The following is a 72,089-nucleotide window of genomic DNA, read 5'->3' as shown; positions in this document are numbered from 1 at the left end:
CACACATGGCTTGGTAACTATCTTCACAACAGAGAGCAGTACATACAAATACAAAATGACAAATCTGATTTAATGAAAGTAACATGTGGGGTACCACTAGGTTTAGTACTCAGGCCCAAACTATTCTTATTGTACATAAATGAAATCTGTAATGTGTCTAAATTGTTGAAATATGTGTTGTTTGTGGATGATACAAATTCATTTTGTTCTGGTAATGATCTGTGGCATCTTTTGGATACAGTGGAGAAAGAACTGAAAATCCTAAAACAATGGTTTGACATTAATAAGTTGCCTCTAAACTTACAGAAAACTAAATTCATTATATTTGGATACAAAAAAATCAAACATGAAATAAAAATCATGATAGACAATGTTGAAATAGAAAGCGTCTATGAAAACAAATTCTTAGGAAAGATCATAGACCACAAATTATGCTGGAAACCACATATTAAACAAGTGAAAAGAAAAGTTGCTATGTCCACCGCAATACTATATAAAACGAAAGATGTACTCAATTCAAAATCATCTTGTACTGTTCCTTAATATTACCATACATACTGTGTGGAAATATGGGGAAACACATACAAAACAGTTACAAACCCTATTTTTATTCTACAAAAGAGGGCAATCAGAATCATTAACAGGGCAGAATATCTGGAACCAACCAATACATTATTTATAAACTCAAACACACTTAAATTTAGAGAGTTAGTGGAGTTCAAAACAATGCAAATAATGTATAAAGTCAAAAACAGGACAGTTCCAGACTGTATCCAGAAGTTGTTTCAGATTAGACAGAGCAAGTATGAACTAAGGGGAACGTGCATGTTCACAAAGATAAAGATAAGAACAAATGTCAAACAAAGATGTATATTGGTAAAAGGAGTAAACATGTGGAATGCCTTAGATGAAGAAATTAAAATGTGTAACACGGTACAAAGACTTAAAAAAAAATACTGAAAAAGAAGATGCTTAATAAATATAAAAGTGAAGCATGTATGGCACTGTAAATATGAATGTGGACCTATTATGTTTGTGTCATAATTTTGCAAGTAATATGTATAACATTACAGTACAGTAATTAATTACAACAGTAATAATCATAGTAATTAGTAGTAGTAAAAAACTAATAAAATAATACTTGTGTGCTTGTGTGCTAGTGTGCTTCTTTAAAAGTGTGCTTCTTTAAAAATGTGCTTCTTTAAAAGTGTGCTTCTTAAAAAGTGTGCTTCTTTAAAAGTGTGCTTCTTTAAAACTACAATTCTTTAAAGCTGTGCTTCATTAAAACTGCACGCAGTGATGAACGGGACCTCGTACCGGCTTGCGGCCGCGTCACGTGCCGTCGTAACATGTGCACACTTGTCAGCGCACATGTTACAACGGCACGTGACGCGGCCGCAAGCCGGTGCTCGGTCCCGTTCATCACTGCGCGCCGTTTTAATTTTAATGTTTCGCGAACTTATGTAATTTTAATTTTTTGTGAACTTATGTAATCTGTAGAAGCATATGAGATAAATTTCCTAGGAGGAGTTTGTTGAAATGTGAAAGGTGAAAAAGTGAAAAAAATCCATTCAAAATGGGCAAATTTGATGGCACGCCACGGATACGCCCTTCAACGTACAGTCACAAATAACACAGCGTTGGTTGAGCACCATTTTTTGACTGTACTGACCAATTGTGAAGCAGATCCGATAAATTCCCTAGGAGGAGTTTGTTCAAATACAAGGTGAAAAAAGCGAAGATAAGCCACCAAATTCTAAACGGCCAGTCACAAATAACACGGCGTTGGTTGAGCACCATTTTTTGACTGTACTGACTAATTGTGAAGCAGATTCGATATATTCCCTAGGAGGAGTTTGTTGAAATACAAGGCGCAAAAGTGAACTTTGCCGCCCAAAGTGAAAAATACAAATGCAATTAGCCGATTTCCGGTGGGTTTTGGGGCATGGGCTTTTCTGTAGGTATTGCCACGTTATACCTGCCAACCGATTTTCATACATATTGGTGAAACGTGGCGCAGGGGCTGCTTTTTAAAGTTCCTGTAGGGGCCGCTACAAACATGACAAATACGAATTTTGGTATGTGAGCTACAGGCACCAGTTTACACGTGTCCTGTGAATTTCATATTCATAACTATTACGGTCTTCGCAGAGTGATTTTGAGCCTCTGGCTGCGCGCAGTGATGAACGGGACCTCGCACCGGCTTGCGGCCGCGTCACGTGCCGTTGTAACATGTGCGCTGACAAGTGTGCACATGTTACGACGGCACGTGACGCGGCCGCAAGCCGGTACGAGGTCCCGTTCATCACTGCGTGCAGTTTTAATGAAGCACAGCTTTAAAGAATTGTAGTTTTAAAGAAGCACACTTTTAAAGAAGCACACTTTTAAAGAAGCACATTTTTAAAAATTTTCGCGAATTTATGTAATTCCAGTTTTGCCTCAGTCCCTAACAAGATGTCGGAGTACGAGGTCCCGTTCATCACTGCGTGCAGTTTTAATGAAGCACAGCTTTAAAGAATTGCACTTTTAAAGAAGCACACTTTTAAAGAAGCGCATTTTTAAAAATTTTCGCGAATTGATGTAATTCCAGTTTTGCCTCAGTCCCTAACAAGATGTCGGAGTACGAGGTCCCGTTCATCACTGCGTGCAGTTTTAATGAAGCACAGCTTTAAAGAATTGCAGTTTTAAAGAAGCACACTTTTAAAGAAGCACACTTTTAAAGAAGCGCATTTTTAAAAATTTTCGCGAATTGATGTAATTCCAGTTTTGCCTCAGTCCCTAACAAGATGTCGGAGCACTGTGCAGCTGTGTATTGTGTGTATGTATTGTGTATCAGTGGCGTTACTAGGCTGTTTGAAAACAATTCAACTTTCCGACGGTCCTTGAACGTCCCCCGTTTACCGCACGACAACAGAGCAACAGGTGAGTCGACGATTCACCATGACGTCACACTATGTTCTTTGTTTTTTGACTATGTGTCTATGTTTACAGCCGGCTGGTTGGCTTCAGGTCAGTGGTAGCCACTCGCGTTCTGCCACCCGAAAGTGTCGGTACGGCTATTGTTTACTAATTCAACTTTCCGACGGTCTTTGAACGCCCCCCGTTCACCGCACGACAACAACAAGCAACACGTGAGTCAGTACACTTGAGCTGTCGGACTCAGTGTGACAACTGGACTTGCTTGTGTGTGTGTTTCACAAGTTATATTTATATAATATATAATATATAATATATATATATATATATATATATTGTGGCAACCCCGCGCTGTCTGGCGTGGACGAACAGCGCCAGCACCCCGAGCGGCTCCGTCCCCGCGGACAGGTAGTCCGCGGGAGATGCCATGGAGGGCTCATCCAGCAAACCAGGGCAATCGGGGACATTGGGATCACCTGGGGGAGCAAGACGGCAGAGGGGTTTTAAGGACCGGGCACGTTGGAGACGAGGAGTAAGTCGAGTGGAAGACAGTCGGGGTAAGGCACCGATATCCACATAGCGCACTGACGCTGGAACTTTTCTCCCACAGCGCTGAGCGGGGGGAAGCCGGCAGCGAGAGCCACGCCACCCTCCCGGACGGACCCGATTCGGAGACGCTTTCCCTTGTTGTTTGGCCCGCTGGGGAATAACCTGTGTTGCTTTATGATTCTCCTTTTTTTGTGAGTTGCATGAAATAAAAACGGTTGCACTGCAACCCTGTTTGTGCGTGTGATTTGAGAACCCCCCCGCCGACTATCGGAGTTGCCAGAATATATATATTATGTAGGCTATGTGTGTATTTATATATAGCCTAATCATATGTTAATTGTTTCTTCAACATATTAAAATAGCTGATTTTACTCGCCCTGTTTCTGCTTCTCTATCATATTTATAGTGTGTGATTTGCTTAACAGCTATCATAGACATTCTAAAGAGTAGACGTCGCATTGGCTCATATATGTATACTGACTAGATATCATAGATAGACGTCGATGTGGCAGAAGACCGACATTCACTCATTCATGTGGGTGGTTAGCCCGCCCCATGATGGCGGTGGCATTGACGTAGTTCTACTGACGCTAGAAATGCAGCAGCCATCTCGGATTGGCCAGTTGCGGAGCAGCAGAAGCAACCATGCTGTTAATTCAGTGCACCTTCCACCTGCTGGCGATCTATGGGCAAGACACCTTCACAACTACCAACATCAAAATCAAAGACAACATTTGGAAAATGTATACTCTACATTAAATTAAAGAAATATTGTTATATGAGAGTCAGACTTATTGCGCCACATTAACACATTTTCCCTGTAGATGAACCTCAATCTTATAACTAAAGCATTAACAGAAATGTTTCTGGAGATTAAAATTAAGTTCTAAATTATAAAAATGTATTTTATACTGATATTATGTTAGATATGAAAATCTCAACAATTCATATTTCTTTTCTACACATAACCACCAAATAACCACAACACACAAATAGACCATATAAAAATTTATTCAATAATGTCAGGGTTCTCCTCCGCCTCCGCTGCCGCCGCCGCCGCCTCCGCCTCCTTTAATTGATCTGCACACAAACAAAATAGATATTCTCAATTGTGACAGTAAAGGATTTATTCAATCTAATGTCTTGTTCCAAAAAATTCATAGACACATTAAAACATAACAAACGTACCATCCTTCAGGAGTTGGATTTGTATTTCCAATAGCTGTACCTTCTCCAATAATAATTTAATTTGAGACCGCATGGCCTCGCCCTGGTGCTGTAATTCTTTGACCTGCTGGTCCGCACAGCGCTTTTGGCGCGCTGTGCGGACCATGTTCTCTAGGGCGAGGCCATGCGATCCCAGGATGGCCTGGTAGGCCGCCTCTCTTGGCACATTAGGATCCCCCACTGCATACTATGAACAAACAAAGCAAATATTAATAATTATACATAGGCCTAGACAAGTTAATAGAACTGTTTATCAACCACACTGAATAAAGTGTTTAATAACCCAACTCTTTCCTTTTTACCTACAATCATATTTTTACACCAATGTTTACCCAAATACAAATTAAAGCAGATAAATCAATAAAACTGTATTATGCTGTTGAGAACAACTGCAAATGAACAATATAGTTTAAACACTCATAATAATAAAACCCTATAAAACTTTTTTTTCCCCATTAATACACAGGATCAGATGTTATAATCCCTTGTGCCAAAAGCCGAGGAAAACACACATTCAGAAGCCCCTGTCCAAACCAACCTTATAACCACTCTGACTACTAAGCTACCAACCAAAGGTGAAAAACACGAGACAACTAGCCCAACTAACACAATCCACACGCTATTTCTATGCAGTTTCACACGTATGAATAATCTTTGACATCATAATATTTAACATGCAAGTGTAGTGGTGCCTGGTTGCTGCGGGGGAAAATCAGCTTTGCGCCGGGTGCAAACTAGCAACGACACATGCGTCGGTGTAGAAAGTCAATTGCGCCGGGCAAGATAGGGCCCTTCTTCTGTTTGGCGCACATGGCTAATTTGCATACGCGCACAGAACTGTGGAATGGGAACATGTCGGACTGACAGCATTACGGGGGCGCGATTGGGCTGGCGGAGTTACATAAAAAACAAACAAAAAAAACACGTTCAAGTAAAAATAAATAAGAAAAGCGGAATCAATTTGTGGCGCTCGTTGTTCAATCTGTGGCGCAGCGCCACACATTGGCCTATGTGTGGGTTATCAAGTGGGCACCTTCTTTCACATATTTAGGCCCACGACACCTCCTGAAGGCTTAACAATGAAACCAGCGTCCTGGATTCACCCCCTTCAATGCTGACACCACATTGCCACATTTAATGCATCTAAACACTCTTCCCTGCATCGTACTCCTAGCCCTACCTCTAACCCTAACCCTGACCAACCAAACACGTTAGCACATTAGCACACGTTAGCACAGCTGGCTTACCTTAGCTTGCACCCCAGGTAGTATGTTTTATCCCTACCCACAGCCATACACTTGCTCGTTCTGCTCCCACGGACATGTTACTAACCGCCTGCCTCAGACTTAGTCCACAAATAGGCCTACCCAGTTCAGTCAGCGAGCTAATAGCAGAACTAGCCACGAACCCCCGCGCACGTGTTTCAATAAGCCTCAGTTGCGTAACCCTAATTGCCTAACCCATTGTCTACTTCAACTTTAATACTTACTGCGGACAACTGGAGCTCCTTATTTATGTCCGCGATTTCCCCGGACAGCGTGGGGAACTTCGATGGGGAGTTGTATTTCGCCATTTACTGTAAAACATAAAACCGTAAATAAGTTCACCCACCAATGCATACTATCAACAACATCAAATACAGAGGAGAAAATGTGACTTTATCACACAAACATAAAAGACAAATCATGGAAAACACAAATGCGTCTTACTGGAGTGGTTATGAAAAAATAGTGAGTCTTTACCTGGTGTTCTGCGAGAAGTGCGTGGTCAAATCTCGCGGTACTTGGCGAATCCACATTTCGGTTACAACCATTGGCTGCCTAGACGCTAGAAATGCATATATACTGACTAGATATCATAGATGTATATATACTGACTAGATATCGCATTCGGCTTCTAAGCATGTGTCAACAATGCCGCCATCTTGGGGCGGCGTAACCACCTACCTGAATGAATGAACGTCGATGGGACAGACATTCATTCATTCAGGTGGGTGGTTAGGCCGCCCCAAGATGGCGGTGGCATTGACGTATTATGTTCCACTGACGCTAGAGTTTAGTTTAGTTTAGTATTTTTTATTATTATTGTGTCATGCATCAGCATGCCCAGCCCACAAGGGCTAACAAGACACCATTATAAAACAGACAGACCAAAAACCAAAATTAGATGCTAAACAATACTAAGATTAACGATATAAACCATCCTGACTACAAATGCGGCCACCGTCTCAGAGCGGAAGTACTACGAGTCGCAGTGTAGCATACACAAGATGGCGGACAGCGCGAAAACAAGAGCTTGTTGACAGTTTTGTGATTGGCTTATTTGAATCCCTGTGTCGTGATTGGCTGATGTTGTGCTGCGATTGGCTGTTGTGATTCAAATGTGTGTGACGCCAGGTAGGCTATAAAAGGATTGTCCGAACGGCAGTTGTCGCCTTCTTTGAGACTCAGAGCTTCGGAGCTGTGTTTTATTGCAAGGTTTAGAGCGATTGTGCGAAATATTTCTACACAGAGATATTTCAATCGAGAGAGTGTGCTTGATAGTTTAATACCTTTTCAGGTATACTATCACTACTATTAGTACTACTAGTAGTATTCTATCTATCTATTCTATCCATCTATTCTATCTATCTATCTATTCTCTATCTATCTATCCGTCGATCTATCTATCGATTTACTTGGACGCTTGATCCTCCTTGGAACGACGGTGAGTTTATTTCTCATACTTCATTTATCATTCCATTTAAACGTGTGGTAGTAAAGATGCAAGTATGTTTCATTACAGGTTTCATTCGCTTTTTCTAATCTTATTCTGTTTATATGTCTTTAGATGCCTCGCAGCAAGTCGTACCGTCTCTCTCAGGCGGCCAAGAGGAGAGAGGCAGCCCTACGTCCCGTTGACGTGGAACTGTCGTTTGACCGTCCCGAGTTTGTTGCACGTAAGTAGGGAGTTGGGTTTTTTCCATTGTCATCAAGTTCTATGTGCACAGTGAAGCTTTTGAAATTGTAAATGAGGTCAATATTTGTGTAATCTAGATGAGTAATATTATTACTAATATAGTATATACTATATTTAAGCAATAGATCACGCCAGGCTGTGGTATACGGTCATTATACCACAGTTAAGGGGCGTTGTCCATCCCGCCGCGCAGCGGAGGGACGGCGACCCCCTTCACTCTGGTGATTTTGCTACCTAGTGGTTCTGCGCATGCGCATGACGACACTATTGATCCGCGGTGTAGTATTGGTGTAAAATATACATACTGTACCCCTTAACTCTCCAATAAAGACGTTATAATACAGTATCAGAGTCTATAGAATTATGCTACCCTATCAAAAAGTTATGTGTTTGGTAGCGTATTTAATCTGTTGACCGACTGCCTCTATCAAGCGATGCTCCCACTACAGAAACATGTTATTTTACACCACTACTCACTCCATGTACACTGTAAGAATACTGGGAGCATAATTTGATACTGTATTATAACGTCTTTATTGGAGATTTCAGGGGTACAGTATGTGTATTTTACACCCAATACTCAATACTATCGAGCAGTTCACTCACCGTGTGCCTATTGCTTTACAACATTTCCAGCCTATCCAGCAATCAACATGTTTTTAGGTTTCAGTGAACTATTCTATTGCTTTTATATATAAATAAACAACAGTTCAAGTTAGGCGCGGAGTGATACTGAACTCTGTAAACCAAACGGGCGTCATAGCTGTGTGTATATGCTCAATATACAACAGTTGGGAACCAATCAGATTGCTTGATTTAAGCCATCCGTTTTATAAATACTAATATACTTCTTTCTGTGAATAGGCCGTGGTACAGGGACACGCCGTTGTGTGACCCAGTACCCGGTGTCTGTGTCAGGCAAGACACACAAGCTCTTCGTTCCTGCGCATTCGGCTGATAAGAAGGTAATTGATTGTTTAAGAATGTGTTAATAATTTTTAACACATTTTTTAATTTTTTTTTAAATTTTTTTTTTTTTAATAAATTGAAAAACATGATTTCTAAATAGGTTTTTCTATTTTTCAGTTTGTTCTTATCATAGGGGATTCCCATCTGCGCCCCTTTGCCGATGGAACGGTCGGGATTTCCAAGGGAAGGCTTTCCTTTGGGATCATGACGACCCCTGGGGCCAGCGCGTCTCATCTTAGGACGGAGCTGGTCCACGCTACGCTACCCCGGACACCCGATGCAGTCTGCATCCTGGCCCCCGGTAACAACCTGACCACCAGCACTACTCATGAATTGGCTGGTCAAGAGTTTGGGAAGCTCTTGATTAGTGCAAGTCAGCGTTGGCAGAATGTAAGTAATTTAGTTGATTGTGTGTATTTTGTTCAGTTCTTAAAATGCGTTAATGACGTGTTGCAGTACAGCGTACATGTGTTTAAATGGAATGTCATTGTCTTTCAAGGTTTTTGTCGTGGATTTCGTTCCACGCCTGAGTGTCGCTCCAGAGCTGCAGGAGCACATGAGCCGGGAGTTTCGTTCTGTGGCCAAGTCCATGGGTATGTTTCAAACAGATGTTTATGTTACATGCTTACTTTATTTGTCGATATATGAAGTATATGAATGATTTATATATATTTATCATTTCTTAGGTATGGCGTACTACTCGACGTTCGAACACTTCCCCTTCAGCGACCTGAATCTCTGGGTCAGGGATAGTGTAAGTAGCATATACTGTGTGCAAAGAAGGTTGATGATTTACACTCATTTGTAGTTGAATTGATAGTATTATTTATTGAAAGTTGATGTTATTGTTAGTGAGTGTATTATTCTATCCTTTTCAGGTTCACTTGAGCGACGAGGCTGGCATGGGCATTTTTGCCGAGTTGCTGTGGCATGCTGCCTACACGCAACTGGAGGTGCCAGTGCCGGCGCCAGCACCAAAGGCGCCGGATGTTCCCGTGCCTGTGCCAGCACCGGCACAGGCGCGACCAGCATCCCCGGGTCCAATCACCCCTCCAAGGGTGATTGTGAGGGATTCTCCCTCTTCTCCCCCCTGCGATGTCTGGATGGAAGTGGTGAACGGCAAGAAGGTAATATTGGCATACAGTACTTCCCACTCATATTTGCAAAATAGTTGATGGTTGAAATTCAAAAATGTTCACCATGCATTCATTTTAATCAAATAATTGTTATTTGTCATTGCAGAGGATCCAATCTGCGGATCAGCTCTTCAGGCCCTCAAAGAGACGTGTGGTTCGGCATCAGGTTTGTAGTATATATTGTAACGTTAATTGTTAACATATGTATATCGATTGTATATCTGTGCACATTGATTTACTCAATAGCAATTGTGACTAATATTCTGTTTCTGTGTTTATTTCACAGGAGGACGGACGTGCCATCGTGCTGAAGGATTGTGTCATCCCACTCAATCCTGTCCACTTCAGCACCGCCATGGTTGCTGCGATGGACGCCGTGGTTCCAGCTCATCTTTCGAGCCCTGACTGCCCAGCCGTTCCACAACACACAAAGGTAAGTTGAAAATGTGACGTGTTGATTGAGGTCTTTTAAAACTGTATTGTCTCCCTTAAAACACTCCTTTATATGTTCTAAAAGTGTGTTTGATTTTCTTTAATCAGACACGGTGTGTGGTGGAGCGACGTCCGAAACGTGTGGCCTGCAAGAGGAGACCTGCATTGTGCCAGGTTTGTCTTTATTTCATTAATGTAATCACTAAATTGCGCAGTACAAATGGTAGGCACCGATAATGCAATAGTTTCTTTGCTTTACTTGTTTAGTACTTTGGCAATTATTGAAAACAATTAAGAAAATACATGCCTTTGTTTTGTGTAAACAGGTCAAGGCGGCACCCAGCGTTGGGGTGTCTCCCAGGCTGACACGTGGCATCGTTGTGGACGTGGTTGCAGAGGAGGAGGTTAGTACGCTTTATTCTTAATCAGTTTAATTCTATGTGCATGTACATATTGTGTAATACACATAGCAAATTATTGCTATGACTAGCAAGTTCTCTCAAATGCAATAATGACACTTTTGTTCATGTATTTTCTTAATTTCTTTAGGGGGATTCGACTGCTAGTGCTGTGGCTGCGGCCGTGTGGGAGGAGCCATCACCTACCACTGCTGTGGAGGAGGTTGGTACACTATATTCTAAATCAGATCAAACAAATTGTTCCAAATTATTGTATATGATTAGCAAGTTCTCTCAAATGCGATAATGACACTTTTGTTAATGTATTTTTTTTTAGGGGGACGCGACTCCGAGTGCTGTGACGGTGCCGGAGGGGGAGGAGGTCAGCAGAAGATTCATCCAAAGTAAGGTTGACGCTAACCCTCCCTCTTGCAGGTGTGGCGAGCGAAAGCCACAGGCTGTTGTGTCTGGTAGTGTTGTTAGAGGTGGTGGTAGTGGAAAAGTGGCGGCGACAACGACTGACGTGTCAATTGCGTGCAGTGTTGTCGCCGCACTTAAACATGTCATTGCCCCTGTTTGTACATGGGGTGCGCGAGATGTCGATAGTGTTTGTTTAGAAGGTGAGAAGTTGGCTAGTTCTGTAGGTACATCAACTAGGGATAGTGGCTTTGATAGTGATCTGTGCGAGTTCTTAAACAGCACAGTGTTTTTGGCAGAAAGTGGAAAGTAGCCATTGGTCCATCAGTCTACAGAGGTTTCGGCTCTGACGACTCTGTGTTCTTCGAAAAGCTACAGAAACCTTTGTTGACTGATGGATTGTGTCTCTTGAACCTGCACGGTGCGGTGAGTGTTGTCATTGAGCACAATGGTTACTTTGTTGTAGTTGATTGTAGTAGTTGTGACGTATCTGGTTTTCCATGTGGTATTGGTAGGTCTGTAGCGGTTTTTAACACGTGCCTGGCCGACCTGATGTTGCATATTCAAAGTCTTAAGAAGTCTTTGGGTGCAGAGTGGTATGCCATTAGCAGCCTGTCTGTGGGGGTAGATTCAGACATTGACGGTGCGACATTGCTCGTAGATGTTGATGTCACAACCGTAGTTGAGGGTGGCAGTTCACAGAGTAAATCAAGTTCTGTCAGGGGATCTTTCCCCTGACAGAAGGGATCTTTCCCGAGATTGTCGGTCATCAGTTTGGTAGCCATTAGGGATGTCACAAGAACCGATACTTCGGTACCAAGTCGATACCAAAATTCTAAAAACGTGACGGTACTCGTTTTTCTTAGTACCGTAGGTACCGAGGATGCAATTCCTCCGGACATCACGTGGGCAGCATATACACCTACACGGGAACATGGAAGACGGCAACTGCAGCTGCAGTGAGTGCGACGGCTCCGCCTCGACTCGTCGATAAAAAGAATAGCAAGAGTCGTGTCTGGAAGTACTTTGCGTTTGCAATGCTGCGCCGCGTGACTGTTTCAGACGGGACCCGTTTCAATGTTGCGCTTCTAAACACGCATGGTACGACTGCGTTCGGCATCACTTACTTGATTGTTGTTTTGATTGAAGACCGGCAGGTTGTAGTGGGTGCGGCGGTGAATGTGTGCGTGCGTATGCGTGTGTGTGTTGCGAGCGTATGCGATTTCAAAGTAACAAACCAACTCAAAGCCGATGCATGCATCCAAAACTATTCGTTCAAAACAAAATAAACAAATCAAAAACAGCGTTGCTTATTCGCTTCAAATACTTTTTCTTTTCAAAATGTGGTAATTAATACGGCGCGGTACCGAGCGGTTGAAAACAATGTTGGCGTCTCCTGTGGCTGCCTTGCGCACCTGCGTTATATTACTTAATATTAGGTTGGAAGTTATGTTTTAAACCCCGCCATGCACACAAGTGTAAACGCGAGCCGCATAGCTGCATGACTGCCTGCTTGCAGCGCGTATTTAAAAAAATATATTACTTGAACGCTACATGCCACTGTTCTTTTTTTGTAATGTTAATAGTGGTTTATTTTTATTCATTACTTGAAGGCTACATGCGAGTGCCACTGTTTTTTGTAATGTTTAAATGTTTTTAATAAATGAGTGTATGTTGAAGTACATGGGATTTATTGTTTTGTATTTGACCGTGGTATCGAATTGGGTATCGAGAATCGTGGAATTTCACTGATATTGGTATCGACTACTAAATTTCTGGTATCGTGACATCCCTAGTAGCCATAGCAAAACACTCCATTGATGGCGTGTTTTCGTGGCAGACAGACAATCTCGACAAGGTGTTTTTTTGGGGGGATCAACTTTACAATCGGTTGAGGGACAGCAATGTCACCAGCGATGATTCGCCACTGCTTAGTGTTCCTGATTTGCCCCTACACTCTGTTATCGATGGACACGCTTTCGACTTTGAATATGGGGAACATGTTTGTGGCCATGTTGATGTGGTGACAGGTGAGCTGATTGATTGCGGTTTTGTCATCAGTCTCAGATCTGTAGGATTTGGGGCATGGTTCCAAGAGGCTTTTCTGTAGGTATTGGCATGTTGTACGGGCATACCGAGTTTCATACATATTGGTGAAACGTGGCGCAGGGGCTGCTTTTTAAAGTTCCTGTAGGGGGCGCTACAAACATGACACCCACGAATTTTGGTATGTGAGCTACAGGCACTAGTCTACACGTGTCCTGTGAATTTCATATTCATCACCATTACGGTCTCCGCAGAGTGATTTACCCTCCTCTGGCGGCCATGTTGTTTTTCTAATCAAGCTTATTTTACTTGAGCAGTTGGAACTTTGGTCCGCAACGGCCACTAAGTTGGTCCCGCTCAAATCAAACATTGCGTCTATGAACTGTGGCTATTTTAGTAATAGGCCACGCCCCACTTTAAATTTTTTAGACTTTATCTTGTTCAGAATTTGATTCTGAACAACTTTTGTATCTGGGTCAACATCATAGGAGTCCAACTTGATGTTGATATGAGCAATTAAAGATTTTCACGTTTTTAACCACACCCCTTTTGGCTCATGGGTGCTTTAAATTTTATTGTACCGACTAATCCTTAGGTCATATTGAAGATAATGGGCCATAGATGATATGTGCCAAAGGATTTTTTTCAAAGTCGAAAAACCTGGGATCCTTAGGCAATTTGCTGTTTTTAACATAATTCAAAATGGCGGAAAATCTGGCAACCCGGAAATTTTCAGTTCAAGAGACTTTTTTGTTCATCATGAGGATTTGCATGTGTGTGCAAAGTTTCATGAGTGTAGGTCAAACCGGTGGCGGGTGCTGCTTGTGCGAAGTTTGCACTTTTGAACAGTTGGTATAGCGCCACCTTGGGGCCAATGTGAATTTGACGGCTAGAATATCAAATTTTACAGCAGTCCCCACAAATGTGCCAAATAAAAATGAGTTTTCATATGTGTTCAGGGGGGGAAAAATGCAGTCGAAAAGGAGGGAAAAGAATAATAATAATCGGACCAAAAACAATAGGGACCTTGCAGGTTCTGCTCGGTCCCTAATAATAATCGGATCAAAAACAATAGGGACCTTGCAGGTTCTGCTTGGTCCCTAATAATAATCGGATCAAAAACAATAGGGACCTTGCAGGTTCTGCTCGGTCCCTAATAAACAATTCAATATTTACAAATGATGGGGTTCGAGTTTCGTGTTTAGGGCTTCTCTTAAAGCAGGTTGCTGCCACTCAATGATTCATGAAAATGTTTGGCATAGTCTTTTTCTCCAACAAGCAGTGTGGGGAAGAAGGGGTTAGATACCTGGTAAAGTATAACCATGTCTAAACCCTGTTGGACAATACATGCCAAAGCTCCCTGTCCACAACCCCTAGCCATACTGCATTCCATTGTGAAGTCAAGCCTTGTTAGAATTACAAATTTTTCGATTTTCATATAAATTAATGTGATGCATAATTGCATACAGAACAATAAATAGAGTTGGACCATTGTTGGAAAATTAGGTAATTGAAAATAGAACCCCTATCGCATGTGGAAGCCTATTTGTATTTTGAATGGAGTTCAGGTAATAAATGCATGTTGCTGTATTCAGACCTACAGAACACCTAGAATCAGAAGGCCGTTTGGAACCAACATTAACAACAACAACACAGAAAATACTTGCTTGCACTGGACTAGTGGCTGATTGGCAGCGTGCTCAACAGAGCCAGCCACTGACAGATGGTGGACAACAATCAACATTCAACAATCATCAATCAAACAACAATCAACTTCAACAAACACTAAAATCAATCAAACCAATATACATACATCAATAATCAATCAATAATAATAATATCAAAATATAACTGCAAGCAGTGATGTGGGGGTCAAGCAGAATGGGACTCCATAAACAAATTTGCAGAATAGACCAGAGTAGCCACATCAACAAGATAGATCTACGTCAGACACACGGCCTTCAGCACTTTCGACAAGTTGCACGTCAAAAAATAAAAGATAGACTGAGATATGATCACACTCGCCCCCCTATAGGTCAAAGGTCACCAAATTCATCGAGTGTCTCCATGATGATGTCATGGGTCTATGTACCAAGTTTGGTTATGATATGTCAAAGGGCTGCTGAGAAATTGGCTTATTTCCTGTTTGGCAGCTTCGCGGTCGAATTTGATTGGCTGTCGCGGATACTTCCGTGAAAAATCATTTATTAGCTATATGGGGAGGTCTCATAGTATCACCAGACATTGGAAATTTGTTTGAAATATACTCAAGTGAAGAGAGAGGAGTTAAAACACATTGTCATTAATTATAGCGCCCCCTAGAGGTCAAAGGTCACCAAACCTAATGAGTGTCCCCATGATGATGTCATGGGTCTATGTACCAAGTTTGGTTATGATATGTCAAAGGGCTGCTGAGAAATTGGCTTGCTTCCTGTTTGGCGGCTTTGCGGACGAATTTGATAGGCTGTAGCGGCCAAATGGTTTTGAATTTGAAAAATCTATTCCATGTTTTTTGTCAAGCATGGCCTGAGGATACCAAGTTTAGAGAAGATTGACAACATTTGTGATAGGAGATACATTTTGATGGTTTTTGACATAAACAAAGATGGCGGAAAATCCATCATGGCACAAAACAACTACATAGGCTGCGTTGAACTCAGCTTGGCCCAAGGATTCCAATGATGCCTTGTTTGTGAATATTGGATGAATGGGTCAAAAGTTATAAACATGAATGCATGTCCAACTTTGACCTGTTGGTGGCGCTAGAGCTCATGGGCTAGCGACCTCAAAATTGCTGTGAGGGCTTATGAGACTGTCCGGAATCAGTGTGCCAAATTTCACAACTTTTTACCATGGGGTTCTATGGGCTGCCATAGACTCCCATGGCAGGATAATAATAATAGGAAAACATACGAAAACAATAGGTTGTCTCGCAGCTTTGCTGCTTGACCCCCAATAAACCTACTAACTAAACTATTAAATAAACCTACAAGCTACTCCATGGCAAGCTGTGTCACCATAAAGGAGACGGCAGGGGCAGTGGCTCCTTCCAGCTTGTAGATGGAGCTCTGGAGCAGCTCCCAAACATGGGAACACTCTTTGGGGTAATTAATATCTAAGACATAAAATGTTTTAAAACATATGTCCAGTGGCCCAAGGAGTGTGCGCTGCTCCAATGCCCTCCCCGCAAAAATGACAAATGCCTAGTGGCATGCTTCCCCCTCGCCGAGGACCAGAATATATGGATAGGGTCTCGCTGCCCCAGCCTCCTTGAGGTATTCCACCATGTTGATATCCATCTAAAGCAGGGGTTCCCAAACTTTTCAACCCGCGACCCCCAAAATAACGGTGCCAGAGACTGGCGACCCCCACTATCCCCGGATGTAACTGAAAAAATAAAATAAAATGTGCGCACAGGCCATACGCACTAGGCTTATCCAAACACCGGCTTAACGACAACACAAAAGAACAGAGCAGCCTGTTATGATTTTACATATAGAAATTTACTGTGTGATAAAAAGCAGAATACATCAGTCAAAATAATAAGTAACATGAGTGCACAGTATTGCTGTCATGTGCAAACTTAACTTAACTTAACTTTGAAACATTACTTTCATTTCCATTTGAACAGAAGAATATCTCAGTCAGGGTAATATCCATAAACTGTTGTAAACATATGTACATTGTTGCTGTTTCAGCGTTAATCTCATCTAATGAGATGGATGCGCGCTATGCGCGGAACACAGCAAGTCCATTCTCGGTTTAATTGTGGAGACGGCCACACGGAGATCATCCTCCACATTTAGACGTGATCTGTATTTATTTTTAATATATGTCAGTGCAGAGAAAGTTTTTTCGCACAGGTATGTGGAGCCAAACGGCGTCAGTACGTCCATCGCGGCCTTGGACAGCTGTGGATATTCCCTCTCGACTGAAATCCAGAACTCAGCAAGTGTCTTGGAATTAAAATCTGTCTTTAAAGTGCGGTCACATGACAGCTCAATCAGTGCGTCCTCCATGCCGGCTGACAGATGACTTGCGGTGGTTACAGTGAATGGTGATTTTATCCAGTCATATTGTTCCGGAGCCGTTTCCTCAGGGAAATACTTGTCAAAGTGTTCCAGGAGGGCTTGAAGGTGGGTAGTTATGGACGTCTTCACAATGTGAACACTCAGATCCTTTTCTTCCATGAATTCGTCCAGCTCATTAAACATGTCAAACCTGCCCATTTCAACTCGTGCAGTCCAGCGATCCACTTTTCTCTTGAATGCGCAGATTTTATCATTGACATGATGTTTGTGTTTTCACCTTGCAATGACAGGTTAAGTCATTGACATGATGTTTGTGTTTTCACCTTGCAATGACAGGTTAAGTCCATTCAGTCTGTCAAAAATGCAAGACAGATACGCTAGCCTTGTTAACCAGTCAGGGTCAGTCAGGTGGTCAGCGAGCTGGGACCCATGCTCCATCAGAAATAAGCGCACCTCGTCCCGCAGCTCAAACAGTCGGCTGAGAACTTTTCCCCGCAAAAGCCATCTGACTTCTGTTTGGAACAGCAGGCCCTCATGCTGCAATCCTAGTTCGTTGCAGAGAGTGCCAAACAGCCTGGTGTTGAGTGGACGCGATTTAATGTGGTTGACAATTTTTATTGCAGTCTCAAGAACACTTTTCAGCTCTGGGCCGAGCGCTTTACTCGCAAGAGCCTCTCTGTGGATAATACAGTGCGTGAATTTGAGGCGCCACTTGTAAGACTCTTGCTTTAAGTCCTTTCTTTTTCCCCAGCATTGCTGCAGCACCGTCTGTACACACACCGATGCATTCATCCCAAGACAGTCCCTCTTCTTTCAGTTTGTTGTCAAGTTTTGTGAAAATGTCCTCGCCTGTGCATGTTCCCTCCAGCGGGGTGCAAAATAGCAGGTCCTCGTTAAGTTTTCCATCAAAACTATATCTAACGAAAACAAGCAGCTGGGCACAGTTTGATACATCCGTGGATTCGTCTAACTGTAAAGCATATTTCCCTTTCTTCACTCTGTCAATCAGCTGACTCTTTATGTCCTGGGCCATATCGGTGATGCGCCGGGAAATGGTCCCGTCAGACAGCGGCACTGATTCCAGCTCACGGGCCAGTTTATGCCCATGCATTGCGCGACTCATAGCGATGGCAGCTGGTTTTATTAGTGTTTCCCCGATTGTGTGTGGCTTTTTTGCCTGTGCAATTAAATATGCCACCTCATATGAAGCCTTTTGAGCTTTGGTTGGGATTGTTGTTTGGTTAATTAGGATTTTCTTTTGGCCTTGCAACTCTTTCTCCTTTCTGCGGAAAAAATCTAGCGGTTTAGCGGCAAGAGAGGGGTGCTTAGTTTTCATGTGTCTGAGCATTTTTACGGGCTTTAGGCTCTCATGTGCAAGCACCTCTGTACACACTACACATTGGGGATGTTGTATTTCGTCGACAACGACGCATGTGAATCCATATTGTAAATATTCCTCTCGATATTTGCGACACTTGGAGGCCGACTGCTTATGGACCCCCTTATGGCAGAAACCTCTTCCCGCGCCAGAAGTCGATGGCCAAGGCGATTCTCCGCTCTCCTCTGCTGCCCTCTCCACTGGCCTCTCTGCCTCCTCCGCTGACCTCTCTGCCTCCACCGCTGGCCTCTCTGCCTCCTCCGCTGGCCTCTCTGTCTTTTCTTTGCTCGGTATTAACCAACGTTTCATTATGAAAAATCATCAATGAGCTAGTTCAGAGAAAATCTACTGGTCCGCTTTGTGATGTTTACAGTGTGTGGAGCAGTGGCGTAAATATCGACGGTGCAACCGGCCGTAAAGTGACCCGACACCTACAAATGATGCTATCGTTAATCTGTCGTAATCACCTCAGGAGGAAAATCTGTAGTTTTATTTGAATTTTAACTACCATGTTTCATAATTTTTACAACTATGGCTGAATTTTTCTGTAATTTTTTTTTATTTTTGGATTTATGGAAATCATTCCGCGACCCACCCCTCGCGGAATGACGAGGGGTGGGTCGCGGAATGACCCCCACTTTGGGAACCCTTGGTCTAGATGACCCAAATAACAACTTCTTATTCGATTTCATTTGGCATGGAACTCGATTTTGGTAAGTTTGCTGCTTGGTTTTTATAAATTTTTGTAAAACAATAGTTAATCATAATTTCACATTGAGAAGGTTTTATGCTGCTTTGTATTCTTGTATCCATATATAGTAGTTAACCAAGAGTTTTGTTTCCCCAAAAAACTGATCTGCACATTGTTTCACAATCAAGTGCCAAATTTATCCTGTATAATTTGAAGTTTATTCAGACAGACATGCAACTGTCTTTTGTTTTTTAAAATAAAATAGGAATATCTTAACTTACTTAGTCTACCATGTTAACATGTTTTCTAGTGTGTGTAGCTGTATGAAGTCAGTCATGTTTCTGTCATATCTTCAATTATTTAATGTTTAAGTTGTATCTGGACTGTTTGTCTTGCAGCATCGATGCTTCAAAAGAGGATGGAACACTTGGGCGACTCGCAAATGATAATCACAAAAGTCCAAACTGCAAAGTTAAAAAAGTTGTTGTTGAAGGAATACCACACTTGTGCCTATTCACTATAAAATAAATATTTCCAAATGAAGAGATAACATACAATTATGGGGATTCCACTTGGCCATGGCGTTCAATGGTGAGATTATTTTCTGTTGCACAAATGTCCAAGAACACACTTTGTAATGTATTGTTCTTTCACACACTGGCAAAGTGTTACTTGAGGACGACAGGGTGTAGTATGGGCCTGTTTTAGCTGGACTATTTTCTTAAGGAGGGTTTTACATTGCCTCCACGCTATGGGTCAAATAGAAGCTGGTGGAATGTTTTGGATTATTTGGAAAGATACACAGCCGTCTGGTTGCATTATGACTTGTAGGGACAATATTGTGCTTTGTAAAGACAGCCGGTAACATTACTAGCCTATCCCCTTCATCAAGCATGTTCGCACCTCCATAACTGCAAAAGGTTTTGTTCATGGTTTTGTTCATTTGTTCTTGGCACTGCAGGGTACACACTTGCGCGAGTTCATGAGTGAACACTGGCGTGTTTAGCTGCCGCTGCTCTCCGGCTCTTTCGTGATTTTAATTGTTTGTGATTTTAACTGTTATTTAGACTCTGCACCCCTTTTCGTCCTCATTGCAACGATCTGGCTGTTAATACCGTGTGTGTTTTTTTGGACGTTTTTACCTGACTGTGGTGCTCCCACTCCTCCTACTCCTGTCTCCCGGTGCCTTTCCCTCGCTCATCATGTGGATCTACCTGACTGTGAGGTTTGTGCTCCTCTGGGCTGTCTTGTCCATCATATTAAATCCATCGTCAGCCTTACTCCAATACACCGCTGCTGAGCTCCTCCAGCTTCGGTTCCATCCACCTGATCCTCCACCGATGCAGCGCTTCTGCCCGGACATCGCTCCCCCACCATATCGGAAATACACCCACCGTGGCTCCCGACGAAGCTTCCACATCGATGACTCCACTGCCATAAACTCCATCTGGTCCACGACCCGTCATCGACCGAGAAACTCCGGCCGCAAAGTGGACCGCAGTGTGTTAGCTCGCTTACCCAGAGCGGCGGCTAACGTTAGCTCTACCAACGAACGTAGCGACGTCAAAGTAGGATTACTTAACATCCGTTCCCTGACAAGCAAAGGACATCTGCTGCAGGACCTCCTCCACGACCGCAAGTATGACTTTTTAACTAACTTCTAACTGAGACGTGGCAACAACCTAATGACTTTTCCCAGCTCAATGAAGCTATACCACCTGGGTTTGTTTACAACTGTCATCCCCGTCTCACCGGAAGAGGTGGAGGTCTCGCGATAATCTATCGCGAGACCTGGAAGGTCTCGCCTGTCACTGTGACAGCATATTCATCTTTTGAATCCATGGCTCTTCAACTGAATGGTCCCACTCCAACTGTCTTAGTCACTGTCTATCGTCCACCGAAGCCAAATAAGGATTTCATTAATGACTTTTCTGCTTTCCTCACCCACCTCACCTCACTCTCCTCCAATATAATTCTGCTTGGTGATTTTAATATCCATATGGACAATTTCAATCAGGCCCTCTCCAAGGACTTTACATCCTGCCTGGATAGTTTTGATTTAAAACAGTATATTGATTTCCCTACTCACACTAAAGGCCATATTTTAGATCTTGTTTGCTGCTCTGGTATCACTCCTTCTAACTGTTCTGCTGATGACCTTCCCATCTCTGATCACATGTTAATAGCAGTCACGGCTCATTTCTTTTCGCAACATCAAAAATATTAACTCAGCAGCTCTCATCTCAGGCATTAACAGTCTCCCCAATTTCAGTTACTCATCCACTCCTGATGAATTGGTTACTCACTACAACGATGGCCTCCATTCCCTGCTGAATTCACTTGCTCCTGTTAAAACTCGGACTGTGTCATTCACCAACTCTGCTCCCTGGTTCACTCCCCATCTACGTCAACTCAAAGCCAAGGGACGTCAACTAGAGCGGCTCTTCAAAAAAACCGGACTTTCTGTTCACAAACAAATGTATCACACACACATCCTCCTTTACAAAGACACCCTCTCCTCAGCTAAATCCCAGTATTATGCAGGTCTAATCAGTGCTGGTGTTGGGAATACTCGAGCCCTGTTCTCAGTGCTCAACAACACATTACGCCCTCCGACCTCACTTCCTCCACATTTTTACTCCTCAGACCACTGCAATTCCCTAATGTCATTCTTCAACGAAAAAATACACAGGATTCACCAGCAACTGACCGCTCCAAACCCCTGCACTCCATCCCCTCCGGTCTTCCACGCCCCCTTCTCTCAAGTACTCTCCAGCTTCCAACTGCCCTCTGCTGCTGACATCTCGGACCTCATCCAGAAATCTAAAACATCTACCTGTCAACTTGACCCCCTGCCGACCTCCCTCGTCACTGCCTGTCTCCCCTCCTTGTTACCCCTGATAACTGCCATCATCCACTCCTCCCTCACCTCTGGTTCTGTACCATTCACTCTTAAATCTGCTGCCGTTACACCCATACTCAAGAAACCTGGTTCAGACCCGAGTGACTTCAATAACCTCCGGCCGATCTCTAATCTACCATTTCTCTCCAAGATTCTGGAAAAAGCAGTGGCTTCTCAGGTACACGCACATCTCCATAACAATAACCTCTACGAACAGTTCCAGTCTGGATTTCGCCCACGTCACAGCACAGAAACAGCCCTCCTCAAAATCACAAATGACCTCCTGATGGCAGCTGACTCCGGACTATTATCCATCCTCATCCTCCTCGATCTGAGTGCGGCCTTCGACACCATCTCCCACACAACTCTCCTTGACAGATTAGCATCTATTGGTATCTCCGACACACCCCTGGACTGGTTCAAATCGTATCTCTCTGGCCGCACACAGTTCATTCAGTTGAAAACCTTCACATCCCAACCATCACCCGACTCAACAGCGATAAAACAGAGGTTCTCCTCATTGGCTCTAAATCCACTCTTACTAACACTCCAAGTTTCACTGTCCCCATCGATAACTCCTCTGTCTGCCCCTCCCTCCAGGTTAAGAGTCTGGGTGTCGTCCTTGACAGTACTCTCTCATTCCAAACCCACATCAATAACATTACCCGGTCAGCCTATTTCCATCTACGCAACATCAACCGTCTCCGTCCATCCCTCACTCCCAACTCCACTGCCATCCTGGTCCACGCTTTGGTCACATCCCGCCTGGACTATTGTAACTCCCTTCTCTTTGGTCTCCCCCACAAGTTCACCCACAAACTCCAACTGGTTCAGAACTCTGCTGCCCGCATCATCACCAGGATCCCATCCATCAATCACATCACACCTGTTCTGCAACAGCTTCACTGGCTTCCGGTCCAATCCCGCATCAACTTCAAAATTCTGCTCCACACCTACAAGGCCATCCATAACCTCTCTCCCCCATACCTCTCTGACCTCCTCCACATCAACACCCCTTCCCGGACACTCAGATCTGCCTCATCCATCAGCCTCACTGTGCCTCCTGCCCGTCTCACCACCATGGGGGCCAGAGCCTTCAGCCGCTCTGCCCCCCGTCTCTGGAACCCCCTCCCCCCCAGCATCAGGAACATTGACTCATTCTCCACATTCAAATCCCACCTGAAAACCCACCTTTTTAAACAGGCCTACTCCCTCTAAACTCTCGTTGCCCCCCCCCCCCCCGCATCTTTCATTTTTGAAGATCGCAGAGTTTTTTTTTTTTTTTAGTGATTTAGTATTTACTTCTTGTTGTTATTGTTATTTTTCTCTGCTTTGTAAGGTGACCTTGAGTGCCCTGAAAGGCGCCCCCAAATAAAATGTATTATTATTATTATTATTATGGAAGTGTTCCTCAAACCTCTACTGACGTTATGACAACAATATACATTTCTTCTCTACAATTTCAGACAACTTGTGGAGAAGCATCAAACCCAGCGTCCAATAATGAAGCTCCAGCCTCGTCAACAACCAAGAAGGCAAGTTGAACTTTTATATAATGTCGGCCATTTGAGGTTTTTAGATGATGGTTCAGTGTCTTAAAGAGGGTGTTACATTACCTCCACGCTATGGGTCTAATAGAAACTGGTGGAATGTTTTTGATTATTTGGAAAGATACACAGCCGTCTGGTTGCATTATGACTTGTAGGGACAATAGGGTGATTTGTAAAGACAGCCGCTTACATCACTAACACATATAATGTTGATCATTTGATGTGTTTAGCTGTTAAAAATTTGGGGTCCAAGCCCACACACACAAACACACTATTATTTCTGTCATTGTTATTATTATTAGTATGCCCTAAAAGTATATCTGGACATTTCACTCTTAAAACTCACTTTACAGTCAATATATATTTATTTTCTTACTTTTATGTTACATTTTGGATCCTCAGTGCCACCATGAACTTACCAGTGCAGTTGTCTCCAGTTTGGATAACTGTCAAGACTGTAGAGGACCTGTCTCAAGCCTAAAATGGATTGGTCTGACATGTAAAAGTCAGTATCTGTTGTTGAAACTGCTTTTTTTTCTTTTATTTCAGACACTTCAGTTAAATCATCATAATTTCAAAAGCATACCTAGGATTTCACTTGAGTTACTTTCATGTTTGTTAGTTATTTGATGTTTAAAACTTTTCCTTAAAAAATATAACCAGCTAATTCTCCTTTGTAAATTTGTTTCAGTATGTTCAACATCATGGCACAAATCCTGCTTCACCAGGAATAATGAGTCACTGGTACGTTATCATGTAACTACGAATGAGAGATCTGTTTGGATAATGTAAAAAAATCTAAGTTGATAAAGATTTCTTCCTTCTTTTTATATGAAGGACCCTGAACTTTCCAGTGTTGATAGTTCCATCTCTGATCAAGACTATGTTCCTGAAACTGGAACAAGTAGTGATGGATGCAACTCTGATGAAGACTGGGATCATATCCCTGCCACCGACAATGAACCACGTTGTAACATCGTAAGTCCAACTGTCTCAGAGTCTTCTGAGGAGAGAGAAAAGACTCAGCGGCTCCCAAGTTTTAAGACAAAAAAGAAGATGGTTATTACAGAGTCTCGTTCTTCTGATAAGAGAGCAACAACGGACTCTTCATGCACCCTAAAAAATTATTGTTATGTTTGCAAGAAACCTCAATCAAAAATTTCCCGTCACTTTCAAAACTATGTAAAAGAAGAGCCTGATATTGCTGAAGCATTCTTGTTCCCTAAACGCTCTAACGAGAGAAAAGTTTTGCTTGAGAAGCTGCGGAACAAAGGTAATTACCTACATAATCAAGAGGCAATGCAGAATCAGAGTGGACCATTGAAATTAAAATGAAGACCAGGAAGATCGAACATCTCACTAAATGCCAAAATGTATGTGCACTGTGTATATTGTAAAGGGATGTTTGTTCGCAAAGAGCTTTGGCGCCATATGCGCAGATGTCCTTCAAAGGAAGTCTCAAACACAGAAGCAACTGGTAGGTCCAAAATGCGTTGAAGCTCCCCCATCACCTATGAAATATCCAATATACCAATACAGACATTTGAATGCATCACTTAGGAGGAAGAAATTGGTATATAAAACATTGTTCTGTGTGGTACCATGTTTTGATAATAATGACTTACATGTCCAATGTCCTTGAAACAAGGATATGCCTCTAGAATTTTCTTCTGTCTGTCCTCCTCGGGAACTGTATCGGAATCAATGAATGCTCTTCTGGCTGCAAATTCCAAATCCAGGAGTTGTGAGACAGATTTGTGTGTTTTTTTTTTTTTAACGAAGCCTGTAGGGTCCTATAGTGCTTGGCCATGGTTGCTGGACTGACGGTTGCTGGACTGTCGGTTGCTGGACTGACGGTTGCTGGACTGTCGGTTGCGGGACTGACGGTTGCTGGACTGTCGGTTGCTGGACTGACGGTTGCGGGACTGTCGGTTGCTGGACTGTCGGTTGCGGGACTGTCGGTTGCTGGACTGTCGGTTGCGGGACTGTCGGTTGCTGGACTGTCGGTTGCGGGACTGACGGTTGCGGGACTGACGGTTGCGGGACTGTCGGTTGCTGGACTGTCGGTTGCAGGACTGTCGGTTGCTGGACTGACGGTTGCGGGACTGACGGTTGCTGGACTGTCGGTTACGGGACTGTCGGTTGCTGGACTGTCGGTTGCGGGACTGTCGGTTGCTGGACTGACGGTTGCGGGACTGTCGGTTGCTGGACTGACGGTTGCGGGACTGTCGGTTGCTGGACTGACGGTTGCGGGACTGTCGGTTGCTGGACTGACGGTTGCTGGACTGACGGTTGCGGGACTGTCGGTTGCTGGACTGTCGGTTGCTGGACTGACGGTTGCGGGACTGACGGTTGCTGGACTGTCGGTTGCGGGACTGATGGTTGCTGGACTGTTAGCTGTAAGACACAAAAATACATAATTAAATACATTACATTTTTTGATAGGAATAAGTGGTTATAGGAAGTAGAAAAGGTTGCTGTACAGCAGAGTTTGAATGTTTTAGGTCTCTACTTTGACACGAGTCAAAACAGAATGCATTCACCATGCACATAATATGCCAATATAACATTGACACTTGGTTCATCTTATTTTATGAGTGCTAGGAAACGGAAATGTAAAAAACTGTTTTACTGAATTTCTTTTCTTATATTGTTGACCCAATAGTGTGGGTTTATTAGACTCAACATCACAAGTGTAACAGGAATATAAACACCACAGAAGGGTATATTTGTAAATGTAGAGTTGGAACTCACCTCTTTCATTGCTGCGTGAGTCTGGGGTGCTACTCCATGCTGAGATATCTAAAATGATTGTTGAGTCACTTGAATCATTTTCATCGGTGTCACTTGGCTGACCAAGACGGCGCCTCTTTGAATGTCTCCCATCTGGATTGGACTTTTGGGGTGTTGTCACGTTTTGCAAACGTTTGTAAAGCTGTGCATACACAGTGACCTGTGACAAGACAAATGTAAAGAAATCCTTTAATCTCTACTAAAAATGCCAAACATGAAACACTTTAGTCATCACTTACCCATGTATTCTTCAGGTGTCGGTCCTGCAGCATGGGGTAGTACAGTACTACTGTCTTTGCCATAGCTGTAATTTCTGTCTTTGACGGGTATCTGTCTGATTCTCCACCCCCCTGTTGCCCTCAGGATTGCGATCATACTGGTCATGGTGTTTCGGATGAGCCGGCATCTGAGGTCTTTTGACATTTGGTAGTTGCTCTCTTCACCTATCTTTTCCAACTCAAAGTAATGTTTTCGGACTTGCTCAAGTTCGGTGTCGGTGTGCAATACATATTCTGGGCAGGATAACTTCACAACCTTTTCAGGAGTTTTGTACTTAGCAGGACATCCTTTCACAGGAGTGGATGTCTGTGGCAGGGGTGTCTCATTAAAAGAAGTATAACTTCCGGCTTTTGAGTCATCTCGGCCAGATTCCTGTAAAATAAAGTAAATAACTGGTCAAAGCAACATTTCATAATTTTTTAACAAAAGAAAAAATGCAATGCAGCATTGACACTTATTTTCATTACTAATGTGTAATTGCTTTTTTTTTTTTTTTTTTTTTTACATACATATATATATATATTTTTTATATTCATATTTGTATGGAAAATTCATGTTTTCTTTCAATAACTTCAATGTAATGTGACTCATTTAATATAAAAATCTATCACTACACAGGACATTTTTTTTTTTTTTTTATTGGTTTATTTGGATGGGACAATGCACATTAATGGACATATAAAAACATGTAAATGTGCCGGATTGTAGCAGCTAATGCTAGTTTCCATCCGGAGTCCCAAAACATAAAAACAGTACACAGTGTCAGAATAGCAACAACAACATAGTATTATAAAAAAACGTAATGCAGACAACAACACACAACTTTAACGAAATAAAACATTGACATTTTGACAACACTTCCATTGACAGGGGGACCAAATGAGTTTCTGAGAGATAAAGTGCAAAAGTGCCAAGGTGACAAGTGCTAAAGTACAGGAGTGCATCATGGGTACCAAGTTGTATTGCACGGTGCCCTAAAGTGCACATCGGTTCAGAGTGCCAGATTGTATTGCACTATGCCCGTGACATATTTGACATGTCATATTTTCATGCTATCGCTTGTGCAGCAGAGGGTTCCAAAAACATGGAAACAGTCAATCGTAGTCCCTATTGCAAAAACAACTCATCCCAAGGCTCCAAATGACTACAGGCCAGTGGCTCTCACTTCCCTGGTCATGAGGTCATTCGAGAAACTGATTAAGCATGAGCTGTTGGTGAGAACTGAACATCTTCTTGACCCCCTTCAGTTTGCGTACAGAATGGGGCGGGGGGTCCAGGACGCAACCATCACACTCCTGGATCTCTTAACCAAACATCTGGAGGGCAACAAAGCTCATGCTAAGCTGTTGTTTGTGGACTTTGCATCTGCATTCAACACCATTCAGCCCCACCTGCTGGTGGATAGGCTCTGCAGCAACTTTGGTGTTGACTCTAATATGGCTGGCTGGATACTGGACTTTCTCTCTGGCAGATCTCAAAGGGTGAGGGTGAATGGGTGTGTGTCAGGGGTGTTGTCTTCATCCACTGGCTCACCTCAAGGGTGTGTCCTCTCCCCACTTCTTTATATTCTGTATACCGACGACTGTAGGAGTCAGTTCCCGAACAGATATATTTTGAAATTTGCAGATGACACAGTTATTGTTAGTCTTCTTCGTGATGCTGAATCAAGCCATGGCCCTGTGTTAGATTATTTTCTAAAGTGGTGCAAAAATTCCTTTTTAAGTTTAAATGTTACTAAAACGAAGGACATGTGCATTGATTTCAGACGCCATGTCCCTGCTACTGGCAGCACTGTCATTGATGGCCAAGAGGTGGAGTCTGTACTCAGGTACAAATACCTTGGTTCCATCATTGACAACAAGCTTGCATTTGGTGTAAACACTGACAAAAAGAGTCAGCAGCGACTTTTCTGCCTAAGAAAACTTGCAAAATTTGGTATTGACAAAACTCTGATGACCCTTTTTTACAAGTCCTATATTGAGTCAGTTTTGATATTTTCTTGTATATGTTGGTTTGGAGGTCTGAATGTCACCCACAAGAATGCCTTAAATAGAGTTGTGAACATAGGCAGCAAAATTATTGGTGCGCAGCAGAACAATCTCTCTGTCCTTTACAACAGGCAGGTGGTGAAGAAGGCAAATTCGATCTTGTCTGATCATTCTCACCCCCTTCATCAACACTTTCAGCTCCTCCCCTCTGGCACCCGCTTTAGTTTCCCCCTAGTCAGAACCAACAGATACAAATACTCATTCACCCCCACAGCTATCACCCTCCTAAATGCGGGGAAAATGAGGTAGTCACGCAGTCACTTTGTTTTGCACTTTTATTTATTTATTTATTATGGTTATGTCCATGTATTTTTAGACTTTGATCGATTGTTGTTTTATGTATTTCTTCTGGATTTTTATAGTGGCTTGTTGCTTTTTCACCTGCCATCATTGTTGTAGTGCTGTGTTCCTTGTCTCTTTGTCTTTCCATGTCCTTGTTGCCTGTCATGTATTTTAAATGTTGAAGCAGTTGCTGCAAAACACTTGCCCGTTTCGGGACAATAAAGGAATTTACTGTTACAAAAAAATCATGAATTTGACATTGATCACAAGGCATGTGAAGAAATCATGAACTTTCCATACAAATAAATATTCAATCAAATATATCCATTTTGAAATTACATTTCAGTCACATTAAATTGAAGCAAAAAATCTGACATTTTCTGTTTAAATATTAATGTGAAATAAACAAATTAAATTAGTAATGAAAGTATATTTGCTACATGAGACAGATTTTCCTTGAAGGTTTTTGAAAACCTTGAAAAAGAAAATTGTGGTTTTGGTCACAATTTGGTCCAAATACTCCATACTACTGCCTGACCTTATGGTATTATTTCTGTTTTGATTATGTTAAAAATAGCCGAGTTATAGCCGATTACAATTATGCAAATGAGCCACCATTATTCAACCAATACCAAATTAAAAGTAACCAACGGCTCTTTGCCAATGTATCTGTTCTTTCCCAAATAATTTAATCATTATCATTTACCCAACAACACTTGGGTAAATGCCACAAGCCTGGGATATGCTTTGATCGAGGTTATTTTTAAACATTAGGCCTATGTTAACGCATGGCACGACTCAAGCCCAGTGCACACCGGCCGCGCCGCGCAGCGCCCCCATTATTTCCGACGGACGAGCCCACACCTAGCCGTCACGCCACTGCTCTATTACCTCACGTGTGCTTGGCTTCAGGCCGCCAAAGGCAGCGCGCTTTGAGCGGCTCACTGTAATGAAGCATTATTGTTGTGATCATTATTATCACTGGTAATAGTTATGACATATACATTAATGACCTCATGTCGGAACGTTTGAAAAAAAGTACCGCCACTCCGACAATGGAAACAGAAATTGTCGGAGTGGAGGGACCTTTTCAATCAATGGAACTGCCGCCACTCCGACAATTAGACGTCAATGTCGAAATGGGGATATGTCGGAAAGGACGGCGGATACCAGGGAACTCGGCGTGCTCGCTCATTAGCCTCGCTAGCATGTCAGCATACTCGCAGAATATTGCGCACACGTCGTGTTGGCGCAACCACACGCATTTTCTTTAGAAAATGCACATGCGGCGACATGTCTAGTTGTAAATACACTTAGTCTCAGAGGGTTAGTTAATATCGAAGTGAGAAACCAACCACATTCAAAACGGAATAAACTTGCTAAATCGACAAAAACTGTAAATCAAACGTTACAATTGAACACACCTGTAGGCTACCATGGCTGTCCCCAAATCACTGTACTGCTAGCGCAATGTGCTGCTGCCTGTAGCTAATTAATGCCTTGAGAAACTGACCTCATCCGAAACTCCATGACAGATACGCCAGACCGCTTTTCTCCGTAAAAAGTGTTCTGGGCCTGGGAAAAGATCCCGCAAGTCTTCACGAGACAGCGTGCCCATCATTTCTTCTGTGATGTTTGCAGCTGTGAACAAATCGAATGACAGACGAATTAGTGCCCTAGCCTAGAACAGCCAACTGCATGAAACTGCATGAAAGTAGAAGTTGTTGCTTCATTCAAAATTGCTTGCTCGTGCTAACCAGTTAACTGGATTAACTTAAAAATTACATTTGCATACATTACCCCTAAAAACCAACCCGGCGACGTCGTCTAATTCGTTCATGCTGTTAACATTAGCTGACCTAGCTAGTTAGCTCAAACCAAACAAGTCCCGGTCAAGTAACTTTGGCTCTATTGCGCGCTAATATTGCGTGCATTCTTCGACTCACGTACCCTCCCCCACGTGACATAGGGGTATACCATTTCTAAAATGTGGGCCATGACATTAATTAATTCGTAAATCAATTAAAAACTAATTTTATTAATGTATTAGGGATTTATAATATATATTTATACAGCAATTGTACTTTGTTGACTACATTATTGTGCATTGCAGTTAAATTATTATGTAAATACAAGAGAACTAAAAGAGAACTTACACCACTTACCCCCACATTAAAAAGTTATGAACTCAGTTTCAGTAGCTTACCTGGGTGTAACTAGTTGATCACTGCTGTCTGTCGAGATCCCCATCCTTGCTCTTCCAAGATGATTTGGCGTTGTTTCATATGCTACATTTTTGTGGCATTGACTCTGAAAAAACTATTGAGTCACATAAACTCTTTGCACAGTCGCAGCCCTGACTTTCGTGTGGTGTGTGGCATTGATGGCTGTCCAAAAGAGTACAGGGTGTATAACTCATATTACTATCACATAAAGCGAACGCACGCGCATCATCTTCTCCAAGTCGAAAGGGCCGAGGAGGAAGGACCGACTCACCAGGGCTCACAAGGAACATGTGAAAGGACAGCCACAAACAACCAAACTAATGTGAATACCCCTGCAGATGAAATGGTCTGTGCAACGCAGGAACATTCTTCTGAGATTGAAGAGGGTTCAAGCATCGTCACTTGAACGGTAAGTCACTTTTTAAAAAATGTATTTATTTAATCGTTGATGTGATACGTCAACGTCGCCGCCATATATACAGTTAAGTTACTTGGAATCTGGATAGTTCTTCTCAAGAGAAGAGTTTGAACTGAATTAAAATAATTCCAGTATATACATATTAAGTCTATAAATGCAATAAGGTATAGTATGAGTATATTATAATATTATAGTAGTAATATAATAGTGAGTAGTGAATAGTATAATATAATTGTATATAAGTATTATAATAATATAGTAGTATAATATAATAAAATACAATAATATAATCATAGCATTACTTATATATATATATATATATATGTGTGTGTGTGTGTATGCATACATGTTTATTTATGTATGTGTATATATATATATATATATATATATATATATATATATATATATATATATATATATATAATATGTTTCAGAGTGGATTTCAAGAAGGTGGAGACGGTCGTGTGAACGACCTTTTCAAACATGCAACTGCATTTCTTCTTCAAGCCAGAGAAACCCATCGACTGACACAGGTAATTGTTTTCCAATGAATAGTATTTATTTTTTAGTAGCAAGCTTAAACTACTGCTTAAATGCTTAAATAAGGTTCATAATGTAGTATTTTGTTTTTTTTGTTGTTTTTTCGCTCCCCAGAGAGCTGTTAACCAGATGGTGAATGGAGTCCAGCAATATCAGGCGTCACTATTGGAGCACCTAAGACATCAAATGAGTAACATGATTGAGGGACATTCTGGGGACCTGGATCAACTGAAGAGTGATGCAATGGGGATATTTGACCATTTTGTTGACCCTTTCAGTCAAATTGCTACAACCCATTTGCAGGATAAAACAATTAAAGAACTGTTCCAACCAGATGAACCAGAGATTATTATCTCAAAACATGCGGTATGTTACGTGAAAAGGGGAGACTCGAGAGTCCTTACCATTAAGAACCATTGCTTTCATTATATACCATTGGTCAAAAGTTTGGAGCAGCTGCTATTACATCCAAGAGTTCTTGCAATGATTGAAGAGGGGCCACAGCGATGCAATGATGGATTTTTTCACGATTTAATTGATGGAGACATTTGTAAGTCGCACCCACTGTTTTTGAAGGTTCCCACAGCATTGCAGTTAATTTTATATACAGATGAAATTGAGTTATGCAATCCTCTTAGATCTCGGGCAACCAAAAACAAATTATTATTGATTTATTACACCTTAGGTAACATCAACCCTAAATACCGATCAAGACTTGCTGCCATTCGTCTGCTTGCCATGGTAAAATCAAAAGATCTTTCCAATTGTGGTATTGATAAGATATTGGAGAGGATTAACCGTGCCTTAATTGAGCTGTATGATGGTGTTAGAGTTGTCACTGCAAATGTGAGAAGACAATTTATGGGGCACTTATGTCTGTGTGTGGAGACACTCTAGCTCAACATGAAGTGGCTGGATTTAAGGAAGGAGTAGGGTTTCCCTACAGTAAATGCAGGCACTGCGAATGCAACTTTCAAGACATGCAGGAACAATTTAATGAAAATTTGTTAAAAGGACCATGGCAAGTCATATCAGGCAATGTAGTGACATTGAAAAGGCAAGCACTGACTTTCTGAAAGCAAACCTAAAAACGACATGGTATAAACAGGAGAAGCAAATTAACACTTTGATATAATCAATCAAACCCCACAAGACAAGTTTTGCATGACAAGACATGATGCATGTAATTCTTGAAGGTGTTGCCCCATATTAAATCAAATGTGTTTTAAAGCATCTTTAAAACACATTCTATCAGGGCATATGAATGTAGAATTTAGAAATATTCAACGGTGCAATTATTGGTTTCCCTTATTCTCCTGTGGATGCGAGGGATAAGCCTTGCCCCATATCTGTCAATACGATGTCATCAAATTACAATAAACTGAAACAGTCCTCTGGGCAGATGCTGGTTTTGTTGAAGATCCTGCCATTTGTTATTGACACAATTGGAGAAAATGATTACACAAAAATGCTGCTTGGGTTGTTAGAGATAGTCAAAATTCTGTTTTCACCTATTATTGCTCTCTCAACTCTTTCAAGGCTGAAGCTTTTAATAGAGCAACATTTGAAACATTTCAAACAACTGTTTCCAGATATAAATATCATACCTAAACAGAATTACCTTCTGCATCTTCCTTCTCAGATTAAGGCACTTGGTCCTACAGTGAGGCATATGTGTATGCGCTTTGAGTCAAAGCATTGCTTTTTCAAGCAGTGGGCTTTGAAAAGTAGTTTTACCAATATTTGTAAATCTCTTGTGAAGCATAACCAACTATATGAATGTAGTCAGAATGTGCACGAGAAACATCCAATTTTTTCTGGTGAAGTTGAAATGGGCCCAGTGTCTGAGGTGAAAAATGTTCACTATATAGAAGGAAAAGTTAAAGACTATTTTGGAATAGAGCAAGTTGAATATGTTGTTTCTGTAAAGTGGATTATGCAACATGGAAATAAGTATACATGTGGTAAATCTTTGGTTATTTCTAATGTCATCAATAGTACTCCAGAGTTTGGACTCGTGAAAAACATCTATATTGTAAATGCGTCAGTGTATTGTTTTGAAAGCCAACCTCTCCCTACAATGGAGTGGAATGATCATTATTTAGCTTATGAGGTAGAAGTTCCCTACCTAGCTCAAGCCAATGTTTTTGTGAATGCTCAAAATCTTGTTGATTATACATCATACTACTATTTGACCTTCAATCATAGAAAGTACATTCCAGTGAAGTATGATCTCACAGACATCATTGCACATTACTCCCTGAACACAACTAGTTGAGTCTGTATAGAATGTAACGTAGAAGATTATAATAAAATAATTAAATGCACTCTTTTGTTCTGATAAATTGGGCAAAAACTGTTGACTGTTAACATTTGACAATAAAGCAGCTTTTCTTAAATCAAGTAAGTCTAGTTCTTGAAACAAGATGTTACATCATTTACAAATAACACAGAAGCTTAAGAACCTTATGAGATGTCAAAAAGCTTGTTTCATCTGAGATACGACTCAAAAAAATATGTTTTCAAGACTCTTTCACTTAACAAGTTATTAAAGCTGCATCGTCTAAAAACAAGTCCCTATATCTCACTGAAATATTACTTGTTAGGTGATTGTGTCTTATATTAAGTGTTATGAGATATTTTGACTAGAAATTAGACAAATATACTTGGTAAGATTTTGAGTTTTTGCAGTGTGGCCCTTTAGTTTCTCTTTGGACTTTACGATTCGAAGCGAAGCATAGCTTTTTTAAGAGAGTTGTGCGGCACACTCGCTGCTTTAAAAATGTGTTGTTGTCCTTGGCACAGAGACACCAATTATCCATGGCACACCAGATTTACACCTGTGGCTTTCCTAAACCTCTCCTGGAAGTGAAAAAGTTCTCAACTGTTAGCATTGATGTCCTGAAAGATGATATTGCACGGGCTGTTAAACACAAGAACCCAAATGTGAAGGAAGTGTCTTTGGCCGAGAACGTCACCTATAATGGATTTAACTACAGACTTGGAATGATCCTTGCTCATGGTTCACTTGAAGGAATGCCTGCATTTATTGAAATCATCCAGATGGTGGTTCTCCAAAAGGAGTTGGTCTTCATTGTTAGGAAACTAAGTGCTTGGTACCTGGAACACTTTAGAGCCTATCAACTTGAAATCTCGCCTACAAAGGAGATAGAAGTTCTAGAGACTGATCCTTACCCTTTGGCAGACTACACAGTTGGGACAATGAGGCTTATCACCCTGAAGCGATATATTCACGTTTAAGGTTTGCAAGAGACATTATCTCTTATCTGTTTTTTCACTCAAACTAACATAAATATTCAATTAGGGTAAATGGCCATATTAAGGGACATTTCTATTACTTTTCAGACATTTTTAATATATACTGCTCAAATTTAAAGGAGAATTCCGGTCATTTTCCAAATAAAGCTCTACAGCTATAGGTCCCCAAGTGCTTCCATAGGAAAAGACCGCAGCCGCGACCGAGATTCCGGCTACCTAGCTGCGTAACATTGTAGCTAAACAGCAAAGTGATAGGGGAAGTTCTCTTAACCACGACTTTGGCCTCTATTATGCTCAAAATATCACTACACATGCTTTGCAACATCCACCAGTTCCTTACCACACAACACTGAGTGTGCATAAACTCTGTTACTAAATAACATAAACTCAGATGTTACATTACCTGTAAGCGACGCTTCCTCGGACACCTTCAGAAATGAGCAGTGGCCCAAGGTGTTCATCATCCCTACTTTCTCACTTTCCACAGAATCTCAACTTGAGGCTGGAAATGCAGAGTATCAGAGAAACCAGGTTAGACTGACTCCCAGCTCTAAAATGATTTCCGACATACTTGAAAGACTCGCTGACAAAGTCTATTCGTACAGATCCTATCCTAGTGATGCAGACTTGAGTGAAGTGGCACAGGCGCTCACACAGACACACCCCTGTCTGAAAGAACCAGGGTCCTTCAACCACAGTTACGGATGGAAACAGAGGCTCAAGACGAAGATGTATAACTATCGCACATACCTAAAATCACACAGTTCATCATCTGACGAGTTGACTGTGAATTCTGTCAAAAGAAAATCCCCCACCGACGCCCACCCAGCAAAGAACATAAAAAAAACCAGGAGAGCCGAGTCTAACCATTACCCATCTCTACCTCATGGCGAGACCCCTGAGTCCATGGAGCAAGAGAGAATAGCCCTTTTGACTGAAGTAAAGAAAAGGAACAATGGCAAAACAATAAGAGAGAAGATGGCTCAGACATTCGCATTTCGGAGGCAAGAAATTGTCAACAAGAAAGCATCTTTGGAGGATATTATTGAGAGATGGCCAGCACTCTTCGAAGTCCAAGAGGTACACTAGCTTTATTCATAACATGGATCAAAATGTAAAATGTAATCAAATGAATGTAAAGCTAAATCACATGCTTTTGCCTGAGGCACATGTCATTTATCCATCTCTCTCTATACTGTATATATGTATGTTCCCTAGATAAATGCAGAGTTCCACAGAGTAACCACAATACCCCTTGAAGCAAGGTTCATGGAGAAACTTGACGAGAAGTGCATCGAACTGATTCAGGTTGTCAGAAAGAAGGGTGGAGCAACTCGGGAGAAGACAAAGCTCCTGCCAGTTGTAGAAAAGGTATGTACAAATGTTTTGTCAACTCACACTGATTGAATGGATGGACTGAACAAGTATTATTAATCATTGTCACTGTCTTCATGCAGGATACTGATATCGGTACAAGGAGGGAGATCGCTCTCAAATGTCTCATCATCAACATGAGAGAATCAATGGATGATCTGGTCCAAGAATTCCTGGTCAGGCAAGATTACTGTACAGGTGTTGTAATGCTAGCTAAGACTGTCCACTTGATATAAGTGTTTACGAATGCACTGTATATTCAACAATCAGGGTACATTCTATTCAAACTCAAATCTGAAACATTAGTCAGGAGAAACTCAGTGATCCATCCACATCTACTGCATAATCTTCCGGGGTTCCCACGGGTCATGGAATTTCTGGAATATCATGGAAGTTTAAAAAGTATATTCCATGTGGAAAGTCAGGGAATTTGTTTGTTACAATGTCATTTAGCAGATGCTTTTATCCAAAGCGTCGTACATTTAGAGTTCATACAACACAAGCAAGGATCTCATTAGTGGCATGTTTACATTGTAGTTGCCATTTAACAAAATGTAATATTTTCTGTGCAGTATTTTTCTTTATCAGGTTATTTCATGTGTTTCCCATATTGCGTGAGTGGTTGTTATGGTTACTTGATTTTTCAGCGCCCATGTATCCCCTTCCCGAAGGCAGTCTGTTTTTTCGTTCATTATGGGTCATGGAAATTCAGCTTTTTAGTCAGTGAAAGTCAGGGAAAAGTCAGTGTGGGGTGGGAACCCTGTGCTTTAAGGTGCATTTGATACCTCAGGCCCTTGATGACTTACAACCTTTTAGCTTATTTTGGCTTGTCGTGTCAAGGGTAAGAATAGTTATTTAAATCAGTTTTTAATATTTAATTTTTCACTAATTTGTAAATATGAACCCTTGTGTTGTCCTCCCAGATCAAAATTCCTCCTGCTGTGCTCTCTCCTTCCTTCTTCCCTTCCTCCTCTACTCCCTTATTTTTTTCTCCTTCTTCCCTTCCTTCCTTCTTTTCTCCCTTCCTTCCTCCTTTCCTTCTCTCCTACTTTTTTCTTCCTACCTCCATTCCTTCCTACCTTCTTTCCTTCTTTTCTCCCTTCCTTCTTCTCTTCCTTTCTTCCTTCCTCCTTTCCTCCCTTCCCCCCTTCCTCCTTCCTTGACCCGAAGACGGCACAAGGGTTAAAAAAAAGTTTGCTTTGTCATGATGGGATATTGATGATAAAAAAAATTAATTAATTGAATCCATTTAAAATTAAGTCTATATGGGGGGGGCGGGGTGTGTGAAGGTGTCTGAATACTTTACGAATGCACTGTATGTTCTTTACTGTTCGTTCTGTTCTCTTCCAGGTGTCGGAGAAGGAAGAGGCTGAACACATCCTTCAGGGGGCAACCATGGCAATCTAATAATAATAATAATAATAAATTTTATTTGTAATGCACTTTATATTTAAGCAATCTCAAAGTGCTACAGTACAAGCTTAATTTAAAAAGGGACACAAGTTAAGAAAAGTTAAGAGAAGACAAAGTGTACTAAAATTTAGCAAAAAGCTTTCCTGAATAAATAGGTCTTCAGGTTTCGTTTAAAAGCATCAGTGGTCTGTGGGGCCCTCAGGTGGTCTGGGAGGGCGTTCCACAGCCTTGGAGCTGCAGAGCAGAAGGCCCGGTCACCCATAGTGCGGAGCTTGGTTCTCGGGGTTTTGAGGGTGTTTGAATTAGCGGATCGGAGGGTGCGTGTGGTGGGGTGGGGGGTGAGGAGTTCTTTGAGGTATTGGGGGGCATGTCCGTGAATGCACTGGTGGGTGAGGAGAGAGACCTTGTACTCAATTCTGAGTGGGACAGGGAGCCAGTGGAGGGTTTTGAGGATGGGGGTGATGTGATCGTATTTGCGCACCCTCATCAGGATCCTGGCAGCGCTGTTCTGGATGTATTGCAGTCTCTGTAAGCTCCTGCCAGAGATCCCGATGAGGAGTGCGTTACAATAGTCCAGCCTGGAGGAGACAAAGGCATGGACGAGCTTCTCTGCATCAGCCAGGGTGAGAGTTGGACGGAGTTTGGCAATGTTCCTGAGGTGATAGAATGATGTTTTGCAAAGATGTTTGATGTGGGTGTCAAAAGTGAGTTGTGGATCAATTTTGACACCTAGGTTGGTGACAGAAGTGGAGAGGGGGATGTTTTGACCGGTGAAAGTGATGCTGGTGATGGTGGAAGAGTGGAGTTGATGTGGAGTGCCAACTAGAATGGCTTCTGTTTTGGAACTGTTGAGTTGAAGGAAATTTAGCTTCATCCACGCCTCTATCTCCTCCAGGCAGGTGGTCAGTGTGGATGTTGGCAGGGGAGCAGTGGCAGTGGGATTTGTGCGTAGGTAGAGTTGTGTGTCGTCAGCGTAGCAATGGTAGGCTATCCCATGCTTGCTGATGACCTTACCTAGGGGAAGCAGGTAGAGGGTGAAAAGGGTGGGGCCTAGCACAGATCCCTGGGGGACACCACAGATGACCTTGTGGGTGTCTGACCTTGCTTTGCCCAGGGTGACATGCTCAGTTCTGTTTGTCAAGTAGGAGGTGAACCAGTTTAAAACGTTGGCTGAGAGTCCAATGGTATGTTGCAGGCGGTGGAGGAGGATGTTGTGGTCGACTGTATCAAAAGCAGCTGTTAGGTCGAGGAGGATGAGAAGAGATGGAGAACCAGAATCTGATGTCATCAGAAGGTCATTTGTGACCCTGACCAGGGCTGTTTCTGTGCTGTGGCCCTGGCGAAAACCAGACTGAAACTTCTCAAAAAGATTATTGTCTTTGAGGTGATCATGAAGTTGTGCAGCAACAATCTTTTCCAGAACTTTTGACAGGAATGGCAGGTTTGAAATGGGTCTGTAATTGGAGAGGATTTCTGGGTCCAGGGTGGGTTTTTTCAGCAGTGGTCTGATGACAGCGGTTTTTAATGCAGGTGGGATATAGCCAGCCAGGAGGGAGTGGTTTATGATCTTGGTGATGGCAGGAGATATGGCAGAGATGTTAGCCTTTAGCAGGGCTGAGGGGAAGGGGTCCAAAGCACAGGTGGTTGGTTTCATTTTTCTGACAGTATCCTCCACCTCTCCCTGTGTGATGTTGAGAAAGGAGCAGAGAGGCTGGGCATTCTCAGGTAGTGGGTCAGCAGTTTGGGGGGGCGGAGCAGCAGGGGTGGAAAGATGTGAGCGGATGTTGGCGACTTTTTGTCTGAAAAAAGTGATGTGCATGTTGCACCTCTCCTCAGTGACCTCAGAGTGGGAGAGTGATGGGGGTTTGAGGAGGTGATTTATTGTTGAGAAAAGTTGTTTTGAGTTTCCCGGGCTGTTGTTGATGATGGTAGAATAAAACCTGGACCGTGCGTTACTCAGAGCTTCTGCGTATGCCTTCCTGTGCTCCTTGTACGCCTGTTTGTGAACAGTCAGCCCAGAGGCCTTGAGCCGCCGCTCGAGGACACGCCCAGCCGCCTTCATCTTTCGCATCTCGCAGGTGTACCAGGGTGCTGAGCGCGAGAAGGAGACTGTCCTGGATGTTAGAGGGGCGTGGAGGTCCAGTAGCCTGCTCAGGGACTGGTTGTAAGAATCCACTGAGTCAGTAGCAGAGAGGAAGTCAGTGGAGCCAGAGGAGAGAAATTGAAGGTCCAGGGCCAAAGCATCCGCATTGATCTTTTTCAGGTTTCTGAACTGAATCTGCCGCTTGGGTTTGGTGTAGGGGGAAGGAAAAGGTAGCTCCATTGAAACTACCTTGTGGTCGGAAACACCTAGATCATAGACCAGTAGGTTGCTGATGGGGGCAGAGTTTGAGATGACCAGGTCGAGTGTGTGTCCCTTAGAATGTGTGGGGACATCAACATGTTGTTGTAGGTTTAGAGAGTCCAGAAGCTGGAGGAACTCGGCAGCGGGGAGACAAGAAGGGGTGTCAACGTGGATATTTATATCTCCCAAAATGATGATGTTCGCAGAGGAAGTGCAGAGAGTTGTGAGGAGATCGGATATTTCAGGGATGAAGGCAGAGTTGGATTTGGGGGGGCGGTAGGTGAGGAGAACAGTCATGGGGAAAGGGGGCTTAACTTTAAATGCTAGACATTCACAGGAGGATGTTGCAGGCAGTGAAATTGGGGAAAACTCCAGGTCTTGTCTGTGGATGACAGCTAGGCCACCACCCCGCCCAGTGCGGCGAGCTGCCTCCAAGTAGCTGTATCCGGGAGGACAAGCCTCATTCAGGGCAGAGTAAACCTCTGGCTGATGCCAGGTTTCTGTCAGACACATGAAATCAAGTCCCCTCTCCCTGATGTGCTCTTCAATCAGGGTGGATTTGTTGTTGATTGACTGGGTGTTAAAAAGTTCAAATTTAAGCAATGACTGTGGAGTGAATCTTTGCACAGGTCGCAACACATTGAGATCCACTCCACATGGACTGTAATCCATTCCATGAACAGTATCCAGCCGAGTGTGCGGGAATCTCGCGGTGTTTCCCCTGCTGGAGCGCAGAGATCTCGCGGTGTTTCCCGTGTTGATCGTTGCCGGAGCGACGGCGTTCTGATGACGCATCAGACGTGCGACAGGTGACCAGAGACACGGGATGTTTGTAGCAGAGCAGCTCGGCTGGTTATGGAAGATGAAATCTCGTCCCGAGCCTCTGTGGATGTAACGAGGGCGGCGAAGAAGTCCAAGCTCTTTGATGATGGGGACGGCAAATCCAGGATCGACCGCAGGTCTTAGTCGGCGAAGTTGCGAGATGGAGTAGCTGAACGCCATGCCGACCAAGGGAGGATGCTACCCAGTTAGCTGCCAAACAGCGCTAGCTCAGAGCCGCAGCCAACCAACCACTAGTCCGCCGGCCAGAAAAATAGCCGTTTGTCAGGCGATGTAATGGTCGGATCCAGAGAGCCCCTTACAGGTGGAACAGGGCTGTCAGCTGTGGTTGTCTGCAGCTGATAGGGAACGCTGGTAGCTGGTGGCTACCCCACCATTAGAGGATGGGTGAGTCGCAACTCCGATGTCTGAAAAAGTACCGCAATTTCGGTAGTCCGTACTGTGAGATAGAGCAGCTTTGCTACTAAAATATAAAAAAACAACAACTATAGATTAAAAGCAATTTACATGTTTTTGCGGGTGGAGAAGCGGCGAACAATCAGCGCCAGCGTCCTCTCCTCGTCAAGTGTCACAGTAGATGTACACAGTAGAATCTACACCATCAGAGATGCACAAGCTGCACCCAAAGACATTGGCATTATACTTGAGGGACAAGAGGTTGTGAACGAGTTGCCGTCTGTCGCAAATGCTGTCGCCATTCTCATGGGGCTCCTTTATGTTCTCAATATGGAATATCCATGACCAAGGCATGACCACCAAGGTCAAGAAGCTCTATGACCAGCTATACAGTACAGCTTAGTTGCATCGTAACAGTAGCAAGTAAAGTAGCATTATTCAGTAGTAGTGTTTGCTTTTGCAGCTGACTAGCTGGCATACATATGTGGTGTGACTAATTTGAGAGCTGACTGACTGACTTGAGACTTGACTGACTGACTGACTTGAGACTTGACTGACTGACTAACTTGAGACTTGACTGACTGACTGACTTGAGACTTGACTGACTGACTGACTGACTTGACTGACTGACTTGAGGCTTGACTGACTGACTGACTACTGACTTGAGACTTGACTGACGGATTTTACATTTCAGCCAGGTTTGGCATCCCACCGTTGATGTCTTGCAATTCTACACTGTTTGGTTAAATCAGGAGGATTTTACACTTCAGCCAGGTTTGGCATCCCACCGTTGATGTCTTGCAATTGTACACTGTTTGGTTAAATCAGGAGGATTTTACAATTCAGCCAGGTTTGGCTTGGCTTGGCTTTTTCTCACCTTCTGTGATCTTCTGAGTTTTTCTCCCCTGATTTACTACCTCTGGGCTGGGCCCTTTGTCTCTCTCTGCGTGTCTCTTTTTTCTGACTCAACATTTGGCCGCACCTGGGGTCATAAATTGATAACCCCAAGATGTGCCCTTCTCCCACTTCTCTTAGTGGGAGACAAAATCTTGTGAAAACAATCTCCACTTTATAGGGATTCCTTCAACATATGGACAATCATACACCACAAAAAACAATGTTCATCATAACTAAGCACGTATTTACAGGTTCAAACCATATAAGTCAAACTGACCGATTTCAGGTTTTCAATAATCTTTTCTTGTTATTCCAGATTCCTACACGTCTAAATTCAACACTGTCATGGGGGATTTTAACCCTAAAAAGGGATTTTAACCACTTGCCGAATAGAAACAGGGGACTCAAATCTCCCACAAAAATAGAAACAGTTGCAAACTAATATGTACATTGCAAAAAATAACACAATTCAAAAATAAACAGTCTCAATGGGATAGTAACTGATTTGAAAACGTTTGTTCTGACGAATATTCATATTGGAATGTTGTAACATCCACCTTTTACATTTGATCAGTCTATAGAAGTTGTCCCGTAATCTGTTGATAATATTTAATGGTGTTTTGGTCTCTTTCTGTCTCTTAGAAGAGACAGGGACATGGGTTAAAATGCCGGATCTTAGATGTACAGAGCAAATATTTCCATAGACAGGTGGTGATTCTTCCAAGAATCATTCTTGGAGGTGATTCTTTTGGGCAGTAGGGGGGCGATTGTTAGGAGTTGGAGATGATTCTTCTTTTGGGCAGTAGGGGGGCGATTGTTAACAAGGACGTTAATTCACCTTATTATTGTTTGACCATGATAAAAATAAAAAATAAAGAGAAAAAAAAATCACAATATTAAGATTTGCATCTTCAATAGTAGACGAATATTCTGCTTTGACCGTTATTCACAATTTATGCTTTATTATTCTACCCAATTGTCTATTTTCTTAAGCCAACTATTTAAATCGGATGACCTGATCTTTATTTATGCTACATATTGTTTGTATTTAATATTGTCTAACCTTTGCTACACCTCTACCTTCTGCATACCACATCAAACGTGCATATGACTTATTCTAATAAAGTAAAACCCCAGTTTCATCTTTATGTTGTTATAGCTACACGAGTCCCTGACCTGTTCATTACTATTTCCAAAACAGTTTTTTAGCTATTCAAGTCCCTGACCTGTCTATACCATTACAAAAAAAGTATTATTATTATTATTATATTTATCTAGTTTTCCGTTGGTCAACATCTAATCGATACAATATTCTCAACCTCTGGTCTGTCTGCCTGCCTGCCTGTCTGTCTGTCTGTCAACAAACATCACAGCATTGCTTACTGAACAACCCCTGAGCAATCCTCTTAGCCTTTCGGGGTTCCAGCTAACTTCTTATCACAATTTTAATAACATAGATCATTTAAAATATGTCCAGTTCAAAAACACAGACACATAGAAAAATTAATAAATCCACCGTAAATCAATTCTACGGCTTCTATATATAACGAAGGTCTCTTTGTCAGTCTGGATGAAGGACCACCTTCAACATCTACCATAAATCTCTTCACGGTTTTCAAATAAAACGGAGGTCTCCAATGCATGCTGATTTAATGCATGACTACCTCCTACATCCTTTGTACATAATAGGGTTACAAAATATATCATGATTAAAATAGAAACAAGGGACTTAAACCTCCCGCAAAATAGTAAAGTGATATATACATATATATATTTTGTGTGTGTAAAATATAAGCAGTGGACTTAAATCTCCTGCAAAATAGTAAAGTGATATATACATATTTTTAATTTTGTGTGTGTGTGTAAAATAGAAGCAGTAGACCTAAACCTCCTGCAAAATAGTAAAGAGATATATACATATATATATTTTGAGTGTGTGTGTGTGTGTGTGTCTGTGCGTGCTTGTCTGTGTGTGTGTGTGTGTGTGTGTGTGTGTGTGTGTGTGTGTAAGACAGTGACTCCGGTGAGACAGTGTGTGTGTGTGTGTGTGTGCGTGTGTTTGAGTCAGTGTGAGACAGTTTGTGTGTGTGTGAGTGAGACAGTGACTGTGAGAGATAGAGAAAGGGGGGGGGGGTCGAGAGAGAGAGTGTTGAGACAGTGTGTGTGTGAGACAGATAGTTTGTATGAGACAGATAGTTTGTGTGTGTGTGTGTGTGTGTGTATGTGTGAGACAGAGTGTGAGACAGTGACTGTGTGTGAGGTAGAGAAGGGGGGGGTCGAGAGAGGGAGAGTGTTGGGGGGGGGGGGGGTCGATAGATAGATAGATAGAGGGGGGGAGGGGGTTGTGTGTTCTCTTTGTTAACCAGATGGTAGTCTACCCTTTGAAGCTCCTCTAGGTGTGATAAGCAGTCTTTGCGACAATGTCTCCCATCCCCCAATGTTTAAACAATGCTTCCACCATGTGGTCGACCATAATCGCCATTAAAAAAGAAACATGCGTTAGCACATGGCTAGGCCACCGACACAATAAGCACCGTGATTCATAAAGGTTGGCTCAATCCTCTGGGACCTAGAGACACCACCACGTGTGGACATCCTTTCTAGCATCCTGGGTCTAGTAACACTACCGCATTGCCGACTCGACAATCCTCCAGCCCCTCAGGGTCTCAGCCAACTGTTTATTACAACTTGGATAACACAGCTCATCTATAATATGTCCCGGTCAAAACGCGGACACGTCGAAAACTTAACAAATCCTTTAAAACAGATCACCTCTAAAACCCCGTCGGGTATCACATTAGACAAACATATATACAATTCTGGCCCTTTGTTTCCTTGGTTTAGTCTTATAATGGCGACTAAATCATTATTTATAATTAATTCCCAATCAGAGTTATCAGCGATCGTTCATCTTCATGTCGGCTTAACTGTAATGACTATGGACCGGAATAACTGAGCTTTCACGAAAACGAATGCTGATCGCCTCTGCCACCTAAGGTTCCTATATCTAATTCCTATGCAGATTTAGTCTTTGCGACAATAGGTTCTGCTTACCTAATTTGGTGGGCCCGTGGCAGAGGTGGTCAGACCCTCGTGTTCGATCGGCTCAGTCAGTTCAGGTCCGCCTTTCCTTGGATCACGTCGGGGGTCACCAATTTGTTATGATATTTTTAGTCCAGGAAAGGCCGCCGAGATAGGATCGCTTTTAACTCACTTTATTTGGTTAAGGTTTTGGTCTATTGTCTATCGTTTATGAAACAAAAGGAGAGGGATGGTATATAACACGCGCGGAGCGTCTCTAAGCTTTATATCTACGATACGCCGCCCAAGAGATTCTGATTCTAAAATGGCGGGGTCCGAGTTAAATAGGCAGGTAGAGGTGGCCGTGTTCTGTGACTTTAAAAGCCCGCCCCCTTCATCTATGTATGATCAGCTGCTGCCCCCTTAGGGCTATGTGCAAGTGTTACAGCTTATGTTATATGTACTGGGTACTGTGGCTATGGGAGAATATTATGGCTGAAATATGTTACACTACACCCTAGACAGGGCATCTGCCACCACATTGTCGCGCCCTCTAATGTGTCTAATCTCGAGGTTGTGCCCCTGCTGAATCAGACTCCACCGCATTAAACGCTGATTGTTGTTGCGCATGCAGTCGAGGAAGACAAGAGGGTTGTGGTCAGTGAAGACCAGCACAGGACATACAGCACCCCCAACATATACCTAAATTAAACTTGCGCGAAAAGAAACACATGGGATGTTCAAACCCTTCCTCGTCCTGCTGCATGAGAACAGCTCCTGCTCCCAAATCACTGGCATTGACAGCGATAGAAAAAGGCAAATTAAAGTTAGGAGCGGAAAGAACGGGCGCAGTGGTCAACAAAGCCTTAACAGACTCGAAGGCGCCTTGACTCCGTGGAGTCCACTTGAAAACCACCTTCGAGCTGAGCAAGTCAGTGAGGGGAGAGGCAACTGCAGAGAAGTTCTTACAGAAAGAACGGTAATAGCCTACCATGCCGAGAAAGCGGCGCAGTTCACGACGAGTGGTAGGAGGAGGGTAGTCCAGGATGGCCTCGACCTTGGACTGGACAGGGCGCACTTGCCCGCGACCCACGACTTTCCCCAGATAGGTAACCGTAGCCTGACCGAACTCGCATTTAGCAAGGTTGACCGTGAGGTTTGCGTTAGAGAGCCTGCGGAACACAGTGGAAAGGTGTGCGAGATGTGAAGGCCAGGTGGGGCTGTAAATCAGCAGGTCGTCTAAATAGGCCTCACAGTTGGGTACGCCATCGAGGACACCCGTTGATGAGCCTCTGGAATGTTGTCGGGGCATTGCGGAGTCCGAAGGGCATTACTGTGTAATGAAGGAAACTGTCTGGCGTCACAAAAGCTGAGATTTCCTTAGCACGGGGTGACAAGGGAATCTGCCAGTAGCCTTTAAGTAAATCAATTTTGCTTACAAACACAGCAGAGCCAAGGCGGTCAACACAATCATCAATGCGGGGCAACGGGAAACGGGTTTTGTAACGGCATTTACCTTTTGGAAATCGGTACAAAAGCACTGAGCCATCGCTCTTGGGCACCAGCAAGCACGGCGAGCTCCATGGGCTACAACTTGCTTCGGCAATGCCGTGATCCTTTATGAATTTCACCTCGCCCTGCAACAAAACCCTTTTTTGAGGATTAGTGCGATAGGGATGCTGTTTAATTGGGTCAGAAGAACCAACATCGATGTCATGTACCGCCGCCGTTGTCTGGCGTGGCACATTGGGAAACAGATCCTTATTTTGATTAAACAGGGAAATTAAAAAATCGTCATTGTGATTCAATCAAACCAACAAAAAATGAATTAAGGTCATTGAGGACCTGAGAATTCTTCATTCTCCCTTCAACAACTTCCACCGACGGAACGCGACCCTCGTCTTCCAACGGGGAAGCGACCGGGAGCGACGCACCGACTTCAGCGCCACGAGGAGTAGACAGCGCCACTATCCCCGCGCGATCGTCGCCACTGATCTCAGCGCAGCGCGGAGATTCCAATTCGGGAGCTGCTGACCTTTCCTCACGACCACGGTACGACTTTATTTACGTGACATAAAGTCGTCTTTCTCCTGCGATCAGGAGTACGTAGTTGAGATCACCTACATGCCGTTCGATGCGATAAGGACCGCTGTAGCGGGCCTGCAGAGCAGAGCCCATCAAAGGTATTAGCACAAGCACTTCATCACCAGGTTGGAAAGTACGAGAGACCGACTTCTCATCGTATCTCCTCTTCATTCTCTGCTGACAGGCGCCCAGATTTGCTCTGGCCAACTGGCAAGCACGACCGAGCCGGGAGCGCATTTTCGAAACGTAATCAGAGAGACCCTCGTACGTTTTCGTCTCCGACAACCACGACTCTTAACAACTTCAGCGGCCCGCGAACAGTGTGTCCGAAAACAAGCTCTGCAGGACTAAACCCCAGACTCTCCTGCACTACCTCTCGCACGGCAAAAAGAGCGAGCGGTACCCCCTCATCCCAATCACGCTCGAACTCGAGGCAGAACGTCTTTAACATATTCTTGAGCGTTAGGTGGAATCTCTCGAGTGCACCTTGGCTTTGGGGGTGATAGGCGCTGGATTTTACGTGTTTGACGGAGAGCTGTCGCATAGCCTCAGCAAACACACGGGACATGAAGTTAGTGCCACGGTCCGTCTGGACGGTCTTCGGGAGACCGAAGAGGGAAAAACAACCACAGCAGGGCCTTGATGATGACAGGAGCTGTGATTCTACTCAGCGGAATTGCCTCGGGAAAGCGGGTAAGACTACACATGATGGTCAACCAGATTTTGTTTTAGGCAACTGGCCGAAAGGCTCCGACGCAACAGGAATTGGCTGCAGGTTTACCTGTGATTTGGCACGGATGACATGTTCTACAATACCGAACTACGTCTCGTTTAAGACCTGGCCAGAAGAAATAAAATTTGGTCAATTGTTTTATTTACGCCGAGATGACCCGCAAAGTGATGGTCATGAGCAAGACTCAGAACTTCATCACGGAAGGACGCAGGGATAACGATCTGATACAAAACTCTCCACTCATCTTACGCTGAGGCCGTAAGAGGCCTCCACTTGCGCATTAAGACTCCATCTCTAAGGAAATAGCCATGAGGCGACTGCTCAATGTCAAAATCGGACATAACTTCAGAAAAGAGCGTCGCCAGAGAAGGGTCATTTTTCTGTTCCTTGCTAAGCAGATCTCTATCCACAGACAGTTTAGGAACAGCAGCATGGGACAACACTATCGTGAATGAGTGAGGGTCGAGCCATAAAGGAATCACTAAGATCGATTATCGCATTGCGTTGCTCCTGAATAGAAGTCGCTTTAACGTCTCTCGCCATGGCACGAGTAACGACACTAGATGCGAAAACCTCAGGGAAATTAACTGAAAGGTCATCACATGTTAATGTTTTCGGGGATACATGAGACACGATAGGGCCAGGTAAAACTTTGCCACCACAGACATCGTTACCAAGGGCAGAGACCTTGGTAACAGAGGCAGAGAGGGACGTATACCCACGGTAACGGTGCCAGTAACCAAGTTCGATTGAAGGGAAATCTCATGCAGAGGGACATTAACGAAACCCATTTCAAAACCACGCACAAGAACACTGCAGCCGGTAGACGTCTTGTCGCAGAAAGGCAACACATCCTCTAGTATGAAGCTTTATGAAGCCCCAGTATCAGGCAAGATTTTAATCGGTACACGCACACTAGGGTCACCCGGTAGGGACACAAAACCGTCCATTATGAAAGGCGCAAAGCAGGGATTTCCACCATCGGTGTCTTCCTGAGAAAGAGGCGGTTTCGCTACACACAATCCGACCTCCGTGTTAAACGAAGCTGCCCTGTTCTTGTTCCTCAACTTATAGCACTCCGAAACAACGTGACCCCGCTTTTTACAGTAACCACAGGTCGGGCTGGTAGCTTTAAATACAGACGCGCGAGGTGAAAAGTGGGAAGAATCAGGCATGGTTTGTTTCGTAGTCCTAAGCACCGTTGGATGGCTGGAAATGTTTGGTGGGAGTTTAGGAACAGGGGACACGCTTGTGCGTAAGCACATACTCGTCAGCGAGCACCGCTGCACCCGCCGGTGTAACCTCCTTATCATAGTGCGAAATACGGGGGGGTTTGGGGGGGTCGGACCCCCCCGATTAACCCCTTGAGACCCCCTGAAAGACTCAAAAGCAAAACCTGGGGGGGGTCTCAATCTTGTAAAAAAAAAAAAAAAAAAAATGATATAATAATTTTATTGTCACTAATGATGTGTTTAAGAGATCACCATGTCAAGTATTTATAATTCAAAAATGTTAATAATAATAATTTGTTTAACATTAAGCTGAACCAGTCCTGCGCCTGCGCGTATGCAAATTAGCAATGTGCGAGAGCCCAGAGCAATGACGTAGGCCGTCAATAACAATGGCTAACAAGCGAAAGCAAAATCAAAGTTTATCACTGGCACACTTCGGATTCACATCGAAAAAGGTGGCACTCGGAGATGAGGAGATAGACGATGTTGGTGTCAGACAAGAGGATCCCGTTCCTCTCCCACCCTCTGCCGAAGAAAGAGAAGTTGAGGCCGAGTGCTCCGTAGCAGACATAGCAGATGCTACTGCCCCTGCTGCTAGCACTAGTGAGTTGCCCGCTTTTTTTACACCTAAGCAGGTGGGGGAATGGAAAGACCGCAACCCTTGGCTTGATATTAAGGCAGGAAAATTGGGGTGCTTAATATGCAGAAAAGCAAAAACGTTGCTTTTGTTGGGAAAAATCAGTCTGTCTAGCTACTTGACCAGAGAAAATGAGACGGAGAGGTGATAAATGCTATCAGCACGAGGGCCTCGGATTTATTGAGTAAAATGGTGAAAGTGATACAGGTACATAAAGCGTGAGAGATCGAATATTTCTAAGTCCCTATCAGCGCTGAGGTCGTCTGGAGCTTCGCCTCCTTGGAAGTTCTGCTTCAGAAGAGTGTGAGATGATCTGTGTGGTATAGTCTTATGCTATGTTTCTCCTCCTGACGAGGTGTGTGTGCTTAAGGTAGGTGTTTGTGTGTGTCTCTGAGCGCACATCTTGACCTTGAGTCTCTGGGCACTGATACAATTTATGAGTGCTCAGTGTTCCTTCTGACCAGGTGCGATGGGTTCCCAAGGAATATCTTGGGAGTTATGGGTGCTATGTTATCAGTAGACCGGCTCCAGGGTTTGCGAATGTGTGGTGCATTGTCTGAGTCTCTAGCATCTCTCCATGTTGGGACATCCGGCCTGCGGCTCAGGCCTTGACCTGAAGAATAGCTGGTTATATGTGTGTTAGTTTAGAACACGGGTTAACTATATTCGTAATGTACGTAGGTGACAAAACCGATCATAAAAACAAACAACCTGTGAGCACGGGACACTAATAACTCGCCTGACCGGGTGTATGGGGAACCACGTGGGAGAAACGCTACCCATGCTTCGGACATGAGTATGCCATACACACCCCGCCTAGGGAGTGGCATCCACCCCGGCCACAGAAGGCGAGTACCCCGTGACAAGATTACACAAAATATGCGAACGTGCAAAGCTAAATAAACAGAAAGCAAAAAGGAAATACACAAAACATAATTGAACCGCTAAACAAAAACAGTTAAACAAATGGAAAAAACAACAACAACATGAAAAGAAACCACACAACCAAAAACAAACGTAGAAAAGCATCCAACAACCACCAAACAAACACACACAACCACAAAACCGACAGTAAACAATGTCAAAAAACATCAAACAACATAAAACAAACAACATACTGACGTAAAATCAACTCCAAACAACCTCAAAATTCAAACAGCATTGAAATAAACAACAATCAATATATGAGCGGCGGGGAAATCCTTCATTAACCCCTGCCAGGGAGTCACATGGGAGTATGGGCGGTACCACCCCCATACTAGTTTACGACCCGTTTATTCAATGGCCCTGGCAGGGCGCTATCCTGGTGAACATAAGCAAAACGGCGGGAAACATTATAACAAGCCAAATTAATCCCTAGCAAAACATCATCTCTACATGTGTGTGGCTAAGTGCGGTGCAGGATAAAAACAAATCATCAAATAATCTCAAAAGGCATGGTGAACACCAAGACTAACATGGCCGCAGAAAAATGGCGGTCCCCCTCAGCCCGTTGTTAGGCGACTAATACTAAGACTAACATGACCGCAGAAAAATGGCGATCCCCCTCAGCCCGTCGTTAGGCGACTAAACTCAGTAGGGATACGAGGGGTTGACGGATAATAATAAGCAAACACACGCATGGGATAACATACAGGGTAGGCCCTCATTCAGTGGGACGGCGATATAAACAATAACATTCGAGTTCCCGTCGTACCCGACAGACGTCTGGAAAAAAAATAACAATAATAAAAAATCCGGACCTATAGTCAAAGGCACAGACACGGGCATAGATATGGGAGCGGCTAAAAATAGTGAAGCGTACAAAAGCAAATACAGCCAGGGGAGCCCTCAAGCCCTAAGGGAACGGGCCGGGCCCCTGGTATTGGAACGCAGATCCCTGGTCCGAGCGGCGTGGGTGCATCAGGTGGGAGGAGGGGGGACGTCGTAGACGGGGACGGGGAATGGGGCCACCCTCCTGGAGAGGTTACTAGCACTTCACAGGCAGGGTGGGGGGGGGGGGGGGGGGGCGGGTTGGGAGCAGTCGAAGGTGGAAACAGGAAGCCGGGGCCGTGTTTCCGGGGAGACCACCAGCACATCACAGGAAGATGTCCGGTCCGGCAGGGACGTAGTCGACGGCGGGGATGGGGGGCAGGTAGGGGTTGTCATAATCTAAGCCAAAGCTCACAGGCACTAGTTGGTCTTCTTGACCGTCCTGGGGAAGCTGGTCAGGCAGGTCCAGTAGGGGCATGAGGGGGGCTGCGTCGGAGTAGGGAGGGGGCTGTTGTTTCTCCTGCTGTAGGGGATGGTGTGGCGGGCGCGGCGGGGGCCTTCCTGAAATTTATCTTTAACAAAGTCATCGTGTCCGCGCCAGCATGAAATACACCGAATACAAAATAGGCAGTAAGAAATCGAGATTATGAAATTAAAGCAAAAACGCTTAAGGAAATCTAAATAAAAAAATAATAATAATAAAAATAATAATAATAATAATAATAATATATATATATATATTTTTTTTCTTCTTGTCATTAAAACCGAAAGTCAAAGTAATTAAAATCAAAAGATAAATCAAGTCAAAGTAATTAAATCTGAAAGATAAACCAAAGCAAATCAATTCCTCCTAGCGGCCTGGTAGGGCCGCTAAATCGCAACAACAAACAAACAAACAAACAGCAAAATATGAGGCTATATATGTCATAAATATTGCAAATCAAATCAATCCCCAATAAATCTTTTGTCTTTTCATGTGTATGGTTAAGTGTGGTGTAAGTGTGTGTTGATACAACAAAACAAATCAAAGCAAAATCAAATCCTGGCTCGGCTGGTCGGCTCCGGGCGTCTCTGCATCTGGCTCCCCCTCACGCTCTGGAACTCGTGTTTCTATTGTTGGAATATAAACTTATGTACAGTAGTTAGTGGACAAACATATTTTCTTAATCCTATTACTTATTGCTCTAATGGAGGTCCCGTATGGGGCCTTGAATAATAGGTGAAGGCATGGGTTGACCCGTAAGCATTTCATGCAGGGTTAGATGCTTCATTCTAGTAGCATGCGTGTGATAACTCATTAGTGCTAGTGGTAGTGCATCTACACAAGTCAAGTGTGATTACAGCATCCACACTTTGCTCTAATTTCTCACTACTTCCCTCCTTGCTTATTAACTGATAAGCAAACCCGAAAACGTCATTAGTGCAACCAACCTTGAAGCCCCTAACCTTAACAACCTTTAAATAAAACCAATCTGGTGGGAAGGGAAATCAAAGCCAGTATATCCAAAACCAAAGGCCGATATTGGTGGGTTTACCATCAGCCGCCGTAAAACCACACTGTTCCCGAAATGAACAAAGTCATGCACTAAACCGAAAACGTAACTTGAGTTATATACCATTTTATAAACGACAAGGTGACATGTCCACCACTTCAGCTGCCTGAGCCAACATATCTGACTCCTGTTCCTCCTCCACCTTTCACGCCACCCGGCTCTTCCTATGATGGTTGCAGCTCGTCACTTCACGATCAAGTGAGTCAATGCTCACAGTGACTCTGCCAAGTAATCGTGACTGTGCCTGCCTTAGGTTGTCCCGGGGTTTCAAGGTGGGATCTTACCCGTCGTTGGCTAACCAGCCTTCCATACTGGCTTACTGCAGGATGTCGTGCCTGGGATACAATCAATTTCCACCCATCAGGTGGAATAGATCGCAAAGTGGAGGGATGGAGACAGAGTCCTCAGCCCCAGCTACTCATGCAGCCAAGTGTGTGTATAATGGAGACACATCAGGGCGGTTACCCTGTGTGTGTGTGTAAGTGGGCGGATGACGGAGCCAATCAGAAAGTAACTTTCTGTTGGAGTGAGGAGGAAAATACTATTGAATGTTAACATGTTATGAAAGCGTAACAGCAGTAGTAGTGGCATCTGAAAGGTAAACCCATTACTTCCGAATGAAAATTGAGAACCTAGCTTGTACATTAGATCCCTTCCCAGCAGATGTAGTATTAACCCATCCAATCCATAATCCATCTAATTGTCCTACTTGTACATTATTATTTTGTATGACTGATATGTATTCCCCTTTAGCCATAATGTGAATATCAGAACATCTTTTACAATTTAGTTGACACAAATGTAATTGTGATTAGTTATAGTAAAGACCATTACCTTATTAACTCTATTGTTTCATCTGAAATATGCTTTCAGAACCACCTTGTGTGTTCCAACACTCTGTGCAGGGGCGTAACCTCCCTTATCTCAGTGGCCCTGATGAGGCCTACTACCCGGCCTTTCTCTGTCTAGATTTTATGATCAATTTTAATATAATGTCTATTATTACCGCAATCCCTCAGGGATTTAAAATTAAAAAAAAAATTATTATTATTATTTGTGCTGTCTTTTTGGTACTTAAACCTTGTCAGGTCTGTTGAACTGTGCATTAACCCCGCAGTCCCCGAGTCCTTTTAGGGCGGGTCCTTCTGCTCAGATTGGTGAGAGAGGATTTTCCCTGAACTCTTAAAAAGAGTCCCCAGCGCTGGTTGACCCCTGGACTTCTGTGGACGAGCGGTGTGCATGCTATGGACAACTTTAAATGCTAATTGTTCCTGTTATGGAGTCTAGATAATAACCTCTAAATCTCTCTGCCTGTCTCCCTGTGACTCCCTCACAGGCTGCATTCCCCTCTTATCTCTACTGTCCTTGCTGCTGACTACAAATTTGTCAAATGGGAAAACTTCAAATATGGCGGACAGGGACTACAACTCTATGAAATGAGAGAACTACAAATATGGCGGGCGGGGACTACCTTTTTTAGGCATAGGGTCAGTTCCCACACACTCTCTGTCTCTCTCTCCTCAACAACACACACACTCATTGACGCACACACAACCTCTTTTTCTCCTTCTCGAGCTGTCTTTTGCGCAAGCGCACACTCAAACACCCGTTAACGCCTACATGCTGACACACGCGTACGCACTGGCGTCCACACTCACCCAAATGCACACTGTCGTCCCCTGTCATGCACGTACACTCAGACGCGCGCTTGCTTGACACACGCACACACACACACACACACCCACACACGCACTCGCTCTCAGTCTCTCCTATACACGCTCACATATTCTCACGTCTCTCGGTCTCTGGAGTGAGAGAACTCAAAAAACGGCGGCCGGGGAACAACGAGCTCTTTTGGGCTTGTCTTAACATACGAGGGCGGAGGAGAGGTGTAAGAGTCGCCCTTTTATTTATTTATTTATTTATTTTATTTTATTTTTTCAACTTGGGAGAAGTGGGGAGAAAAGGGGTTGGGTAAAAGGGAAACAACATATCCAAGAAACGTTAGTTAACATAGTCAGGACTGATATTATAATAGGCAAGCAACACAATCAAGGGACATCACTCAACTTTATCGATTAACTCATAATAGGCGCACAACACGGTGTTGGGAAAATCAGTCTGTCTAGCTACTTGACCAGAGAAAATGAGACGGAGAGGTGATAAATGCTATCAGCACGAGGGCTTCGGGTTTATTGAGTAAAATGGTGAAAGTGATACAGGTACATAAAGCGTGAGAGATCGAATATTTCTAAGTCCCTATCAGCGCTGAGGTCGTCTGGAGCTTCGCCTCCTTGGAAGTTCTGCTTCAGAAGAGTGGGAGATGATCTGTGTGGTATAGTCTTATGCTATGTTTCTCCTCCTGACGAGGTGTGTGTGCTTAAGGTGGGTGTTTGTGTGTGTCTCTGAGCGCACATCTTGACCTTGGGTCTCTGGTCGCTGATACAATTTATGAGCGCTTAGTGTTCCTTCAGACCAGGTGCGAGGGGTTCCCAAGGAATATCTTGGGAGTTATGGGTGCTACGTTATCAGTAGACTGGCTCCAGGGCCAGCGAGTGTGTGGTGCATTGTTCTGAGTTCTAATGACGGGCCTCCTGATTCGGGCCTCGATCTGGAGGATGGCCAGTCATTCCTGTGTTGGTTTAAACGAGAATTAACTATGTGGTGCATACGTTTTATGTGGTGTGTCTTTTTGATGTACGGGTTAACCATGTCTGGTAATATGTTTCTTGATCCCCCCCTTCATGTGTTGCCTTATATGGTGTGTTTCTATAATGTGTCGTGGTCATCGGGTTGTATGTGCTCACTCGTGTCCTCCTGCCTGTGCTTGGGGCCTTAATGTAGAGGATGGCCGGCTGCTGATGTGTTGGGGCAGATAAGGGTTAGCGGTGTAATGCATATGCCTTGTATGGTGTGTTTCTATAGTGTGTCGTGCTCATCGGGTTATTTTGCCCATCAACGGCCAAGGGACGTGATTCAACGGGGGTAAAAGGAAACACCACATCCAAGAAACGTTATTTAACACAGACAGATCTTATGCTATAATAAGTATGCAACACAATCAAGGGACGTCAGTCAACTTTATCGATTAACTCATAATAGGCATACAACACGGCCAAGGGACGTGATTCAACATTCTTGATTAACTCATAACATGTATACTATACGGCCAAGGGACGTGATTCAACATTCTTGATTAACTCATAACATGTATACTATACGGCCAAGGGACGTGATTCAACATTCTTGATTAACTCATAACATGTATACTATACGGCCAAGGGACGTCGTTCAACATTATTAATTATCGATTTGCCCATTCCGACAGAACCAGGAGCCGTTCCGAGCAACACCACAAAGAGGCATCGTCTATTATCATCAATTCATTTGTCTCAACGGAACGCGCCGTGAGTCAAAGCCGCGCAGCAAAGAGGCATTATTTTATCAGTATCAGTTCATTCATCTCAACGGAACAAGCCGTAGGTTAAAGCAGCATCGCAAAGAGGTAGTATTTATTAATATCAGTTCATTTATTTATCTCTTTTATTCTCTAATTGGGTGAGGATAGTGCGCACCGCACGCACACCATTCTCGCGCGCCCGCTCGCTCTCAGCCTCTCCCAGGCACTCACACACCGCCTCTCAGTCTCTTTCTTTCTCTCTCTCTCTCGCCCACCGGCTCTCAGTCTCTCCCAGGCACACTCACACACCGGCTCTCGGTCTCTTTCTCTCCCTAATCTGTCCTTAATCTGCGTCAACCCATGTGTTTCGTCCGTCCGTCCCCGCATATGCAATGAATATATATATGGCCAAACTAAACATCATTTACTTCATTACCTCGGCGGTCGGCGGTATTGTATCACCCAGCTCCGACTTAATTACAGGCCGAGGCTTCATTTCATTTCACTTCATTTCATTATACTTCATTACCTCGGCGGTCGGCGGTATTGTATCACCCAGCTCCGACTTAATTACAGGCCGAGGCTTCATTTCACTTCACTTCATTACCTCGGCGGTCGGCGGTATTGTATCACCCAGCTCCGACTTAATTACAGGCCGAGGCTTCACTACAGCGATAATATTCGATATGCCACGCATTTTAAGGTCAATCGGGTTCTACAGGTTAACAAGGGGTTACAGTGGGACTCATCCCCGCGGGACGCCCCGTAGCAGATCGTTCTTACAGTCTCATCTCCTAATGTGGTTCCTATATAACTATGCAGAGTTCGAATTTTATCAACAGGTTCTGCCTACCTTTTGTTGGGCGCCCGAGATGAGACTGCAGGAATCGGTCCGGCGCTCCGGGGGCCCGGGGCGTGCTTCTCTCCGTCCTCTGTGGTTTTCCCAGTTGCGGTTCAATTCGGAAAAAATCACGTCAGGGTCACCAATTTGTTGGGAAAAATCAGTCTGTCTAGTTACTTGACCAGAGAAAGTGAGACGGAGAGGTGATAAATGCTATCAGCACGAGGGCCTCGGATTTATTGAGTAAAATGGTGAAAGTGATACAGGTACATAAAGCGTGAGAGATCGAATATTTCTAAGTCCCTATCAGCGCTGAGGTCGTCTGGAGCTTCGCCTCCTTGGAAGTTCTGCTTCAGAAGAGTGGGAGATGATCTGTGTGGTATAGTCTTATGCTATGTTTCTCCTCCTGACGAGGTGTGTGTGCTTAAGGTGGGTGTTTGTGTGTGTCTCTGAGCGCACATCTTGACCTTGGGTCTCTGGTCGCTGATACAATTTATGAGCGCTTAGTGTTCCTTCAGACCAGGTGCGATGGGTTCCCAAGGAATATCTTGGGAGTTATGGGTGCTATGTTATCAGTAGACTGGCTCCAGGGTCTGCGAGTGTGTGGTGCATTGTCTGAGTCTCTAGCATCTCTCCATGTTGGGACATCCGGCCTCCGGCTCAGGCCTTGACCTGAAGAATAGCTGGTTATGTGTGTGTTAGTTTAGAACACGGGTTAACTATATTCGTAATGTACGTATCATGTGGTGTGTTCATAATGTACATATCATGTGGTGTGCTCATTGGGCTGTTTTTTCCATCAAATCCGATCTTTTTCTTAATCGTTTTCAAAAAAATCTCCGTAAACACGGCATCGTTTTCAGAAATATCTGCGTCCACACGCACCCAGTGAAAACGAACCAAAACGCTGTAGTACATATGCCAGGCCTGTATGTGGCGCCGTGACAGCCTCCACACCAATACACTTAAACCGGAAAATAAGACATGGCGCGTATCGCCTTTTAAAGTCTGCCGGTTTCCACATTCTTTACAAACACACTCGAAACACAAGAGGACGAACATGGCCACCGCACGAACAAGAGCAGAGTCTTTTGTGTGGACAGACAACGAGGTAGAACTCTTGCTACGTGTCACATTGGACTACAAGACCAAACAACTGCAAGAAAATGTCGACTGGGAGTCTTGCCAGTCTAAGTATGGCGACATTACCAACGCTTTCCAGGCACAGTACCCACCGAACTCCACGGAGCGGGATTTCCCTCACGAACCACACGGCGTTTCGAAGGCACAAGTTACGGCTAAGTTAAAATGCGTCAGGTCAAAATACCGACACGCGGTGGACACTGGGCGTCGTAGTGGCCAAGGCCGTGTTGTTCTCCTGTTCTTCGAACTGTGCGAGGAGATATGGGGAGGATCGCCAGCCACTCGCGCCATCGACACGGGAATCGAGAGTGCTGATATAGAAGGGGATTCTTCGTCCCAGCCTTCGACCAGAACTCCTTCTCCGGTACCGCAGCTGCTTAGTGATTCTACCCACTCTGCAAACACATCAGAATCGTCAGAAAGTCTGCCTCCTACGGTCATACAGCAGCGCAGGGATTTGCTCCAGGTATGTTCATGATTTCAAACTTTACAAGCTAACTATATGCTATGCTATATGCTATGATATGGTACAGTAATGTGGGAAGAGTTAAATGGTAGATGCACGTTCTTTGTATAGGTGTATTGCTCTGATACATAGCTTTGACCATAACTTGTTCTGCATAATAATGGAGGCAAATTTGCTCTGCTTTATTCAAGGCAAGACTGAACAATCACAGAGGGGACAGGCTGAAGAGAAAGCTCCCAGGGGACCATGCAGCACAAGAGGACCTGCAGATCAAGCGGAGGATGTTGGAGCTAATGGAGGAGTCCTCTAGAAGAAACATGGACACCATACAGCAGATCAACACAAATATTGTGAACATTACAAACACAATCCAGGAAGGCTTTTCACTGATGAGGGAATTGCTACTCAAGCCTGCCTACCCCCACAGCAATAGTGGGTTTGGACAACAACATGCATTTATGCGCATGACACCACACCCAGCTACTCCGGTATTTCTTCAGACACCCCATCAAACAGCACGCCCAGAACAATTCACACCTGGACCATGTACACCAACACATGCACACACCCCACAGCAATACACACCCTCTTTCTCATACAGACGTGCACTGATGCAGGATGATGCAGAGGAACACTGAACTGTGCTTCTTTTTGATGCACTGCTACATGTAAAAAACATTGTACATATGTCTGTTGTGTGCTGTGTGTGCATTATTTTGTGTTTTTGAGTTTGCAAATCATTAAATTTTTAAAAAAAATTATAAGTGGTGGCAGTCATTTGTCTATTTTCACAAGACACACGGGTTGACAATGTTTTACTTTTGCCCCAGTAGAGTATATAACATGAATAATAACCTCTGTCATATTTTATGAAAAGTCACTTTATGAATAGTCATTTATCATAAAAAATGTGTTTGCCAGAGCTTAAATCATATGTTCAGACCCAAACGGTGTGTGTGGAGGGAAATAACATCTTCTGTGAGAGCTGGACCAGAGTGAATAGTATTTGAACCAATGTATATATGCATAGAACTAGCAACACAAGTCATGAAGCACACACAAGACTTTGTCATGGTTCTTTTTGTTTATTTTTCACAAGACACCATTCACAACTTGCAGGAGCATGCAACACTGCATTGTTGTACATTAATCCAAATATAGTCAAACCTTTTGATTTTTTTTTGTTCACATCACTTTCAAAAGATGCACGGGTAATATATAAACAGTCATCAAATACTACAAACAGTAGGTCATCAGTTTGTGTTCTTTTTTTTAAGGGTCAAGATACTTGGTGAGCACTCTCCTCACTCTCTTTCCCTCTCCTTCATTACAGTCAGTGAGGTAGTTGTTACATTCTGTAGGAGGCTGTAAGTCCCCCTGTATTGTTCCCAACACGGAGTGTTCATCTACAGTCTCTTTACTGGCCTCACAAAAATTGTGTAGAACAAAGCAGGCATAAATGACATGGGGCAGGTCATTCACGTTAATGTCCATGGGCCTCCTTAGTGCAGCAAACCTAGCCTTTAGACGTCCAAAGGCACACTCGATGACCATGCGTGCCCTACACAAACACAGTCCAAAGTACTGCTCCTGAGGTGTGGAGCCACCGTTTGAGTACTCCTTCATCAAGTAAGGCAGCAGAGGGTAGGCTGGGTCACCAAGAAGAAAAACTGGTATCTCATCCTCGTCGTCCACAATCTGTTTTTTCCGAGCGGGAATCATGCCAGTCTTCAGGTACATGTTTACCTTGGAGTTAGCAAACACCCGTGCGTCGTGCACACTTCCAGGCCACTTTATGACGACGTCCATAAATCTGTATTTATAATCACAGACTGCCTGCACATTAAGGGAATGCTTTCCTTTTCGGTTAATGTAGTCCATGGAGTTGGAGGGTGGCTGTTTGATCTCGATGTGCGTCCCGTCAACTGCTCCCAAACACTGCGGCATGCCATGAGCACGGCGGAACCCTGAAACCAGGTCATCTGCTTCGGGCTCCGTACAAGGCAGCTTAACGTACTTTGGGCCCAGGTGGATAGCAATGGCTTTGCACGTCTGTCTAACAATAACAGACACAGCCTGTCGCGACACGCCAAATGCGTTAGCTGTTTTCCGTAGCCTCCCCTCGTCGCTTAAATAGTACAGAGTTATTGCAACTCGTTTCAGCGGCTCAATCGATACCCTCATGTTCGTTGTTTGAGCTTCGATATACGGACGGAGTTCTTCGGTCAGGGCGACGAGAGAAGCCCTGGACATGCGGAAATTCTCCCTCCACTCATTATCCACAACCATACCAGCAACAAAGTTGTCCCACCAGCTGCTAGTTCGTCCAGGTCTTGTCCAAAACTTTCTCCTGGTGGCCCTTCTGGTTACTCTGCGAGGTGGATCCAAGAGCGTGTGGCGTATGTTGTTCTCCATGGCCTTTTGTTGCTCGTCGCAGTAATATAGAAGCTGAAGGTTTTGCTGTAACAGCCCTAATAGACTGAGTAGTTTCTGTAGTACGAGCACAAGCATGTAGTCCGCCATTGCTGTTGTTGTTGTTATGATGCGTCTCGTTGCGGCGGCTGAGGTTAAAGGTTAGAGAGGCGGGGCTATGACGTCATCGTTTCAGAAAAAACCCGTTTTGGCCGTCCAGACGGATGCGCTGGGGCGGCGTTTTCAAATTTTCCCACTCTGGGACCCGTTTTCAAAAAATACAGTTTTCACCCCCTGAAAACGCCGGATCCGTGTGGACGCGAGGCCAATCCGATAAAGTATTTATCCGGATTCGAAAAAAACGGCTTCGTGTGGACAGGGCCTTAATATGCTAATTCGTATAAATAGGCCTGCAGTAGTGCACTCGTTAGGAGAAAGGAGAACATGGAGAAAGGAAGAAAAAATAACTTTAGTGAATGCGAGGTGGAGGTGCTGATTTCGGAGGTAGAGGCCAGAAATACGATCTTGTTTGGCTCTCTTTCCTCCGGAATCAGCACCAAAAGCAAAAAACTGGCGTGGGAAAACGTTGCCAAGTCGGTCAGTGAGGTTGGGGCGGAAAGCCGAACTGTGGCTGACATTAAAAAAAAGTGGTCGGACATCAAGGTGGACGTAAAAAGAAAGGTCTCTGCTCTGACCCCGGAGAAGCGTGGGTCAGAGCGCAGCGGGGCGGAGTCTGGGAGCTCGCCCTATTTGAGCAAAGGGTGGCAGCTGTGATTTGGGATCGGCTCTTTTTTGTCCAAAAAATCATAATAGTCGCGGAACACCCGTTAATTTTGAATGCGACCATCTTCTAACAAGGCCAACACTGCCATCACACCTATCGATTATTGCCACATTTTGCGCATGCTTTTATATTCTCATTTATTTGGATGCATGCTGACGATAGGTTGTATCCATACACCCAATGTGTCAATAATATGTACATAATTCGAAATTGGCCGACTGGTTCATTGATGGATTGATTTTAAGTAACAATGGCTTGTGCTTACTCCACTCAACATCACATAATAATATTGCAGTCAAGAATTTCACAACAAATGTGTGAAGAGAGATCATATGTCATGCGTGGTCCGGAAAATATGTAACGTTTAATAAACAAGCCATCACTGAAAATAATATTGCTGGGGCTTCCTTTTAATTCCAATATTGACAATTTAGTTTTATGGGTCTGTTTAAGTTTAGCCTAACAACAGTGTCACATTATGCGTCTCGACAACAATAACGCATGATTGAAGCGCATTTAAGATCACGCATTCCGACGTTCAAATCCACTTTGAACTCGCCTCATATTGCAATATTACTTCATGACTCGTGATCGCGTAGGCTTAATGTTGTTGCGCTGCATTGCCTCTATGTGCCGCCAACTGACAAAATGCAGCAGAAATGTGCGTAAGCCAGGCATTTAGTTTGCGTGGAGAACCGCACTTTCTCACGTCAAGTCAGTCTTTGTACATCCGAACGTTTGCGTGAGAAGTTGCTTACGCAGCTTTTTTGTGCGTAAGCAAGCTTTGTACATGAGGCCCCTGGTGCTCTTATTGTATTTTGCCTCACTCAGGTTTGATAAGGCAGAATGGGAAACTAATTCAGACCACTTTGTTTCATGAAGTGCATGAAACCTCTTGATGGAATCGATCCCCTCTTGGTCCTCATCCATGAGGGCACGACACATGATGAGGTCACTTATCTTTCTGAGAGAATGCCCAATTTTAAGGGCCAAACTTGGGGCTTTGAATGTGTTGTTTTGGTGATCAAAACATGAAACTCTCTTGACAGCACTAGTAAGAGTTAAGAAGTTGCCTGGTTTTATTGCCTCTTCCATGTTATGGATTCTAGTTGTGTGGCGCAAAGCCACAAGTAATCTCCCAAGTTCCCTTACTTTTTGTCTTATATACTCATGCTTTGATCTGTCACTCCCATGCTTATTAAAGAGTGACTGGGAAAACTGCATGAGATAATGATCATTCCTTATTACAGTGGACACGTCATCCTTGTGCATTTTGCCCAGCAATGACCAAAGTTCACTTGAAATTGGCTGGGACATTGTAGATTGAGCAGATGCTATACCAATGACTCTCTCTCTCCACTCTGGTCCCTCTTCAACATTATTCTCGGGTCTTAGAGCACATCTTTTCATATGTCGAGAAAGTTCTTTTCTGGATAACATACCCTTACAGTACAAGCAGTAATCATACGTCTCAGGGCTGCTTCTCTGTTTGGAACTCCTTTTCACTTTAAGACAGCCTGACCCTGTGGTTTTAACAGTTGAGTTATGCTTGAAGTTGCCAAGGTTTCGGAATTTCTCAAGAAGAACCTTTCTGTCCTTTGATGATTTGGGGAACTGGAGTGCCTGTGCGGTTTCAGCATTTTCATTTACATGCTTCTCGAGATGACGTGCAAATTTTGTTTGAGGTTTTTCACATACAAAACAATAATTGACTTTGCAATTTTCCTGATTTGGTTGGGGACTTACATTGGCCAAGAATATCCACAGTACCCTTTTCGGTTCTTGCATCTTTTGTTTTCTGCAGGTATGACTCTGAGCTTTCTGGTTCTGGTTCGGGGTCTGGTTCAGCAAAAGTAACTAAATCAGGCATATTGGTATGGGACTTCTTGGATGGTTCAGCCAACTCGACACTCAACTCTGTTCCTGAGCTTTCTGAATCCGATACAGAATCTGGTATGTACTCATCACCAGATGAGACATCATCCTGTAAAGTTGATTTAATTAATTAATTAATTAAATACAGCATATTTTAAACAGAAATACACATGGGAAGGATGGATGTCAAAAACAAACTGCTAAGAGCCATCATATTGATATTAAGCATATTATACTTCAATGTACACTTACACCTGATATATCCCAGTCTTCTGAGGATTTCTGGAGGCAGATTTTGTGCCACACACCACAGCATTCTTCACAGACAAAATTAGACAAACCACAGCATTAGACAACAATTGATATTCCATTTAATAAGAAAATGAGTATGCAATTGGCATAAGCTTCACACTAATGAAACATACACAATTAAGAAATGCTACCAAATGAACTGTTCAGTACAAATGCACAGTTTGAGTGATGGCTAAAATGTTCCATATAGACAAAAAGTACACAGGTTTCGACCATTAAAGCTGGGGTCTGTAGTCTTGGAAAACTAGCAAGAGAGCGAGCAAGATTTGAAAAAAGCACCTCCTCCTGCCTCCTCTAAGTTCCTCCCCCCTGCTCCCCCTCCCGTCAGTGAGTCCGTCCAAGCCACGCCCCCACACACAGGGACGCGCACAGCAAAAATGACAAGCGGCAGCTAACCTGGAGCTAACCTAAAGAGCTAGCTATTTCGGAGTATTTTGGAGGACAACAACGAGCAGAATCATGTCTCATTTATCTGTAAGTAAACTATATTATTGTGTTTTTTGTTTTGTTTTCTAGCACATCAGTCTGTGCAGACCCAGAGGCAGGTCGGGTCTGAATCTGCCGAATCTGTCCAAGGATCCGGCTGGATACAGACCCATCAGCTAAATTACATTGTAATAACTGTTACGTGTTATTCACTGACAAACGTGTTTTATTTTTATTATTATTGTTATTAGTCACATAGCATGTTATAGCAACTCAGTTTTTTCATTGACAATAATGCAGGGTAATGCAGAAGTGTTAGAGAAGTAAATTTGGGCCAATATGTCAATTTTACTCTAAAAATTAGTTAGGCAGAAATGCTATTAGGCTAACGATATCTTTGTTGTTTGATCATTAGAGTTTACATGATCAGAGCACTGGCTCAGATCCGAGCTACAGTCCGCAACCGAGCACGTCTTCAGCTCCAAGAGGACGCGGTCGTGCTAGAGCCAGAGGAGGCCGTGCTCGAGGGGCTGCAAGGGGCAGAGGCCGAGGAACTCGAGGTCAAGGACGTGGAGCAAGCCGGACTGCGACTGGAGAGCGTTTACAAGATGATGATATTCAACGAATGGAGAATCTGCAAGCTCAAAGAATTGCAGATGAGCAGGTAGCCTTTCTAAAATAGCCTTTTGCCCCCCATGATCTCCACATTATCTAGAACGGTAAACAATGACATGCCATTTACTGTGAGCACAACATTTCTGTTAGTTTATTGTCATTCATAAACTGTAAAAGAAAAATATAAACAAATTAAAATTTCAACTCTGGTCTGGCAACAAACCAAAAATACAATAAATTATATTACAATAATATTAGTAATAATAAAGGACAAGGTCTAATCTTCTTGATGAACTGTTTTTTTTTTGTTTGTTTGTTTTTACAGGCTAGAATTGAACGACTGAGCTTGGAAGAATCCCATCAGGTGCTTCAGATCTGCCTGACAAGGGACCCAAGCCTCCTGTTCGATGTCCTGCAGATCTCAGCATCAGGAGCTGCTCCTCCACCAGGCCCTCCAGCTCCACATCTACCCACTTGGTGTGTGTGCAGGAAGTGCCGCGAGATGCCCACAGATCTAGAAAAAAAGTGCTGTCGGCAACAACCTGCTTCCTGCATTTCCATGCTGCCTCACATGGAAGTGTACATTTTACAGGAAGGGGTCTTGCGATTGGCTCGAAGGATTTGGAATGATGTCCGGGCTGAGGAGGATCTTCCAGACCCCGGCGAAAGCAATAAACAGTTCCGCTACGCTGCATACCGTCAATATGTTGTGTGGCAATATGGGGCACTGGGTGCTGGGCACAGAGTGGTTATTCCTAGTTGCTGTGTCTGGAAAATCAGAGACCGCTACCCAGACCCCAATGGACAGTACAAGGGTTTTGTCCCTAGCAGAGTCTAAACACAGATTTACACTAGAGCCCTGCCATTTATATGGCAACATTTGCACTGAGGTTTACATTATGCACATAACAAGGTTGTTTATATTTGACTTTTATTTAAAATTTGTCTCTTGTTATTTATATTTTGTTATTTATATTTTGTCATTTTGGAATAAAACTTTTGAAAAAGATGAATGCCTTTCATTTTACTATATCTGCAAAACAAGCAATAGATTTTCTCACCATCACATTCAAAATAAGTGATTACAAACAACAACAAAATTGGTATAACTCTTTTTATTGTTACATAAATAATCTGTAGATTTTCAAGAATAGTATATACATGGTGTTTCCAGGGATGGGAGACGGGTCAGGCTGTGTGGAGTAGTTGTCAGCTGTGGTGATCTACTCCTTTGGCAGTGATTTACCTTTAGGAAGAATATCACAATTACACATCTGATAATAATTAATACATTTTTTGAGACAATCAAAGAATAAGAATACTTACTATGGTAGTAGAGTAATATCTTTTAAAAAATCAGTATACTATAATCTATTCAATACTAGCGTCATCGGCCCGTTTTACACCACAGAGAAGCTAATATTAGCATTTGGCTAATACAAGCTACAATAGTAGCTACGTTAGCAAAAGTTAGCCTACATTTTCATGAAAATAAGAAATCCTCCCTGAAGCAAAACAAATAATTACCTGTCCAACAGAAAGACGGCAACCTCGGCATCACTTTTGAGTCTCTTCAGATCCTTCAGTTGTCTCCACCGCTCAAAAGCTGAACCAATGTTGACTCTGGTTTTCGCTCTTGCTTTATCCAGAAGCTTTTTGTTTGCAGACTTTTCTTCCTCTGGCTTTCTCTTTTTTGCCTTTTTCTCTGGAAGAGCCGTAACAAGTAACCGTTGAGGCGGTAATTTGGGCTGCGTTTTCTCAGTCATTGCTCAAATGATCACGAAATCCGTTCTGTAACTCTGTAGTCCTGCAGAGGTGTACTGATTCTTCGGCAGCAGCAAGACCTGAAGGCTGTGCGCGCTCCCGTAGGAGGGGGGCGGGTGCAGAACTAGACATGAAGGCATCTGATTGGTTCCTTAGTCTCCGAGCAAACTTCGACCAATCCGTGCCCTACGGTCCGAAGGATACAGATTGGGCGGAGTTTTCTCAGTCTTGCGGCTGTCACAGAGCTCTGTTATTTTCCGTTCCTTTTCCTGCTGACATAGCGTACCGATTCCTCTGAAATTAGACGGGCCATTTCCCCCAGGATAAGAAAAAGTGCTTCTGAACAGGACTACATACCCCAGCTTTAAGGTAGAATTCACTGGAGTGGCAGAGCCTTTACATTACCCATTCAAAGTCAAAGTTTAAAAAGTATGTAGTGATCCCACACATCACACATTAAATTCACTAACACTACTAAACATAAGCATACAGAAAACTGAAAAATGAAGCATAAAGTGAGTTCAGAATGAAAAACAGAATGTTTTGAAAAATGACTAACGGAACCGAGCGGGGTCGCATACACAAAAACTGTGGGCTTGGCCAAGGAAGCAGAGGCAGTAGTGGCTTAGGACAATGTTTTTTAATGAAATAGGGCTTGAACAAAATGATCAAGCAGTGGAAGGTCCAAAAGCATGAAAATGCAAAAATGAGGAAAATGAAATTAAGCAAAGAAAATACAAACAAAAGTAATTAACTATAAAACGCCAACAGTCACTACTTCGACATTCAGTTCTGTTGTAGTCTCTTACCGCAGAGAACTACAACTCTCAGAGTGGGTGTAACACCATGGACACTGCCAGACCCTACCCAACATGCAACAAAACCAGGGGAGACATATACAAGGCGGCCAGCACCATTAACAATAGACAGGGGAACATTCAACAATCAATTGTGACACCAACAACAAAACCAACTCTGAGACAAAACACATAGATTGCACCTGCCCTTACAAACATTACGACATTAGTTCACACTCAGCTAATTAAACATATGAACGAAATTCACCACAGAAGGCTTGATCAAGGCCGATTCCACAGGGAACTCCCCCATAGTAAAGTCACTGTTGGTCCGGACTTAGTTCCGCCCGGAACCAATATCCGCGTCCCTGTTCCTCATCGGCATCCTTTGCCCGTCGACGCCGGAGCCGCACAAGAAACCACAGGTGTTACTCTCCCAATCTATTTCGCTATGTAAGAGTGGTGCCCTACCAGGGGCGTAGCCATCATTTCAGAAGTGAGGGGGACAAATTGTTCAGAGGTCTATTGAGTGATTTATCATCCTCTCGCATTCAGTTGCACCTCTCCTTAGTGGCTAAAGAACCACATAACCACAAACAGCACAGCACCAGGGGGCCGACTTTAGTTCTTCACCTTTCACCTGCCTGATAGATTTGTGATGCGGCTTCTCCGACTCGCTGACCCCCCAATAAAAAAACTCCATTGCTTCATGTAAATGGCCTATTTTAATTCCAAAACAGTCAAATTTGCCAAAAGGCGACTAGTTTGCAGGTATGCTCTCTGTTATCTGCCATGTGCCTCAACTTGCACTGCTCACTTGCCTGGTACATCATAGTATCTGCTACTCCAGTGTTTTCCACCGCAATGGTTTGAACTGATAAAATATTCAATCAACATGTTTTTATGCTTTATGACGGACGTATTTTGCTCCCAGTGACGGACTGGGAGCAAAAAACGGCCCGGGCATTTGCGCATTATAACCGGCCGCGGGTGTAATTGTTGAGGGGGGGGGGATGCGGGGACGCCGTTGCGACGGTGGGGCCGCGCGATCCCAACAAGCATGCCGCTCCGTGATTGGCCGGCCCAAACGGCCCACGAGAAGCCGCGGCCCTTCTGGCATCTGCCCAAATGCCATACCGTCCAGTCCGTCACTGGGTGTGAGTCTGGAACTGACCGATGGCATGAACTGAAACTACTTATACTGAGAAATGCATTAATTAGGAGAAGATGAATAACACACTTACGTTTGCATCTTACACCGTGCCATCTGAAAGACGTGAACGGTGAATGGCATATCCAGCATTTGTCCATTCTCACCGATTCAAAAACCAGCTTATGGATTGTACACTGTAACAAAAATTTTCAAAACATGAAATAAATATAAAACATTTACACACACAAATTATATCATGAATTGTTTTACTTTCACACAAACTTTTCTATAAATCCATCAGGAGAGATGAAAAGGGCGAAAGAAGTTACTTTTATAATATAGAAGCATATCTATTCAATTCCTGTGACTTACTGTATGTTTAGCTAACTGTTGGGGTGTCACTGATCACACACACACAAAAGAGAAAGATATGCTTCTCTTGTGATGATGGCAAGACAATTCCTCTAAATAATGAAGTAAACCTTCATCTGGCATTTAAAAAACACAAACACATTTAGTTTCGTAACCTGTGTCCAAAGCCAAATTTAGATTTACCCTGCTTAACTTCTATTATCTGTAAAAAAAAAAAGAAAAAAAAAAACTCCAGGTCCAGGGTAAATCAACCTACAGCCCTGTTGTTTGAAGACAGCGAGTGCTGTAGGTAGAAAGAAGAATGAAAAAATGTTCTACAATACAGACCACTAGCAAAACAGCAGGTAACTAACTGATAGGGGCAAGGAAACTGATTATTCTCTTCTTCCTAGCCACAGCACTACACAACCTCAAACTGCAAGGAAATAGGTTGATTAACCCTGGACTATCTGGAAAACCCCTGGAAAAATTTGTGCACGTGTTTGTAACACAGACAAACTAATGGTATGCAAGGACACTGTCCTTTGGACCATGAATGACATTCTTGCTCAAACTCTAAGACTTCCATTATTGAACTCCCAGTATATGGCACACTCAGAAAAAAAAACAGTGTTGAGAGGACTAGGGATGTCACGAGAACCGATACTTCGGTACCAAATCAATACCAAAATTCAAAAAACGTGACGGTACTTGTTTTTCTTAGTACCGTAGGTACCGAAGATGCAATTCCTCCGGACGTCACGTGGGCAGCATATACACCTACACGGGAACATGGAAGACGGCAACTGCAGCTGCAGCGAGTGCGACGGCTCCGCCTCGACTCGTCGATAAAAAGAATAACAAGAGTCGTCTCTGGAAGTACTTTGCGTTTGGAACGCTGCGCCGCGTGACTGTTTCAGACGGGACCCGTTTCAATGTTGCGCTTCTAAACACGCATGGTACGACTGCATGAGGCATCACTTACTTGATGTTGTTTTGATTGAAGATCGGCAGGTTGTAGTGGGTGCAGCGGTGAATGTGTGCGTGCGTGTGCGCGGGTGTGTGTGTGATGCGAGCGTATGCAATTTCAAAGTAAACAAACCAACTCAAAGCCGATGCATGCATCCAAAACTATTCGTTCAAAACCAAATAAACAAATCAAAAACAGCGTTGCTTATTCGCTTCAAATACTTTTTCTTTTCAAAACTTAGTAATTAATACGGTGCGGTACCAAGCGGTTGAAAACAATGTTGGCGTCTCCTGTGGCTGCCTTGCGCACCTGCGTTATATTACTTAATATTAGGTTGGAAGTTATGTTTTAAACCCCGCCATGCACACAAGTGTAAACGCGAGCCGCATAGCTGCATGACTGCCTGCTTTCAGCGCGTATTTTTCTTTCTTTTTTTATTACTTGAACGCTACATGCCACTGTTCTTTTTTTGTAATGTTAATAGTGGTTTATTTTTATTCATTACTTGAAGGCTACATGCCAGTGCCACTGTTTTTTGTAATGTTTAAATGTTTTTAATAAATTAGTGTATGTTGAAGTACATGGGATTTATTGTTTTGTTTTTGACCGTGGTATCGAATTGGGTATCGAGAATCGTGGAATTTCACTGGTATTGGTATCGACTACTAAATTTCTGGTATCGTGACATCCCTAGAGAGGACACCATGGTTAGTAAAACCATCCATACTGAATAGAAGACATTTCCATTATTGAACTCCCAGTGTATGGCGCACTCAGAAAAAAAAGTGTTGGGGGGACACCATGGTTAGTAAAACCATCTATACTGAATAGAGGACATTTCCACTGTAGCTGCAAGATGTTTACTAAAACACTGAAAATTGTGTTCCATGGAACATCACAGTACTTCTAACCATTGGTCAATTTCAAAACACAGGTAAATTCAAACTCACCTCACAAGCGTCAATTGGCGCAGCTCTGGATGATTGACACCCTGATCTTGATTCGGTCAACGTGGGGCGCCATTTTGCGTGTTGATTTA

At 43.4% G+C, this 72,089-nt stretch overlaps 3 protein-coding genes, 1 long non-coding RNA gene and 1 pseudogene across 5 annotated transcripts; 4 read left to right on the top strand and 1 right to left on the bottom strand.

Annotated features, from left to right (window-relative positions):
• The first annotated feature begins 23,547 nt into the window (after window positions 1–23,547).
• On the top strand, window positions 23,548–24,571 carry LOC311380294. The gene is made up of 4 exons (XR_014647315.1): window positions 23,548–23,585; window positions 24,003–24,105; window positions 24,292–24,344; window positions 24,438–24,571. It is a non-coding gene; the product is annotated as an uncharacterized lncRNA (long non-coding RNA).
• Window positions 24,572–25,393: 822 nt separating this feature from the next.
• Window positions 25,394–31,148, bottom strand: LOC311404851 (uncharacterized protein; the record flags this gene model as incomplete). Its single annotated transcript, XM_084488836.1, is given in 6 exon segments — window positions 25,394–25,990; window positions 26,225–26,244; window positions 26,355–26,553; window positions 26,633–26,746; window positions 26,748–27,044; window positions 30,516–31,148. Coding segments are annotated over 6 exon segments (1,335 nt in total). The 5' UTR covers window positions 30,624–31,148.
• Window positions 31,149–31,267: 119 nt separating this feature from the next.
• Window positions 31,268–32,759, top strand: LOC311380246 (annotated as a pseudogene). The gene is made up of 3 exons: window positions 31,268–31,636; window positions 32,080–32,178; window positions 32,300–32,759. The product of its transcript is annotated as an uncharacterized misc_RNA (transcript).
• Window positions 32,760–59,042: 26,283 nt separating this feature from the next.
• On the top strand, window positions 59,043–60,229 carry LOC311404685 (uncharacterized protein; the record flags this gene model as incomplete). The annotated part of the gene is made up of 3 exons (XM_084488835.1): window positions 59,043–59,591; window positions 59,783–59,941; window positions 60,209–60,229. 3 exons carry the CDS (start codon window positions 59,043–59,045, stop codon window positions 60,227–60,229), a joined length of 729 nt encoding a protein of 242 aa, XP_084344961.1.
• A 5,796-nt stretch (window positions 60,230–66,025) lies between these two features.
• On the top strand, window positions 66,026–66,853 carry LOC311404354 (P2X purinoceptor 7-like; the record flags this gene model as incomplete). The annotated part of the gene is made up of 2 exons (XM_084488834.1): window positions 66,026–66,064; window positions 66,341–66,853. 2 exons carry the CDS (start codon window positions 66,026–66,028, stop codon window positions 66,851–66,853), a joined length of 552 nt encoding a protein of 183 aa, XP_084344960.1.
• Window positions 66,854–72,089: the final 5,236 nt, after the last annotated feature.

This window comes from Micromesistius poutassou (genome assembly GCF_964030765.1).
Source record: "Micromesistius poutassou genome assembly, chromosome: 1".
Lineage (NCBI taxonomy): Eukaryota > Metazoa > Chordata > Actinopteri > Gadiformes > Gadidae > Micromesistius > Micromesistius poutassou.
This window is presented reverse-complemented; position numbering and strand designations above follow the sequence as displayed.